Consider the following 64,457-nt stretch of genomic DNA (forward strand, 5'->3'; position numbering starts at 1 on the left):
TGAACTCTCCTTTCATTCCCCACTCACAATTTCTACAGTGGCAATGCCAAGACCTAGAGAAGAGAGTTCTCTCTCTGCTGCAGTCACAGAATGAGGCAAGGGAGGGCAGCAGGGGCAGAGGGACCCCATCCCATAAGCTCCTGGATTTCCTCTTGTCCAGGGAGTGTCTCCAGGCCAGGGGGCTGCGGAGGCAAGGAGGAGCCCCTCCTAATGCTGTGAAATGGGGTCCTGGTAGTCTTGAGACCCTAGCTCTACTGTACTTGGTCTACACTTCCTGCCACCACATGCCGTCTGGGACCCAGAGACCCTCCCTGAGTCTCCCCCCCCCCATCTCCCCTCAGCCCCAAAGGCTCCATTAATGTCCCTTTTAACACTCCAATTGGTTGTGATAATTAAAAAACAAACAACTGAACTCCATTTCAGAGATTTGATTTCATATCAGAAAATGTTTGTTCTGTAGCCACCGAGATTAGTGTAGACTGCCAGGTGCTCAGGTGGGGTGGGGGATGGGGGGCCGTCCAAAGCAAAGATGGTGGTCCCAGCTGTGGGCTAGGATAAGATCCTCTACGTGGAAGCTTGCTGCTAGGATGCAAGCACAGGCTACAAGGCCCCAGAAGACACCAAGCTCACGCTCTTTGGCAGAAGGAAAATGATTGGGTTTTGTATCATTTGATGAAACACATGTTCTTGTCCAGAACTAATTTCCCACTGCCACACTTAACCCCCTGCTCAGCTTGCCTGTGCGCGGGCCCCATCACTTACACTGAACCCCACACATCTAAGAGCGCCAGGATTCTGAAATGCATTTTCTAGCCTCTGTGTTCCAGAATTCTGCATCATGAGTGTGTGGTATTTTCCTTTCTTCTTCTCTACCACCTTTATGAAGACTTGGGGGCTGGACAAGACAGATGGCAGCTTTTCATTGGGGATCATTTGGTATATTGGAATTTGGAAATCTCTGAATTTATTTTCTCATTTAAAAAAATTAAAAAGCCAGGCGCCAGTGGCTCACGCCTGAAATCCTAGCTACCCAGGAGGCTGAGATCTGAGGATTACAGTTTGAGGACAGCCCTGGCAGAAGAAGTCTGTGAGACTCTTATCTCGAATGAGGCACCAGGAAACTGGAAGTGGAGCTGTGGCTCAACATGGTAGAGTGCTAGCCTTGAGTGGAAAAAACTCAGGGACAGTGGCCAGGCCCCGAGTTCAAGCCCTGTGACTGACCCAAGAACAAAACAAAACAAAAAACCACACACACACACACACAAATAAAGGAAAAAAACTATAAAAATGTAAAAGTTTTCATTTAGAATAATGCCTACCTGGGCCTCATTTCCCTGTCCTCCTGCCCTCTTTCCTGCCTGGTGATCTCCTTTTCCAGAGTTCCTTTGCCTTCCCTGGACACTGTTTCCCCAGATCATCTCTCCTGCCTTCTCTGGGTAAAGCCATTGTCTCCACTTGATCTTCTGGAACATTGTCCCCTGAATCTTCAGAACCTTCCTGCACCTGCCCTGCTGTCCTTCCTTTTCTATTTCCTCCAGCCCCTGTTGAAGCTCTCCCTTGCACAGTGTCCATTCAGGAAACTTCCGAGTCCTTCCTGGACCCAGTGACCCTCCCCCCGCTCATATCCTCCCCTGCATCTCCCCCCCTGCATCTCCCCAGGGTCCATTTCTGATCAGGGTTCTTCTTGCTTGGAGTCGGCCCTTCCAGTTCCAGCCTAAACTTTCCAGACCAACTCTGAGCCCAGATCCAGCGTGTATGCTGTACATTACTGTTCTGGGACCTCACACCAACGGACCCAAATTGCTTGGCTTCAAATCTTCTGCCATCTCTGCAGGGTCGCTTTCATTAGGTGCAAATGAGAAGAGCCAGGCATTTTCCCCTTCCTGAGCAGTTGTAGGTACAAATGACTTGATAGATAAAGTACATGTTTTAGAAGAGGATCTAGTGCATCATAAACGCTAAAAAGCATTTGTGAAATTCAAGTGTCCTGAGCAGAACTAACTTGTGGTCTTCCTCTTTCAAGCCTCAACCTCTGTCCGCTCCCCATCATTGCTCTCCTGAAACCCAGGGCCTTGCTGTGCACCTCCCACCCCATGGAGGTGTACATGCTCACCCCACACCAACTCTGGTCCTAAATCTCTAGTCTCCACCTCCTCCCTAGCCCTTGGTCTCCTGAAATCGCTCCTGTTGAATTCATCAATGTTCTACTAATTGCCAAATCAAAAGAAAAATTTCAACCTTCATCAGTTTGCATTTTCTGCTACATTTGGTCCTGCTGATCCCTGTTCAGCTAGAAACGCTTCGCGAGCTCAGTTTCCATGACAACTGGATCTCTTGCTCTGCTCACATGGCCACATGACTCTGACATTTCTTTGCCTTACAGCTTTTGTAAGGTGCCCCCGGGTTCTGCTTGACATGGTGGGATGGAGGTCTTGAGATGCTGACCCAGACTCTCTAGACAGTCTCCATCTCCCTGGAGCTCCAGCCAGGGAGCTGGAGGGTGACCACTCAAACTCTAGCTTCAGTTGGAATGCCTGGGGAGCCATGTTGCTAGACCCAAGTCCCTGACAGTCACCTCCCGGAGGTGTCTGCTCACACCTTCAAGTCTAGTCTATGTAGTGGCCATGATCCCTTCCTATTCTACCTGCTTCTTCTAGCTCCACTGAAAGCTTCAAGAAATAGAACTCAGTCCCTGACCCTTGCTGGCTAAGGTATTCTAAAGCTCTCTAATTGGCCTGAACGTGCCCTGCTGACTTCCTCTTCCTTTCCCTAGGCCAATAGCAGCCTCTGAGCACAGGCCATGTTATTCCTGCCCTCAGTGTCTTTGTCCATACTGTTCCCTCTGCCTGAGAGTCCTTCTAGTCTCACTAACCCAGCCCCAAGAGAAAAATATTCCAGCAGCACCTTCTGCAGGAGGTACTACCCTCCATTGCTAGGTCCCGGAGACTAGCCGACATTCCCCATGTCCTAGTTAGCTAGAGCCCTTGGGGTGGAGGCAAACAACAGAAACCAAGCAGTGAGGTAAAGTTATTGGGAAACCAAACGTAGATATGGTATTGTTGGGGCTGAGTCTTAAAAAGACAATACCATACCCATTTTACTGTGACATATCAATGTGAGATACAACTGGCATGCAAAGGAACGAAAGTAAGTAGAAAAAGGTAAATGAAATGAAGTAGATGGATGCAAATGACATAAAGTATACAAAACCATTCTCAGTCAAGAAAATGAGCAGACCATTGCTTCCAGTGGCTTCTGTGTCCTAGAATTTCCCCTTCTTCCTCCCCATTTGTTAGGTTACCACCGATCTGATGCTATATGCTAATTGGAAATTTCTAGGGTTTTGTGAAAATGGAATCTTACAGAATATATTCTTGTCTGTCTTCTTTCCTCAGTGTGTGTGTGTGTGTGTGTAAAATCTACTTTGATCATATCCATATACATCCCTATTGCTCTCTCTTGTCATTCCCTACTCCCACTGGCTCCTACATCCCTTCTTCTTCCCAAATTGTTTTCTTTCTACATTCATGTATTTTCTTTTTAAAGCCTATAATTCTGAATATCGGAGAAAACTTGCTATTTGTCTTTCTGAGTCTGACTTCAGTATAATTATTTGAGATTCATCTGTGCTATTGTACATATGAATAGTTTATTCCTTTCTATTGATGAATGATATTCCACTGTCTGCATGCACTGTAGACTGTTCACCCATGAATGGATATTTGATTAGCTCCTATTCTTTGGTTATTACTTACAAAACTTGCAACTGAACTGCAATCATATATCTATGATTGGTGGTAATGGGGTTTGAACTCGGGGCCTTGGACTTGGTAGGCAAGCACTTTACCATGAAAGCCATTCCTCCTCCATATACCAATCTTTGGATGGTCATGGATTCTCACGTGTCTTTGGTTAAGTTTATAGGGGAAGAAATACTGGGTCACATCACATTTATGTGTTTAACTTTTGTTTTTCATTTATGGGACTTGACCTCAGGGCCTGAGCGCTGTCCCTGAGCTTTTTTGCTCTAAGCTAACACTTTATCCACTTCGCGGTGATGAATCGGAGATAAGAGTCTCATGATTTAGTTGCTGGAGCTGACTTCAGACTGTGATCCTCAGGTCTCAGCCTTCTGGGATCTGAGTAGCTAGGGTTATAGGTTTTTAAAGAAATTGTCAACCTGTTTTCCAAAGTGATTAAACTAGTTTCCATCCTTACCCCGCAATCTTTGAGAGTGCTGGTTGCTCCTTGGCTTCACTGTGATCAGAGTTTCTACGTTCAGACGTCCTAATAGGTACCTGTGGCACCCACTGTAGTCTTCATTTGCATTTCTCTACTGACTAATGATGCTGAATATCTTGTTTGTTTGCCATCTGTTTATCTTTCATCAAGTATCTGTCCAAATCTGAACTCATTTCTTATTGGGTTGCGTTTGTTTTAATAGAGTTTTGAGACTTCATTATACATTCTGGATATGTCTTTTATTGGGTATATGATTTGCAAATATCCTTGTCTGAGGCTAGTCTATTTATCCTCTTAGTAGTACCTTTCAGCAGACATACATTTCATTTTAATTTTCTTGTGGTGCTGGGGCTCAAACCCAAGGCCTTACGCATGCTAGGTAGGCAAGCCTTCTGTCAGTGAGTTAGATTCCCGGTGTAAGGTTTTAATTTTGCCAAGTTAATTTATCTACTTGAGCCACAGCACCACTTCCAGTGCTTTTTTTTTTCTGAGTAGTTTATTGGAGACTCTCATGGACTTTCTTGTCTGGGATGGCTTTGAACTGTGATCCTCAGATCTCAGCCTCCTGAGTAGCAGGATGACAGGTGTGAGCCACTGGAGCCTCGTTTATGTTCTACTTTGTATGTGTGTGTGCGCGGGGTGGGTCATGAGGCTTGAACCCTGGGCCTGGGCACTGTCCCTCAGCACTTCAGCTCAAAGCTAGTGCTCTACCACTTTGAACCACAGCTCCACTTCTGGTTTTTGGAGTGGTTTATTGGAGATAAGAGTCTCATGGTCTTTCCTGCCCTAATAGGCTTTGAACCATCATCCTCAGATCTCAGCCTCCTGAGTAGCTAGGATTATAGGCATGAGTCACCGGCAAATGGCATTTTACTTTTATTTTTATGCCTGATTTGAAGGGGTTTTTTGGCCTTGCAAGAAGATTCTCTGCTAATACTGTAATTTATCTGAAAAGCAAATTTGATACCTTCCATAGTTCTTTGTGGCCTTTGGGATAAAATTGTCAGCTCCCTAGAGTAGCCCAGAGGGCTTGCAGGAAGTTTCCTGGCCTGATTCTCCACTGTTTCCTCTCTGGCACTTCCAATAGCCTGTGCTCCAACTCCACTGGTCAAATGGCCATCCCTTGAGCTCCGTGTCTAAAGCTGTCCCTCCTCTCAGTTTTGGGATGAATCAACCAAGCTGAAGCAAGACTCCTTGTGCCCCTCTCCTCTAGAGATAAAGTCTTCATTTCAAGATGACAACCAGGACCCTACCTGTGCATCTTCCAGTGCTTTCCTCCACTTCCTCCCCTCCCCCTCAGTGCCCCACTAAGGCTGCCATGTCCCGAGCTGTGTGTCTTAGGGCCCAGGGTCCCAGCACACTTCCTTTTAATCTCCTTCCAGATATTTTCCTTTATCTTCCATGATTAAAAAAATAACTGATATCTAATTCACACCTTCGCTTTCAAATTGCTGCTATCCTTTAAAAAATCATTACAATTTTCTTGAGCTTTGTGCAAAAATACAATTATAGCCCATTTGAGTGGCTGAAAAATAATTTGCTGAACATTTTTTCTCCTTACTTGGTTATTTTGATTGTTTCTCTTTTTTTGGGTAAATTATAAACAAGGCCACAGTACATCTCTTTGTGAATAAATCTTTTGTCAATTTGAGCTGATTCCTCTCTGATGGAGTGCGGTAGGTGTAATTACTGGGTCAAAGGCTATAGCCATTTTACATGCTCATCAGCAGTATGGAGATGTTTCTTCTCACTCTGGCCAGCATGGGGTGTGTGTTCTCATTAAAATTTTCCTTTCCACTCCGTGATGGGCGAACACTCTTATCTCACTGTTGTTTTAATTTACTTTTTAAAAAATAATTAGATATTGGAAAATAGGTTCAACCTATGAGCCATAAAAAATTAATCTCCTGTTAATTGAGTGTCCCTACCCCTTCACATTTATCCAGCAGTGATTTGAATTTTTAAAACTCCATTTGTATGGCTTCTTAAACACCAAGGATATTAACCCTCTGCATGACATCCTCAAAGTTATTTTCAATTTTCCTGTAGTTAAATCTCGCCCCTTCCTCCCTAAATTTAGATCTATTTCCTTTTTCTTTTCTTCGTGCTGCTTCCATTACTTTTAAGCTTGGAAGTTTTCTCATCTGGGGTTTTGAAGGATTTCTTCTTCTTTTTTTTCTTCTTCTTCTTCTACTTTATTCAAGGGTGATTTTTAATTTAAATCTTTAATCCACCTGAACTACATGTTGATGTATGACATGAGGAATGAAGTGGATTTGTTTTTCTAAACAGCTTGGGGATCATTCCAGCACTTAGAACTGACTAATTCCTTCTTCCCCTAAGCTGTCAGGGCCCCTCTTTAACTGTGTGGAGGTGGGGAACATTTTACTGGTCTACCATGTGAGGGTTTCCTGGGCCCTCTGTCCGAGCTTCCTGGGCTCGCTGTGCAGCTGTTTGTAGGTGCTGACTTTGCATCCTGGAGTCCCTGTCTCAGCTCAGCTCTCCTGGGTGGGCTTCTGTGAAATCGTAGCAAAGGCCACCCAGGGAAATTAAAGCAACAGCTTTTCAGCAGCAAGAGACAGGGCTTGAAGAAGGAGAGATTTTTTTTTTGAATCCACAGAGCTTGGAGGATTTAGAGTAAAAGCTAGAGGAGGCAATAAATGAATGCCCAGACAATGGACTGAAGGAGTTTGCGACTAAGTCAGACCTTGAGCCCTGTGCAGGTGGTGAGAAGTGGGGGAAGGAGTGTCTGAGGATTTGACTAAAACTTTGGTATTTTATTGCCTGGGCTCCCAGCAGAGGCTCCTGCTTCAGCTCCTGAAGAGAGAGAGGATGGGGTCTCAGACAAGCTTCCCCAGAGAAGACACCCCCAGTTTAACCCCGTTCTTACAGTGCACAGAGAGAAGGCAGAAAGCCCCAGGACAGCCCGGGGGATGGTGGACATTTGAGGGGTCCTATGGTCCTGCCAGGGGACTGAGATGGGGAGCAGTAGCCATGAGGAAGATGTGGAACTGGAGGGCTGGTACCCAGGTTGCTGACAGGACAAAACCAGACCGAGAGGTTGGGGGGGGAGAGAGGGGGGGGTGGAGGGGGCCTGCCCGGCAAAGCTGAGCATATTCCCCATCTATGGAAATGTGACCCCCATATTCCAGTCACCTTTGCCTGGGTCACAGACCTGGCCCGAGCTCCTAGACTTAGACTCTGCCTCATGGATGTGCTTTGGCAGGGTATTTTTCTATCCAGGTGGCTGTTCTGACCTCAAGCTCCAGGCAGAACTCTGGTAAAAGTGTTTCCTAAAGTCAACCCCTCCCTCCCAATTCTCCCTTCATCTTCCTTCACTCCATTTGATTCTGGACTGTTTTCCCCATCTCCTTTGGCTGTGGAGGGGCTGGCATACTGAGGGAGAGGCAAGGGAAGCATTTCCTCTCACTCACACACAAGCCTTCCATGATCAGCACCCCACAAGGGCCTCTCCCTTCTTCTATATACAATGAGCTAATGATCCTTGTGTCTCATCCAGGCATTTGAGATGATTATGTAAACAATGGCTAGGGACCAGGTGTGGTATGGCATACCTGTCGTCCCAGCTGTGTGTGAGCAGAAGTAGGAAGATGGCAGTCCTTGGCAAGTCCGGGCAACAGTGAGAGACCCTATCTGAAAAAGCAACTAAAAGCAAAAAGATCTGAGAGCATGGATCAGATGGCAGAGCTCTTGCCCCAGCAAGTACAAGGCCCTGAGTTCAAACCTCAATACTGGAAACCAAATGAACAAACAACAACAAAAAAAATGAGACAACGGCGAGGACCCTGTTATGTGCACTGTGGAGACCAGAGCCCTCACTGGGGTGGCTAACCTCCTTTACCACTTCCCATCAGCCTCTGGGACGAGAATGCCAACCCCATCTCCCCTTGTGCGTCTCCTAGATTCTCTCTCCCTGCCATGTCCTGGTTGGCTCACACACCAGGCTTGCTTCAATCATCTGGATACGAGTTTTCACTTCCATTCCAAACATTTTATTCCAAATCACCATCAACTGGCCTGGGCCATGGGCAAGACAAAGCTCTTGCCAAAACAAGGCACAGTTAAGCCGCAGAAGTCACACGCATACACAGACACACAGACACACAGACACACACCCTTTGAGAGGAAAGCAGGACGCAGGTTGCTGTGCAAAAGGCGAAGTAGGGCATTCTATCTGGGAAGTTGCAGGTTTGTGACTTCCTTGGAGAGCTCCCGTACGTATAGGGGCTTCTCTGCCCTTCCCCCTTTCCCCTACCTCTGGGGCCTCATTTAGCTAATTCATCCCTGCTTCACAGAGACCTATAGGTCACAGGTACTTTTCTCTGGGAAAATTAATATGGAACTATTACTCTTTCATCAAAACCAAAACCAAACAAAAACATCCTACCCCCTTTACCTACTCCCTTCCCTTCATAGGTAGCCTCATGGTCATTGTCATTTCTCTTCCCCCCCCCTTCCATACCCCTGAGAAGCTGCCCCAGAGGCAAAGTCCAGGGCCATGGCTCAGGCTTGGTCTCTCTCTGACCTCCACGCGTGGGTCTCCTCTCCTGCTTCTTCTGTCCTTTCTTCCCATATCCAGGCTCAGTCCCCGTCCTCTTCTTGCTCCTTTATACTTGGTTGTTTGGTCTCACCTTCCCATGAGCTGCCTCAAAATCCCTGGCACTTTGTGGCCTGAAGCTCCAGCCTGAGCCCTCTGGGCTCCAGAAGCCACAAGTCCCCCAAGCCACCTCATCTCAGGACATTCAAGAGACACCTCTTCTCCTTCCCTCTCAATCTGCTTCTTTCCCAAAGTCCTGTGTCCCATGGCAAGATGAATCCAGCTGCTGGATGCCAGGGTGGAAAGCCACTGGTCCACACCACTGATGGCCAGAAAGCCTTGCACCTGTGGCCTGCCTTAGTCTTCACAGCCTCTCAGGTTGGCTTCATCCACCACAAGCGTCCAGGCCAGCCATCACCAGTCTCGCCCTGGTGGCAGGTGGAATGCGATCCATTCACTGGCCTCCCTGCAGCCCTTTGGTACCCTACCATCCAGAAACCAGACAAGGTGGGCAAATCAGGACATGGGCATGACCATGTCTGAAGGTCCCTGCAGCTAGCAGAATAAAGTCCAAGCTTCCCCAGCCAGCAGAACGTGTGCATATGCACACACACATGCACACACATGTGCTCTTGAAATTAGGGCCTGGCACTGTCTTTAGCTTTTCTTGTGTTCAAGGCTGGTACTCTACCACTTGAGCCACAGCTCCACTTCCAGCTTTTTGATGGTTATTGGAGATATGAGTCTCTTGGATTTGTCTATTTGGGCTGGCTTCAAACCTGAACCCTCAGATCTCAGCCTCCTGAGAAACTAGGATTATAGGCGTGAGCTACCACCATGGGATAAGCTCTTCCTTCCTGCTGGACTCCAGCATGGTGGCTTCTTCCTGCCACTCCCACTGTGGGGCCTTGGCCACAACCAGTCCCTCTGCCTGGAGTTCTGCTCACTCTTGGCTCTTCCTCATCTTCTGGTTCTTTGGGAAGTCTTAGCAGATCTCCTTGACCATGATTCCAGGGACCTAACTGGTCTCCTTCACGATCGCAGTGCTGTGGTTACCGTTCGTGGCCCCATGCTGGCTGTACGCTTCGTGTGTGGAGATGAGTCTGCCTCCTTCCTACCTTCCCGATCCGCTAGCCACACACAGGACTCATTCCAAAAGTATTTATTGAATTGAGTTGAAAACTTTCTCGTGACTGTGCATGTAGCTCTCTAGCTCCCAGACAATACTTCCTTAAACTTTTCTAATTATCTGAACTTAATTATCTAAACTTCGGTAAGAGGGCCGTCTTCACCGACTATCTATCATCCTCAGGCAGTGCAGTCGGGGGTTCTGCTCCACCACACCCCTGAAACTGCTCTTGCTGTGGGCTCCGATAACCCCCTAATTACCACCTCCACTGGGTGTTTTTCCATCCCTGTCTTATTGGAATTCTCTGCAGGGTTTGATATTGTTGATCACTCTCGCCTTCTTGAAATGCTCGGCTCTCTTGGTTTCCATGACAACCCCCTCTCCTTGTTTTTACTCATCTCTATGACGACCGTTCCCTCCCCAGTCTCATTAATCAGAGCTTCTGACTCAATCACCCTTGAAATGTTAGGGACCTGAAGATTCGATATTGTAAAGATGTCAACTTTCTCTAAATTAATGTAGAAAGTCAATGCCTTCCTAATCAAAATCTCAGTAGGATTTTTTTTAATGGAACTTAATACTCTGATTCAAAAAGCCATATGATGGAGGGAAAGAGCAAAAGTAGCCAAGATGATTTTTGAGAGAGCAACAAGGGTTGTTGGTAACACATCAAGGGGAGAGAAGCTATGGATTTCCCCTAGGTAGCTCACAGCAATGCAATAGTGACTTGAACATAGCTCACACTGGTGCAGATAGAGAATTGACCAGATGGGGAGAACCTACCATGCAAGGAATAGAGTTTAAAACACTGGACTTCAGTCAGCAGGAGAAAAAGATCCCCATTTCTTAGTCATGAGGGTGTGTGTGTGTGTGTGTGTATGTGTGTGTGTGTGTGTGGAGGACATAGGTGTGTGGGGGTGGTACTTAGGTTCGAACTCAGGACTCTGGTTTCCTGGGCTGGTGCTTTACAACTTAAACCAAACTCCCAACCCTTTGTCTTCTCATTATTTGAGATAGGATCTCACTTTTTGCCTAGATTAGACTGGACCATTATCCTCCTATTTATGCTTACGACCATAGTTGGAATGATAGTGAGAATCACTGTATTCAGCTCTTATGAGTTGAAATGGGATTCTCCTGAATATTTATCCAGGTCTTGAATCTTGATCTTCCCAATCAGCTTCTTGAGCAGCCAGGTTTCCAATCAGGAGCCACTATGCCTGGCTAGCACTGAGTTCTTTAAAGAGGGTATCCATCCATCATAATGGATCATTTTTTGCTCTCTCTCTTTTTTTTTCTTTTGTCCTTTCAGAACTCACTGGCTTGGGTACTATTCTGTTCAGACCTACTTCTCATTTCTTTCCTCCTCCTCCTCCTCCTCCTCCTCCTCCTTCTTCTTCGTCCTCTTCTTTTGTCAGTCATGGGGTTTGAACTCTGGGCCTGGGCGTTGTCACTGTCCTTGAGCTCTTCAGCTCAAGGCGCATGTTCTACCACTTGAGCCATAGCACCACTTCCATTTTTCTGGTGGTTAATTGGAGATAAGAGTCTCACAGAATTTCCTGGCTGATTTGAACTGTGATCCCCAGATCTCAGCTAGGATTACAGGTGTGAGCCACCAGCACTCAGCTTTTTTTTTTTTTTGTTGGTCATGGGGCTTGAACTCTGGGCCTGAGCACTGTCCCTCAGCTCTTCAGCTCAAGGCTAGCACTCTACCACTTGAGCTACAGAGTCAGTTCTGGTTTTTCTGGTGGTTTATTGGAGATAAGAGTGTCATGGACTTTCCTGCCTGGGCTGGCTTTGAACCAAGATCCTCAGATCTCAGCCTCCTGAGTAGCTAGGATTACAGGCGTGAGCCACCGGCGCCCGGCCTAGCACTCAGCATTTCTTTCTTCTCAGTTTTTCTCTGATGCATGATTGCACATGGCAAGTTGCATATTGTGTTCATTATATTTTTATTGTTCCCTTCTATATTTAAAAAATACATCATCATAAAACAGTGATACTCAAACATGGCAGAAAAATTGGAGAGCTACTAAAGCATGAAGAATTTAAAATTTAAAAGGCAAACAAACTTGATGGCAATCCAGAATTTACTGTTGACTTCTGTGAAAATGTATCAGGAAAGCATATCCTTTCTGTGTGTGTGTGTGTGCGCGCATGCGTATGTGCGCATCCGCATGAATACTGATAGTAGGGCTTGAAATCAGGGCCTAGGCACTGTTACTGAGCTCTTTTTGTTCAGGGCTAGTGCTCTACCACTTAAGCTACAGATCTACTTCTGCCTTTTTGTGGTTAATTGGAGATAAGAGTCTGGTAGACTTTTCCTTTGGGTTGACTGGAAACTGTGATCCTCAATCTCAACCTCTCTTGTAGCTAGGATTATAGGCATGAGCCACTGGTGCCTGGCTTCTCATATTTTTTCTTGTGTATTTATTTACACTAAAAATTTAAATTATATATGCAATTTGGCACCATCTTTTTACATGATTATTTGCTAAACATCACATCCCCATGCAAGTCAACATTCTTTGTAATTATCATGTTTAATGGATGCCCAGTAATGCATTTAATGAATGGAACATAATTTAGTTAACCATTCCCTTGAAGCTAGACATTTTGATAGCTCTCTCCCTCTCCCTCTCCCTCTTTCCCTCCCTGTCCCTTTCTCTCTCTCCCCTAACTAAAGCCATAGTGCGTAGCCTTCTACACATATCTTTGGGCATTGCTTTAGATCGTTTTCTTAGGATGAGTTTCCTATAAATGGAATTACTGAGTCAAACAGTATGAATTTTTTCGAGACTCTTCACGCGTCTTGAGCAAATTACCTTCTAGAAAAGTTTTAGCACTTCCTCGCCCTGCCAGCTGCGCCAGGGAGGTCCTCCGCTACCAGCTCTGAGCCTGCTCTACTCTTAGGACTCCTGTGTCATCAAGTGTCCCTTGGATGGGCCAAAAGCTGTACCTTTGCCTCCTAATTTACATTCATTTTTTATTATGACTAAGTTCCACATTTGCCACTGAATTTTCCTTTTGAACTTCATCTTTCATAAGTGTACTCTTAAGGCTTTTGATTGCCCCAACATTTCATCATGAAAATCCTCATTGCCTCTGTGAGTGTTTTATGTATGAGAGTTTCCAGCACAGAGAGGGTTTACATCACCTATTGTCAATTATATTTGCTATTTTTTTTCCACAACAATTTGCTCTGTGGCTGGGAAGGCTACAATTGTTCTCCTCAACCACAGTTTAGATAATGAATCATTTCCATTTTCTTCTAGTTATTAGAGTGCTGGGCTTTTTTCTGCATTTAAATCGCCTGACATTGATTTAGGTGGTTGTTATAAAGGGAGATCAAATTGTTTCCCCCCCTCAAATAGAGAAAATAACTTTACAGCTCCATTTAGTGACAAATCCTCCCATTCTCTGTTAATTTGTGATAGCTGTGCTCTCATAAATCAGTGTTAGGAACTCCAGGACTTGTGTTAGGGCTTTCCATTCCATTCCATGGAGGTCTTTCTCTCTCCTTCCTTCCCTCCCTCTCTCTCTTTCTCTCCCTCTTCTATTTTTTTTTGCAAAATAAACAACTCTTTGCAAAACAAACAAACAAACAAAAACCTCCACATCCTACCAAAAATGTGCCAAGCTGTTTTGTTTTCTATTACACTGGAATGCCTGTTAGGTGGGAACCCTTGAAATCTGTATTTCTTTTTTTTGGGGGGGATCCGGTCGTGGGGCCTGAACTCTGGGCCTGGACGCTGTCCCTCAGCTCTTCAGCTCAAGGCTAGCACTCTACCACTTAAGCCACAGCGCCACTTCCAGCTTTTTTCTTTTTTGCTTATGTGGTGCTGAGGAATCGAACCCAGGGCCTCAGGCATGCAAGGCAAGTGCTCTACCACTGAGCCACCTTCCCAGCCCGAAATCTGTATTTCTTAGCAGATCAGGCACCCAAGTGTCTGGTTCCCACATTTAATTTCCAACTGAGTATTTCGTCTGAGGTACTCTGCAGAGCAACTTTTCACACATCTACACATTTTCCCGCGCTATTTCTTCTCCCTGGAAGTCACTTTTTTTTGTTGGTTTGCTTGTTTTGTCAGTCATGGGGTCTGAACTCTGGGCCTTGGCGCTGTCCCTCAGCTTTTCAGCTCAAGGCAAGCGCTCTACCACTTGAGCCACAGCGCCACTTCTGGCTTTTTCTGCTTAGGTGGTGCTGAGGAATCGAACCCAGGGCTTCATGCATGTGAGGCAAGTGCTCTACCACTGAGTCACCTTCCCAGCCCCCCTGGAAGTCACTACATCACTGCGCTCCACAGGGCTAGGCCCAGTGGTAGCCTATCCTTGTAGTGGGCAGGGAGGCTCAGGAGATGTGGATTCGAGTCCCAGCCCTGCCAACCATGCCTTTTGCTGAGCCCACACACACCCTGCCTGCTCTCTGGACTCAGCTCCCTTGTCTTCAAAATGGGACTGTGAGGACCACAGAAAGTAGAGAATGTGAACCCAGCGCTACGGGGCACTCCACAAATGGGGGCCAGGTGTTGGTCAGACCAAGGAGTCTGGCAGAAATGGCCCCCGGGATCAGAGAGCCGATCATAGAGAGACCTCTACAATAGGACAAAAACATCTGCCAACAAAGCTGGCTGAGAGGTGGCTTTCCAGATGTGAGGATGCCTGGAGTCGCTGCTCTGAGATAGCAAAGAGCTTGGGAGAGATGCTGAAAGGCTTCACTGGGGCTGAAGAACAGAGCGATGGAGTGTCCATGGGGGAGGAGGGCAGTGGGGCAGGCCGGTGGAGGCCTTGCAGGCCTTGGGAAAGTGGTGCCAATGGAAAGTCACCAAGTCTGGTGAGGCCCTGAAGTGGCAGGGAGGTTCGTAAGGAACACACTCCTATTTGCATCTTAGGGAGTCTGCTTTTCCTTCTGGGTGAGGAGCACAGGGCATGGAGACCAGGGCACTGAGCGGGAGATGGCGGGTGATGGGAAGGGTCAGGCCCTGCATGGTTCTGGAGATGGAACTATCGGGAGCGGTGGGGACTGCTTAGAGGGCTGGTGGGAGGAAGAGTTGGAGTAGAAGAGCTGGTGTGGGGAATTGGTTGAAGGCTGGGTTATGTGCTGAGAAGTGGGGACAGATGTCACAGAAGCCAGGGACAGCCCCTCTCAGGAGGGAAGATGGCCATGTCGCCTTCTGCTTTGAGGCGAGCCAGGGAAGGCTAAGGTTTGTGGCCAGTTTGGGAAGAGGATGGGGCATTTGCATCAACTATGGAAAGCTCAGCCTTCTTTTCATACCAGCCTTATCTCTAATGCCCTGCAGGATACTAACCCATTCCTTTCATACCAGCCACCCCTACGCCTCCCTTCCTTGCCACCTCATTAGCCCAGAACGCTCACAGTGTTTTTGGTAGAACGGAAATGTCTGAACTGCCATTTTAGTTATCGGTGGTCAGGTAGAAGATAATTATTCTGCCCCTGTCTCAGTGGCTGCCTGTTGCTAGGTGCCCAAAGGTACAAAGAATGCGTAAGACTCGGACCCCAGACAACAGGACAAAAACATGGCTAATTAGAGCTGCAGTGGGGACCCCAGGGCAGAGAAGGGCTCCCAGAGAGCGTGGGGATCAGGTTCCCTGCAAGGGGAGCATGATTGGATTTTGCTTTTTCCACCAACTCCACTAATCCCCTCACCTCCACACTTAATCCCATGGCTCTGGGGCCCCTTCCCTGCCTGGCCCTGCTCTCCCAGCTGCCCCAGCCCTCCCCTGGTCCCAGTGTGCCTTGAGAGTGGGTGTCTTCAAGGTGGGTGGCTTGTCCAGGGCCCTTCTACCTCCTGTTCTTAGCCTCAGCCTCACCTCCCCCCTCCCCCACACCTGAAGGGGCTCTGTTCCAGCCCCACAGTTGGGAGCCATGTCCTGGGCCTGGCCTGGCTTTCTTTGGCCCACATGTGGCCACACATCCATCTGGAAATGCTCCCTTTGGTTCTGGGACCCCCACTTTCCCTGGCGCTTCTTCCTTTTAGACCCGCCCGCCCAGTTCCTTCCCCGTGGCCCATGCCCAGGGTTTGGGCTCCAGCCCTGTCTTTCGTTGGTACCATTTCCCTCTACCTCATGAGTTCCTAATGCTCGGCTCCCCTCCTGGGGCCACCTCCCATGCCTCCACCTTCCTCCACAAGGACCAGGCCTCCATTTCTCGTCCAGCATGCTCACCTGAGAGTCAATCACCCAGACACCTCAACATCATTGTCCCAGTGAAACTCCCATGCTGTTGTTCTTTGTTTTTCAATGGAATGATCATTTTTCATAAAGAAATTTGAATTCCCCTCCTCTGCACCCCGCCACGGCCTTTGTCCTGTCTGGTGTTCCTGTTCAGGAGATGGCACTGCCAACGGTGGTGGAGACACTCAGCCATCCTGTTTCACCTGCACCCCACAACCTTGTAAGGTCAGCTCACCCCGCCTCACCATCACCATCACCCATAGCCAGGTACTGCAGGCAGCCAGTAATTGCTCTGCCTAAATCTCTTCTTTCTCCCCAGTAAGTCAACCCTCACATAGCAGCCAAAGGTCTTTCTGATATACCCATCCTTTGCATACTCACCTCTTATTTGAAACCATTCAATAGTTCTTACAGAAAGATTGGACCTAGCTGGGGCCAATGGCTCATGCCTGTCATCCTAGCTACTCAAGAGGCTGAGACCTGAGAATTGTGGTTCAAAGCCATTCTGGGCAGGAAAGTCCTTGAGACTCTTATCTCCAGTTCACCACCAGAAAACTAGAAGTGGCACTGTGACTTAAAGTGGTAGAGCACTAGCCTCAAGCAAAACAACACAGGCACAGAACCCAGGCACAGAGTTCAAGTCCCACCACCGACAAAAATAAAAAAGAAAGAAAGATTGGACTTTGCCTCCAGGCTTATGTGCCTCCTACCCATCCCAATACGATCCTGCCCAACAGTCAGTCCTCCTGGGTTTCTGCTCAAGGAAGCCATTCCCCATGTCCTTCTGTGGACACAGGCCTGGAGCCTCTCAGCTCATTAATCATAACTGGCCTGTGTCAATCGAGGAGTGCAGATCTACCTCTCTCACCAATAGTTTAAAGTAGGCATCGATATAAATTTATCAATGAAAGACTCTGTGCGTTAGCGCACATTGGCCTCTAGTCTTCTTGGAAAGATTTCCTAGCTGATAGATAGATAGATGGATAGATCGATAACAACAACATAGTGAAACCCACTGAATGGTGTTTGGAAAGTGGGTAGGAGGGAGAGGAGAAGCGGGAATATGGGAGGAATGGGTAAACTTGTTCAAAGCATACCATGTACATATATAGGAACACCATAATGAAAACCCTTCACATTGCAAATGTATTTAACTCAAAAGTAAATAAAAGAAGAAGAAAAGAGACCCCAGCTTGCTCTGCTGACCTGCTCTGTCTCCCCATCTAATACCCTTCACCACATCCTGATGCAGCAAGAAAGACTCACCAGGTGCAGCTGCTTAGGACCTGTATTTCCCAACCTCTCAACCTCTGTTCCTTATAAATTTAAAAAAAAGTACAAAGAAGAACAACTTCCTTTTATTCTTTTCTGGACATGGGTACCATGAACACAATGCCTGGAGTGACTGCAGCTATGTTGACACCATGAGGACAGAGGCTCATAGAGTGGGGTTGAGGGAACTGAAGGATGGACAGAACTTGGGTCCATGCTTCCCTCCCTCCAGTCTCCTGCTGGTCGAACTCAGCTGGAAGCCAGAGGGCAAAAGCCCCGGTTGTGTTAAGTGAACCACTGAGGCACAGTTAGGAGAAAGAGTGGGGGGGGACAAAGAGAGGGAGAGAGAGAGAGAGCACTCTAGAGGGGGCCAGTGAAGAATACAATACTCAGCTCAACTCCTCTTTTCCATTTTTTTTTTGTTGTTGTTGTTGGTCGTGGGGCTTGAACTCTGGGCCTGGGCGCTGTCCCTCAGCTCTTCAGCTCAAGGCGAGCACTCTACCACTTGAGCTACAGTGCCACTTCCGGTTTTCTGGTGGTTTATTGGAGATAAGAGTCTCACAGTCTCTCCTGCCCAGGCTGGCTTTGAACAGAGATCCTCAGATCTCAGCCTCCTGAGTAGCTAGGATTACAGGCGTGAGCCACCAGCGCCCGGCCTCTTTTCCATTTTCACTCCTCTTCTTAACCATGAGGCAGCTTTGATGGTATATAGTCAGCCTTAAGGGCCCCTTTTTCAGGGGCAGAAAAAGTACCATAGGGGTCTTCCCCAGGCCTTCCTTTCTCCCTGAAGCCTCCAAACTCAGATCCATTTTCTTCCTTTCAGCCTGCCTGGGCTAGTGTGTGTGCTGGGGAAGGGATCTCAACTCAACTCACCTCCAGATCTTTCTCATGCGCTCTCTCTCTCTCCTTCTCTCTCTCTTTCTCTGTGCTTGGTTTCCCCTTTCACGACTGGAAAATTCTAGGGTTCTCTCCTGTTTCCATAAGCCCTCCCTTCATCGCTCACATTTTTCTTGCTACCTACTGCTTGATTCCTCCCTTGGTTTTCTCCATCCACTCTCTCTCCATTGCCTCTGATAGCTTGCTGCTAGCCCTTCGCCCCTCAAAACAGTTCTTGCCACAATAGCCCTCTGATTGCTAAATTCTAAGGACTTTGTTTGCTGCTTATTTTTCTGTGATTCAGGGCATATAGCTGTGTTGATTACTTTCTCCCTGAAACCCTTCACTACCTTGGTTACCATGGCAACTCCCTCTCCTAGTTGTTTGTTCCAGCTTCAAGCCTTTCTTTTGTCTCCTACCCACACCTCCATCAGTCCCCAGTCTGTGAAATGTCTCCATAACTCCCGCTTCTGCCCTGGGCCCTCTCCCATTTTCTACATGCTCTTCCTGGTGATTGCAATCATTCCTGAGCTTCCTTCCCATTAGCCTTTGTTCCTGAGTTAGTCCCTCCAGCCAAATCGCTCCCTGGATCCCATGAATCTGGGCGAGACACAGCTGCTTGCTGGGTCTTACCGGCTGTGCTTCTGTCTTTTAACTCTACTGTGAGACTAAACCCTCGAGCTCACTCTTGTTCCTTCTAACTTCCTAGGGCTTTGCTGGTGCTTTAGTTTCCAAAGCTCTTCATCCAACTCAGGACCGACTACGGACTACCTCGTCTGCAAAGTTCTGTACATACCAGTGTTCTACTACAATTTCCATACTGTATCATGATGCCCATTTAAGTCATGTGTAGTAAGGTTCTGTTTTGTATAGAATTTGAGGTGCTATTCTCCCACCCTACTTCCTTGCCCATTACTGTTTGGGTACATAAAAACTCTCCAAACTTTAGTAGTGTGTAGCCATAATGTATGATTTCTTCTAGTTCTGGGGGTTGATGGGTCTCAGCTGTGTGGCTCTTATTTAAAGTTTTTCATGCACTCACAGTCAGATGACAGTTGGGACCAGAGTAACCCTCTCTGAAGGCTCAGGAAGGCCCTAAAGCCCATCTGGAGGAGCAGGAGCCTGGCTGCGTGGGACTGTAACACACCCACCATGGATGCACCTTGGTCAGACTTTGCACAGCACGCCACTGGGTTGCAATACAAAGGATCCAAGACCAAGTGTGTCAAGAGCTTGAACAGAACCGCAAGGCTTCTTATGACCTGGTTTCACAAACCCTAGAGTGTCGCTCTGTGACATTCTGTTGGTCAAGAATGTCACTAAAGCCAGCCTCAATCCCCAGGGAATGAGTGACCTCCCTGTTGTGAGTGGTGTGGACAGACAGGGAGAGGGCAGAGGTGGATGGTGGCCCTTTTTGCAGACTAGCTAGCATGGGCAGTCTCTCCCAAGTTAGGCAGAGCCTTGGGAGGACTTGTGTGTTACAGCAGGAACACAATATGAAAGAGTCATTAGCTCCAGAATCTCAGACAGGGTGTTTGGTGTAGTTGCCAGGCCTTGGGATGGAAGAAAGAATCTGAGGGACTTAGAACTTGAAACAGATGCCATTGACAGGAAATAGTGAAGATGGTAGATGCTGTCTTTCTGCTACAAAGGAAATAAAAGCTTACCAGCTAGCAGAAGAATCATGAGAGATGTGTCAAGTGGGTATTAGATCTCACCTCTCATTACTTGGGGTGTCTCAGGGCCGAGGGTACAGTGACCCCTCACAGGTGTTGCCACCTGTGAGTTCCCAACACAGACAAGAGAGGTGGAAGAGACCTAGGTGTCCACCTAGCTTGGTGATGGGGAGCAGAAATGCCTGTAGTCAGGATTGGGGTTCAGCAGGGATGCCTCCGTTCAGGAAATGGTGGTGGGCTAGATGGTGTTGAACCAGCTGTGCATACAGCCCTGGGACCTAGACAATGGCAGACAATAGAACAGCCTTGAGAAGAAGGGCAGGTGTGATGGGAAGCAGAGAAGCTATACGTGTGTCAAAAACATTGATGACGACAACCTTGCTAGGCCTGGGGCATGGGACAGATGGTAGAGTGGCAGCCTTAAAGAGTTCAAATCCCGATGTCACAAAAAATTAGGAAGAAATAAAAACCTCCTTAAGAAAGCCCATGTGACTTTATCGCCCTTGATGTCAGTTTGTGCTGCTGAGCAGAGGGGAGGAGGTGGTCACAGAAGCACAAACTTGAGGACAGAGCAGCCCTTTGCAGGAGGCGTTGTGGTAGTAGTTTCTGGGCAGGACTTGGGCCATCTTCCACCTTGCATTCTCTCTCTGCTGCACAGTTATCCTAGCCCCCTATTTCCATCTCCAAAGATCTCTTTTCCTTCGCTTGCTTTGCACTCACGCGACTCTGCTCAGACCAGCAAGCACTTCTCACCTGGCAACTCTGTGCCTTTGAGAATTCTCCCACCTCCAGGCTGTGGGCCCCATTCAAGCCCACAGTGAGAGCAGGTAACCCACCTTATCAATATTACTCATGGGATGGTCTGGTCCAACAAGGGCCTCCCCACAGACCTCTGGAGCTCATAACGGACACTGTGGAGCACTTAGTAGTTGCTGGCTTTGGCTGGAACATTTACAGGTGTTGTCTCCTTCAACCCTGCCATGTGCTGGCACTGTTCATCTCTCCACTTCATTGTGAGGACAAAAATGCTAAAACCAGGCAGTGGATGGCAACTCACACTGACATGAGTGGTCTCTGAAGCAAGCCCTTGCACAACCACTGCTCTGTTCATTATTTATTTACTTAAGAGTCAGGGTCTCTCTATGTAGTGCAGATTACCTTCCAACTCACAATCCTCCTGTCTCCCGAGGGCTGGGGTCACCTTGATGTTTTTGTGGCCATGACCCTGAGAGACATGAAACCCTGGCAGCCATGAATGCTGGCCTATGGGAGAAGCAGTGTCCAGAGGTAGAAAGATGGCTAGACGTGGAGGGGAAGAGAGAAAGTCTTAAAACTCCTCTTTAATGTGTGTGTGTGTGTGTGTGTGTGTGTGTGTGTGTGCACGCGCACACACGCACATGTGAGATCCATGCTCCCCAAAGTTGTTCCCCAGCTCCAAGACCCCTTCACTCCTGTTTGAGAATGGTCATTTCTACTGGAATGTAACGCAACACCTTAGAGGCGCTAAACAATGAAGAACATTTATTCATTTCAAATAGGAAAATTCCAGAAGTCAGTAGTTCTGGGTATCTGGGCCGAGGTCAGCAGGGAGCCGTGACCCTTGCCTCATGGCCTTCTCCCTTCTGGACAGGGTGCTGTCAGAGCTTCAAACACTCTATTTTTCTCCCAACACCACCTAGGTAAGAAAGGAAAGGGAACAACCAAGCAACTGTTCCAAGGGTGTCTCTGTGATCAGCAAAGGAGGCATTTTCCAGAAGCTGCCTAAAAATGGTTCCTTAAGCCCCAAGTTGAAACTGGCCATGAGAATTCTCTAAACAGCTCTCCCACAGGTTAAATAGGGCTTGGGTCACTTGGAAATTACTCCCTCCATCTCCACATCCTCCAATACAGTTTTAGAGGACTTCTTTTTTGTTGTTGTTGTTGGTCAGGGAGCTTGAACTTGTAGGTACTATCCCTGAGCTTTTTCTCTCAAGGTTAGTGCTCTACCACTTTGAGCTGTAGCTCTACTTCCAGCTTTCTGGTGGCTCATTGGAGATAAGAATCTCATGGACTTTCCTGCCCAGACTGGCTTTGAACCATGACCCTCAGATCTCAGCCTCCTGAGTAACTAGGATGACAGGCGTGAGCCACTGGAGATTGGCTTAAAGGACTCCTATTGGTTATATATTCTTAATATTGAAAAATTGACTTATACTACCATATGTCCATAGACACTCCTGTCTCCCCAGTACTGTCCCTGGCTGCAATGCCCCCTTCTTAATGCTACCCCCTAATTCTCGTACCTTCATGTCCACACCGTAGTGGGTGATACCCTAATATTCACACAACCCAAAAATTCAGTATCAACATCAATCTGGGTGCCTATCTATATATTTACAAACTTTTAGAAAGGTCTAGAAAAGTATACACCAAGCCTATCAGTGGCTACCTCTGGGGAGGAGGAAGGATATGGGTTGACAGCAGGAACACAGAAGGGTTCCAGTGTCAGCTGTAGTGTTCTGGCTTTTTAAAAAGGCGAATGTATTCATGTTTCGCTTCTGTCATTAAACTTTAATTTGAAAAAATTCCCATTCATTTTCAGCCAATTATGCCAGCTCTGTGTTTGGCCGAGTTCGCATGTTTGTGCCTAGGGAGGAAGAACCTTTACTTTGTGTGTGTCTGTGAATGAAGTACGGTGATTAGAAAGTAGATTAAAAATAAATGTGACAGGCAAATGCAAAAGAAGAAGGGGAGGAAGGGCTCAGAAGAAACTCATTCACAACAGTAACCGAGACTAGAAAGAACACCATTAGGAAAGGAGAAAGTTCTTCATGAAGGAAACTAGTTTGTGAGAGAAGGACACACGATGATTGGAATAAAAGTAGAGCTCTATTAGAGTCACAGACAGAATGGCACAGTATTGTATTGATGTCTGTTTCCCTCAAATTAATCTCTGAATTCACCCAAGTTGACAAGCAGCTTTTAAAATTCCTGTGGAGGAGTGAGTGTAGACAGCTGAAGAGCAAGCACATGAAATGTGGCATTTCACTAACACATACAAGAGCTGGGGAAAAGCTATGGCAATTAAAAAAAAACAACAAAGCACAAGTGGACTAGTGAACAAAACAAGGGGCCTTGAATCCCCTAGACCTGGGGCTCAGTGGGTGGGGGAACTTCACTGAAGGTGAATAGAGAAAAGATGAATACTCAACCCATTATGCTGTGATAATCAGCTGTTCCTTTAGAGAAAGGTTGGGTCCTATCTCAATTCAAGCATCAAAAGACATTTCATATGCATTAAAGGATCAAATACAGAGATTGTAAAATCAGTGGGAAAGAATAAAAAATATATTGAAGAGAAGTACTTAAACATGATATATATTTAAAGAGGAAAGAGGGAGACTCATAAGTTTGATTGAATCAAAATTGGCAACTTCTACCTAACATAAGATCCTACAAAGAGTTAAAGGTAATAGATAGGATGGAAGAAATATTTGTCTTTAGTCACAAAAGATTAATGTTCAGATTCTATTAGGACATTCTACAAGTCAATGAGTTAAAGGCAACCCAGTGTTTAAAATAAACATGTAGTTCAGCAAAGAGAAAATACAAGTGTCCAGTACACATATAAAAATCTCACTGGCAAACAGGAAAATACAAATTTGAAAAAAGGATTTAATATTTTTATCCATCGGATTGGCAAATATTTGAAACAACTGCTTATGGTATTATGGTGTAGGGATTCGAATCCTCACTTCCCCTTGGGCTGGAAGTTAAAATGGTACAGAAAGCTGTAGAGGACACTTTGGTTACCTTTGTTTGTTCAAACAAAAACGGTCAGACTTGAGATCCTATCTTCTTTGCCCTCCTCAGTCAGTGTGGGAAGTGAGTGCTGAGACTGGTTGTCAGAGAAGAAGGAAGGAAGCAACTGAGCGTTCATAGTGCTTAGAGGACATGAGATGTGGGACATAGTGGCAATGGACATTATTCAAGGGAAGAGCTTCATGCATTGAGATTGACATGCTATAAAATAAAAGATTGATTAAATGGAAAAAATATGAAGCTTTGACTAAATTCTCTAATGTGAAATGTCTCAGAATTCCTGCATCAATGGTAGGCCCAGTGTAGGAGACCCATACAATAGTTAAAGGAACAAGAAGAGAGGATTTTTGCAGGCTAGCCGACTGAGTGACAGCGGCAGCTATACCCACATCATTCTACTTCTAAAAAGCAGAATGAATTCATGCTTTGCTCATTTAATTGAAGTGTAATTTGAAAAGATTCTAATTTGTTTGCCGTCAATTATGCCGGCTCTGTGTGTTTGGCCCTGCTCTCATGCCCGTGCCCAGGGAGGGAGAGCATTTACTTGTGTTGTGTGTGCCTGTAAATCAAGCTCTGTGATTAGTAAACAGGTTGAGATGCAATATGGAAAAACAAGGGGCCAACAAGTAAGAGCAGACGGGGCTCAGCCATGGTCGATAGCAGAACCTTTAGAGCACCTAAGAACCAATCTATCAAGTGACAGGCAGGATTTTAACCAGAGAAAACCATAAAACCCTAGAAGACATAAAAGATGACCTGAATTGAGAGAGAGAGAACTATGTGCTTTAGGAGGAAGATTGTGTGATAAAGATGGCAACTTTCCTTCAGATTTAGCTGCAAATCCAGTGCAATCCCAATTACAATCACAGCAAAAATTACTCTAAATTTTGATGGGCTGGCTCTAAAACTTAAGTGACAGAACAAATATACTACAGAGCTGAGACAATTTTACAAAATCAACAGAGACAGTTGGACTTGTTACTCTTAGCAAGGTAAAGCCCTGGAGCAAATAGATATATGGACCAGAGACACCTCCAACCTTGACCTGCTAAATCCCTGTGATAGGATTTAGTGTTGGACAAAGGCAGCAATTTTAAGGCACTGGGGGAATGATAGACTATCTAATAAATTTATTGAAAAACACATTTGTCTATTTTGAAACACTGAAATGAAACACCAACATAACACTGAAAATAAGCATCCTATACTGTAAAGTCCTTAAATGTAAAAACTTAAAAGTAACGTCAAATATTAATACAAGGAAGAAAACCAGTTTTAGGACAAACACAGGAAAGATGGCTGTAATTCCAGTATAGGGAGGGCCTTCATGAGGTAAGGTTCTAAATCTGACATTAAAAATAAAAACTTTTGTAATGAAAGATACAAGACACTTAAAGACAAAGTCCAGGATGGAGAGGATCACGTGCAGTATGTACACTACACATCAGTTATATGAGGATATATAAATTTTTTTTTAATTTTTAATTTTTTTTTGGGTCCGGTTGTGGGGCCTGAACTCTGGGATTGGGCGCTGTCCCTCAGCTCTTCAGCTCAAGGCTAGCGTTCTACCACTTGAGCCACAGCACCACTTCCGGCTTTTTTCTTATGTGGTGCTGAGGAATCGAACCCAAGGCCTCAGGCATCCAAGGCAAGCGCTCTACCACTGAGCCACCTTCCCAGCCCCTAATTTTTAATTGTGAAAATACCGTACAGAGGGGTTACAATTACATGGGCAAGGTAATGAGTGCATTTCTTATCAAGCATTGTTGTCTCCTCCTTTGTTTCCCCTTCCCATCTCCCATCCTCCCACCTCTCCACCCCCCTATAAAGAATTTTTATACTGTTTCCTGGCAAATTAATGGAACTGGGGTCATCATGGTAAGTGAACTAAGCCAATCCCTCAAGACTAGTATGTTTTCTCCTATTTGTAGAAGCTAAGGGAGAATAAAATGACAACAACAAACAAGGTCATAAAAGTAAAAGTGGGATTACAAGGGAGGTGGAAAGAGAGGGAACATGGGAGGAAGAATGGTGGGGATAAGAAAGTAATAGAATGCCTATATGCATGAATGGAAATGTCTTAATGAAGCCCTAATGTACAATGTAATACATATTGATGCTTTTTTTAAAGAATAAAGAATCCCTATAGATCAATAAGGAAAAGACAACCCAGCAGAAAGACAAAGGTCTTATACATATGATTCCCACAGGAGTAAGCCACCAATGGATCACAGCATGACCATTCACTTAGAAAGCAGAACTTGAAACCAAGCAGCAGCCAGGTTGTTGCCTGCCAGATCTGGAAAATTTAAAAGTTGTCAATGGTCTAGTAGAATGAGGATTCACATTTACTTGAGGAAAGATTTGAAACAGATCCAGCCACCTATGCAGACCATGGGGAACTAACTATCTGATAAGGATCCAGAGTTTCCTCTCAGCACTAAGCCAGAGAAGGCTGCTGGAGGAGGCATGATTGTAGGAGTTCTCTGCAGCACTCTTCATCTAGGGTAATGGAGAAGAGGAAACATGGGACACTCTCAAAGGAGCATGAGGGTGGTGAAAGGACCAAGCAAGAGCAGCCATATTCCAACATATACAAGGAGCTCGAGAAATTTACCCCCCACCGCACCACAATAATAACCTAATCAATGCATGGGCAAAGGAGCTAAAGAGAGAATTCTCTGAAGAAGTAAGGATGGCCAATAAATACATGAGGAAATGCTCAACATTCCTGGCCATAAAGGAAATGCAAGTTGAAACAACTTTGAGATTCTATCACACTCGAGTAAGATTGGCCAGCATGGAGAATTTGAATAATAACAAACGCTGGCAGGGATGTGGGAGGGAGGAGGAAAGGAACCCTCGGGCACTGTTGGTGGGAATGTAAACTAGTACAGTCACTCTGGAAAGTAGTTTGGAGATTTTTTTAAAAAACAAAACTTCCCTATGACCCAGCCGTACCACCCTTGGGCATCTACCTAGAGTATTACAAATCAGGATGCAATAGAGACACTTGCACATCCACATTGGTTGCTGCACTATTCACAATAACCAAGTTGTGGAAACAGCCCAGATGCCCTACAACAGATGGGTGGATCAAGAAAATGTGGTATATGTACACAATGGAATTTTACTCATCCATTAGAAAGAATAAAATCATGTATTTGCAGGGAAATGGATGGACCTAGAACAAATCACGTTAAGTGAAGTAAGCTAGGCTCAGAGAGTCAAAGAGCACATTTTCCACTCATGTGGAAGCTAGATCTAAAATGCAACTAGGCATGATATCATATACACGGCTCAATACAATTATACACAAACTGACTAAAGGAATATATGCTTAGGAGAGGAAGCCAAAGGCATAACTCCTCTGAACAACTAAAGTACTGTTTATTAAAACCAATAAACACTAGGAAATGGAGACATGCTTTTTTTTGAGAGTAGCCAAAGGGAGACACAAGAATGGAGGAAGGAAGGTCAAACAAATGTAGTTATCGTATTCAATATGCACAATGTTTAAAGATGCAACTTGTGAGTAGGAACAGGACGGGGAAAGTGGAGGAAAGCAAAGCAAGTGATGACACTGCCAAAGAAACACTGTACTATCTGACTTAGGGAATTGTAACCCCTTTGTACAACTACTTAATGATAACAATCAAAAGATTGGTTTTTAAAGGGCAGTTATGTGAACATGTGAGATTAAGAGAAGAGCACAAGACAAAGTATAAAAGCAGTGAGGGGAGGAGTGTGTTCTTCCTATATTGACTGTGTTCAGTGACTTCCTCTGTGGACGGGAAATGGACTGGACCTCAGGTGGCCGATGGAGACGATGGCAGCTATACCCGCATCATTCTATTCTAAAAAGCAGAATGAATTCATGCTTTGCTCATTTAATTGAAGTGTATTTTTGAAAAGATTCTAATTTGTTTGCCGTCAATTATGCCAGCTCTGTGTGTTTGGCCCTGCTCTCATGCCCGTGCCCAGGGAGGGAGAGCATTTACTTGTGTTGTGTGTGCCTGTAAATCAAGCTCTGTGATTAGTAAACAGGTTGAGATGCAATATGGAAAAACAAGGGGCCAACAAGTAAGAGCAGACGGGGCTCAGCCATGGTCGATAGCAGAACCTTTAGAGCACCTAAGAACCAATCTATCAAGTGACAGGCAGGATTTTAACCAGAGAAAACCATAAAACCCTAGAAGACATAAAAGATGACTTGAACTGAGAGAGAGAGCTATGTGCTTTAGGAGGAAGATTGTGTGATAAAGATGGCAATTTTCCTCACACTGATCCACAAATCCAGTGTAACCTAACACAATTTTCTGGCACAAGTTTTCTTGAAACTTGACAGGTTAATTTTAAAATTCATGTGGTAGGACTAACATGCAAGAATGACCAAGGCAATTTTGCAAAAAAACAACAAAGAGAGGGAGATTTGTCCTGCCAGTGAACAAAGCATATTATCCAGCTTTGAGACAGACAAACACATCAGTGGACCAGAAAGAGCCTGACACAGACCAGCACTGGGATTGAGTGTCAGACAAAGGTATCAATTTTAAATCAGTGAGAAAATGATAGATAGTTAAAAATAGTATTGGAACGGCTAACAACCCATGGGAAGAGGGAGTAACTGGAGTCATGGTATGGAATTGTTTTCACATATGCTATAAAGATCTAAATATATATGTAAACTATAAATGTTAGAGAAGAAAATATTTAAAAATGCTTATGGCCTTCATATAGAAAGGGTATCTTTTTTCAGATACCATTTTGCTTTTCTTTTTAAATATAACTTTATTATTATTAAGGTGTCATACAAATGGGCTGTCATTTGTTAAATCGGGTAATGAGTACATTTCTTTTTTGAACGTCATGGCTTCCTTTGTTCTCCCCCAGTCTCAACCCTCCTGTCCCTGTCCACAACTTGCATGGCTCTTTTTCTCCATAGTATCCACCGAATAGCATGATTGCATTTGTTCACTTCTCCTCCCTCCCTTTCTGCATCCCTCCTTTGTCCCCCTAGAAAAGAAAAGGCCCCCAAGTAAAAACAAATACCACTACCACCATCATCAGTAGCAATATAACAAAAACAAACCCATGTTTCCATTTCCTGGAATTTGTTTTGGTAAATAGTATTTTAAACGTTCAGGAGTTACACCTTTGGTTTCTTTCCCTAAGGGCATTGTTTGACAGTTTGTGTGTAGATGGAAAAGGCTTTCTTTCTATAGAGTGCCAAAAGAGGTATCAAAGATTGATATACTTGACTATATAGAAATGTATACAGTTTTTCTTAGACAAAAGGTGCTATTTAATGAAATGACAAAAAATAGAAAAGATTTGCATTACCTCCAACAAATATTATTATATAAAATACATCAAGAATTAAAACCAGCAAGAAAAAGGCAAAAAACCTTCTAGAAAAAGAAAATGAGCAGGGTGTGGTGGCACACACTTGTCATCCTAGCATTCAGGAGGCTGAGGTGGGCTGTATAGTGACACCCTGTCTCAGACAACCAAAATAAAATAAAAAGAATAAAGAAGCAGATAAAGGATGTGGAAAGGCAATCCAGAAATATAAGTGGACAGTAAAAGTAGAAAGATGTCACCCTTGCTAGTAATCCAGAAAAATGCACATTTACACAAGACACTACTTCAGACTGATGAAAATGTAATTCTTGGAGATATTCTGTCAGGATGCTGACTTAGAAAGATATTTTGGAGAATATGTTAGCAGTGTCTATCGGAAGTTAAGGTGTGTCCACCCTGTGACCTGTCAGTCCAAGTATGTGTCCCAGAGGAACACTTACACAAGAGCAAAAGGGCCATCTAGTACAAAGCTGTCCTTATGTTGAGATCTGCCTTAATGGAAGAATACTGGAAGCATTTTAATAATCAATAGGCAATAACTAAATAAAACATGGTATAATCTGTTATGGTGGTCAGTGGCCAGCCACAAGGATCACTGGAGTGAACCCAGAGGCCCAACTTCCAAAGGCCATACAAGGAGGTTTGGTGAGCTCAGGAGCAGCACCTGAAATGTGCCACCCCCCCACCAATCTGTGCAAACAGACAGAAACAATAGAACAGAGGCCATGTTTCAGGGGGCATAGGAAAACATTGTAGACAAATAACAAATGCCTCTGAGCTGGGACAACCAGGCAGAGGTGAGAGAGGCCAGTAGAGACTTCTTTAGCTACAACACTTGGCTTCTATTGAAAAGAAAATGTATTCATGTGTTACTAATATAATTAAAGTTTAATTCAAAATTCGAATTCATTGGCAGCCAATTAGCTTTGATTTACATGTGTGCTGTGTTCTCATCTGTGTTGGGACAAAGCACATTTATGTTGTGTACGTCTGTGAATGAGGCATACTGATTAGTAAATTGAATAAAATCTGCAAAGTAAAATGCAGAAAAAAAACAAAACAAAAACCAGGGAAAGATTTTCCACTCATAAGGGCAACAAAACTAATGATGTACTCAGAAATGACCTCAGTAACAAGCAAGTAAGACTGATTTTCAAGAGACAGATACCATATTTACAGATAGGGAAAACTAATGACACCTGAAAGATGTCATTTTCCCCTCCAATGCAACATAAATCTTTTCATGAAACTTTGCCAAACAGATTATAAAATTTAAAAGGTAGACCAGGTGCCAGTGGCTTCCTGTAGTCCTATTTGGGAGACTCAGATTGTTGGGATTGCCATTTGAGGACAGAGTAAGTAGAATCAAGTGTGCAAGATCCTTTCTGGATGAAAAGCTGTATATAGAGATACATACCTATTATCCTTGCCTAACATAAGTTGGATCACATCTGGGAAGGAAGTGAGATCCTCTCTGAAAACTAATGAGCAAAAATCAGGGCTAAAAGTATGGTCTAGGGGAGAGGACCTACTTAGCAAACTCAGGGTCCTAAGTTCAAAATGGCAATTCAGAAAAGTAAACACCTATATAACCACGGTAATTTTTTTAAAAGAAAGTAGAGGGCAAGTGGGGTTATTACCTCCATAGGTATAAAGACATTTTTTTAAAGCTATGTTCCTTACCATTCGGTGTAGGACTGGATGCCAGTGGCTCACGCCTGTAATCCTAGCTACCCAGGAGGCTGAGATCTGAGGATTGAGGTTCAAAGCCAGCTGGGGCAGGAAAGTCTGTGAGACTCTTATCTCCAATGAACCACCAGAAAACCAGAAGTAGCGCTGTGGCTCAAGTGGTAGAATGCTTGCCTTGACCTGAAGAGCTCAGGGATAGCACCCAGGCCCAGAGTTCAAGACCCATGACTAAGTAACTAACTAAATAATTCTGTGTAGGCCCAGAGTAGATAAATGGTTCAACAAACCTGAAGAGACCAGACCCAAAGATTTGGAAGAAAAGATGGTGTTGGGGACAGTAAGTGGTGCTTAGCAAACTGCGTATCCATCTGGAAAGATCAGATCCATCTCTGTTGCTCACATTCTACACAAACACATTTCAGAGAGGCTAAGGACTTACACCCAATGGTTTAGAGGTTGTAACTGCAAACACAGGATGTCTCTACACTGTGGAGGGAGGGCCCTGCCTGCTGAGTCCACCAGCACAGTGCAATGGGACACACTTTCTCATTGGCAGGGTTCTAGGCAGGATTCACCATCCACCTTCTGCAAGGGCCAGCTGACCTGGACCGCTCAGCCTCCTCCTCCTCTCTCTCTCCAGCTCAACCTGGCTCTGCTACCCTGAGTGGACTGAGGCCAGCAGGCAGCTCCTGCCACTTGTGCCGTGTGGGCATCTGGCACCTCCTTCCCTGGCTTCCATCCTTCCTCTATGAAATACCGTATTGCTCTATTTCTTGTGGTGGGACATGAAGGTCATCTAAGATGCTGAATGTGAACAGGGATAAAAGGCAGGGAGCTTATAAGGATGAGGGGCAGTCTCCTCTACTTTTCCTCCATTTGATCCCCACTCAAGGTTTAAATATCTCAATTCATTTTGGCATTGTAACTTCTGGAGAACTGTCATAGAGTTGTCATGTTTCTTAGTTGAAGGAAGTTTTTGTTGTTGTTTGTACTGGTATGGAGGCTTGAATTCAGGGTTTGGGTGCTGTCCTTTAGCTTTTTTGCTTAAAGCTGGCACTCTACCAGTTGAGCCACAGATCTACTTCCAGCTTTTTGGTAGTTGATTGGAGATAAGAGTTTTGTGGGGACTTTCCTGCCCAGGCTTGCTTTGAACCTTGATACTCAGACCTTAGCCCCTTGATAGCTAGGATTATAGGTGTGAGCCACCAGTGTCCAGCATGACCTAAGGGAAGTTTGAATGTCCACTTTGGATCCTAATGCAGAAAATATTCACTTTACTTAAAAAGCTCAATGCCTGTTGCTGGGTGCTAAGAAACACATAAAGAATAATAAGACATGATTCCAGCCACAAGACAGGATAAACCTGGGGCTAATTAGATATGTAGGCAGGACACAGGTCAGACAAAAGCTTCTGGATGCACATGGGGATCATGTTGCTGTCTAAAAGGTAAATAATTTAATTTTGTCCCATCAGTCAAATACACATTATTACCTCAAACTAATTTACCTACCTTGGCACTTGATCCTAGCTCCTTTGGGAGCTTGATCCTAGCTCCTTTGGGAGCTCATTTCACTAATTGTCTCCATCCCTAACTGCTCAATTACCCAGCTCCTCACCCTCAGAATATTTACACACCAGCATTGCTCTTTCTTTCAAGATTAAAATGAAGAGGACTTGGACCTACCTCCTTGCTCCCATCTCTCCTTAATCAACACCCTCCTGGAACCATCTGACTTAACTTCCTCGTACTCCTTCCTGAATGAAATCTTTTACACAGGCACTTTCCTTCCATTTGTTCTGCCCGGTAAAGTCCTTCCTCTCAGTTATAACTTAATTTGAACATCACCTTCTCAGGGAGGCCTCTAGAGCCCATGGCAGGGGCCCTGGTTGTCCACCCTATAGCACAGGGTATCTGCCTTCACAGAACCCATCAGTTTGGGACTGCACAGCAATGTGTGTGACTATCTGATCATGTCTTTCTCTGACACACTAGCACAGGGATTCTGCCTATTTAATCCATTCTCTGAAATGAAGGAAGTATGTGGAATGTCAAAGTTTTGCCATTCAATCATGGTGGCTTTGAAGGAATTGATGTCTGCTTACAAACATTCATCTTTCCTAGCCTCAAACTCCCTCCTCCCCAATTCTTTACATCTCCGGGTCTTTTCTCCCAGAAATCCTTGAAGGATATCTGTGACAGCTTTATGTCCTTCTTATATGTCAATGTTACTCCAACTTACATCCTTATCATCCCCTGAAAATACTCTTATTAGGGCCACTACAAGCCAGCTAATCCTGAAATCCAAAGGGAAAATTCTGTCATGATCTGATTGGAATTCGCTGCTACATTTGACAGTGTTGATTACTTTCTCCTTGAAACCCTTCACTACCTTGGTTGCTATGGCAACCAGTTCTCCTAGTTGTCTGTGGCATCTTCTCTTAGTGGCTGCCCCACACCTTGATTGGCTCCTCAAATATATCTGGAACTCCTGACTCTGTCCTGGACCCTCTCCTGTTCTCTCTGCACCTGCCCTACTGAGCGCCCTTTTCTCTAGTCCCCATTATGCTCTGGGTGATGATGGCCCAGGCTAGTGTTTCCAGTTCTATTTTCTTCCTGAACTCTCAACTCCAGGACTCAAATGACTGCAGAGACATACCTGGCTATGCCCCTGAGCCCTTAGCTGTAGCTAAGCCACTATCTTGAGCCTCATGCTGGCTATCCATCCTGTGTTCCCCACTCCAGGGGTCTTCCTACTACCTACGCAGGGTCTCCTCCAAGAAGCCTGGGAACCCTGATCTCAAGGAACCATTGGCCTGCCCTCTATCCTCTCTCACCAGCTGACCATTCCCCCTTTACTTCTGGCTTCCATCTACCATGAGTCTTTTAAAAATCAATGTCTGGCTTCCATATCTACCATAAGTTTTTTTTTTTTTTTAAGTCAGTGCCTCTCCCTCTCTTGTCTAGAGATCTCCTGCTTCTGGACTGGTGACTTATGATGGAAATCTGGGGCCCATGGCTTTCTAGCATCCCTTACTCCTCTGAACAACTCTATATTACCCTTAGGGAGATGTCCTCGTCCCCATTCTATATGGTTGTGGTGGGACTTGGGACACTCTATCTATCATGCAGTGGCCACATATATCCCTCCTTGGTTGACTGTCCTGTCTGGGAATGATGAGGCTCAGCTAACTCAAGGCTCATCCAGCTAAACTAAGGTTCTCCTTCTGTCCCAACATGGAAGAAACAGAATTAGATGATGAATGCAAGCTCTAGCCCTCAGATAGAGCCTGAGACTGGGTCCCTATCACTTTTACTGCTCACCTTGCCTTTCTTCTACCCTACTCCTTCAGGCCTCAGTTTCCTTTCTTGTGAAATAGGGCCAGTAGAGGCTTTTTACCTCACTGGAGTAGATGATTGAGGCTGTGATGTTAAGACAAGTCCTCTGCCACAGCACCATGGTACAAACTATAAGGAACTGGGCCCACACTGAGAGCACAGTACATTTCCTGAGACCCAGACAACTTGACCATGGCTTTCTTTTCTTTTCTCTTCTCTTTTCTTCCTTTTTTTCTTCCTTCCTTCCTTCCTTCCTTCCTTTCTTTCTTTCTTTCTTTCTTCCTTCCTTCCTTTCTTTCTTTCTTTCTCTCTCCCTCTCTTCCTCCCTCCCTCTGTCTCTCTGTGTGTGTCTCTCTCTTTCTCTTTTTGGTAGGTCGTGGGGCTTGAACTCTGGGCCTGGACACTGTTCCTCAGCTCTTCAGCTCAAGGTAAGCACTCTACCACTTGAGCCACAGCGCCACTTCCGGTTTTCTGGTGGTTAATTGGATATAAGAGTCTCACAGACTTTCCTGCCTGGGGTGGCTTTGAACCTCAATCCTCAGATCTCAGCCCCCTGAGTAGCCAGGATGACAGGAGTGAGCCACCAGTACCCGGATGACTTTATTTTCTCGATTGTTGATTCCTTAAATGTTGCCACATCAGTTTGTTGGTGAAAAAAAGTTTTTTGAACCACCATTTTAGGAATTCATAATTAGGCAGAAAATAATTATTCTGCCCCTGTCTCAGTGGCTGCCTGTTGCTAGGTGCCCAAAGGTACAAAGAATGCGTAAGACTCGACCCAGACACCAGGACAAAAACATGGCTAATTAGAGCTGCAGTAGGGACCCCAGGGCAGAGGAAGGCTCCCAGAGAGCGTGGGGATCAGGTTCCCTGCAAAGGGAACATGATTGGATTTTGCTCTTTCCACCAACTCCACTAATCCCCTCACCTCCACACTTAATCCCATGGCTCTGGGGCCCCTTCCCTGCCTGTCCCTGCTCTCCCAGCTGCCCCAGCCCTCCCCTGATGGCTCACCTACTTTGCCAATGTGAAAGGATGAGTGTAGCTGGCATTCATCAGTCCTGGAGGCATCCAATCCTGCAAGAAACATTACTCAGAGGTCACAAGAAGGGGATAGTCCCACCCAATTCCTTACCTGCACAGACTTACCTGTATAGACTCATGGCATTTCAGCAACAGCAGGGTTGTCACAGCCAGTCAGGTTTACCTTCCAGGGGCCATTAGGGTTCCTCCGTGCTCGGTGCTGTAGATGTGACCCAGAGCCTGGAGTCGTGCTCCCCAATAATTCCTGCTCTCAGGCATCTGAGGATATGATGCTAGAGCTGGAAAGGAGCTCAGGGGGGAGAGTCTAGTTCAAATGCCTCATTTTACAGCTGGGGAAACTGAGGCCCAGTGAGTGGAAGTGACACAGTCACTCAGCAAGCCAGTGGAAAGAATCCTTGCTGAGAAAACCAGTATCAAGATTTTGTCCATCTAATTTTGGTTACAAAAATATTTGGATTCCAGAGTTGTAAAAGAACTACATAGTGAACATGTATGTTACTCAGAGACGTGGCATAGAGTGTGACAGGGCTGGAGGGCCTGTGGTATGTTCTCTTTACCACGATGGTGGTAAACTGGAAGAGTCTATCTATGGGTCCTCAAACCTCAATAACGTGAGGTATTAATACCATGATATTAACTCTGAATAACCCAGCCCCACCCAACAGCAAAGGATGGCATCCTACTTCCTTCTCTGACCAACAGTACTTAACACAAGTACTTTTCCTCTTTCTCAGTTTAGATGTTTACTTTACATCAGCAAATATTCAGTACCTCTCTGCAATGGTTTGGGAACAGGCGGGTCACTGGCCAAATGCAAACCCTCCCAGGTCTGGGCAGGCCAGTTGTTGCACACTTGCTGTCCAAGGCTAACCTCTACTTGTTCATCTTCTCCAGGCATCTTGAGACACAGACTATCACCTGTCTTTGCATACTGTTGACCTTTGTCTTCTTAATGTCATTCCATTGCTTGTTGTTGGTGGTGATGGTCATGGGGCCTGAACTCTGGGCCTGGGTACTGTCTCTCAGCTCTTCAGCTTAAGGCTAGCGCTTTACCACTTGAGCCATAGCTTTACTACCGGCCTTTTCTACTTATGTGGTGCTGAGGAATCGAACCCAGGGCCTCATGCATGCAAGGCAAGCGCTCTACCACTGAGCCACCTTCCCAGCCCTGTCATTCCATTGTGTTTTAGCTTAGAGAGGTCCCTCATGGAGACATTTGTTATGTATTTAAGTTCACCCCTCCCTCTGTGTTCCAGCCCTCAGAACTCTACATATGCCTCCACAAACTCATGCCCTTCACCTCAGCTCTCCACCTCAGCAGCCCTCTGCCACCTTCTTCCATTTAAGGCTCTTGGGAGAATAAGGAGTGCTGAAGGCAAGGTTCTGGAGGCAATGGAACAGAGGAGCAGATCCCTACTGTGCTCCTCAACCTGGGAAAGTAACTTCACCTTCAGAAGCTCTCTTCAATAGCAGACACTATTGGGCTAACTTTATGAAGTTCTAGGAGGTTTCAGGGAGGCCCTGCTATGAAACTACTTAGCAGACCTGATCCAGAAAAGTCTTGCCAAATATTAGCTAACTAAAGCAACAAGAGTCCAAATGGGCCATTTTCCATGCCTCCAAAGCTAGAAGCAATCTGAGCTTTTCCATTTCTCATGGCAATATGGTATCTGCCTCTATTGCCCTGCTGGCCCCAGGAAGGACAAGACAGATAGACCTCTTAATTCATCCAGTGACCCCTTCTTGATCATCTTGCTGGTGCTAGTTGCTACAGGAGACCTCTCTTCTCTCTCTCTCTCTCTCTGTATCTCTGTCTGTCTCTGTCTCTGTCTCTCTCTCTGTTGTTGGTGGTGGTGGTCATGGGGCCTGAACTTTGGGCCTGGGTGCTATCCCTTAGCTCTTCAGCTCAAGGCAAGTGCTCTACCACTTGAGCCACAGTGCCATTCTCTCATTCTTTCTCAACCTCACCCATTTGACATCTTCTCTTGAGCAATTTCCTGGGCATCTTCTCAGGGTGGGTGGGGTAGTTGGGTTCAGCTGGCTGGCCCCTGAGCAGAGTAGGATCATACAGGGGAAGATGGATCCCAGATTGTGAAGACTGCTTGCTCCATGATTAGAGACAGCACCATCTTTTAGGAAATAGAGAATGACAAAAGTTGAGCCAAGAACTAGAGAACATGACCTATGAGGGTGAACAAGCCTAATGGTAGCCATATGGATGATGGGTTGGAAGCAGTGAGACACTGTAACTGGCCCACCAGAAAAGACTGGATCTGAAGTAAGAGGAGGAGACAGACCCTGGAGAGACTGATATGACTGAGGTGAGGTGGTGTGTGACCAGGGACAGAGAGGCCCTAAATCCAAACTCACTGCTACACACCTCCCTGTCAGATGAACACAGACCTGAGGCCATTGCTTGCAGTAGCTCTGTGTGTGTGTGTGTGTGTGTGTGTGTGTGTGTGTGTGTGTGTGTGATGTGTATGATGTGTCTGCAGGCCTCCGTTAATAAGAGACATTTTTACACTGGCAATTCGGTGTAAAATGGAACCACGTGGCACTCATAAAAATGGGAATAAAGACTGGTTCATATTTGACTGGTAAGTGAAAACAAACTAAACTAAAAAACCAGCCACCAAAGAGTGGTTTCCCTTGCAGTCCAGCCTACCCAGGAGAAGCAGCCTAACTTCCACAGTATGACAACTAAGTCTATGGGCTGCCTAAGGCTGGATTGTTCTTCAAAGTGGACTGAAGACATGAGGCCAGTGGATGACCTACATCTGGGTGATGCACTCACAGGGACAAACATGTATATGGCGGTTGGGTTAGGCTAAAAGGATGCTCATGATGTGTGAGGAAGTAGAAGATGGAAATGGAAGGTGAACACTGAAGACAACCAACTCAGTGATGTATCAGAGCTCAGGAATCAAGGGCCAGCCTGGCCTAGCTGTAAAGCCAGGGGCAAGTCAACCTCTCACCAAAACTTAGCTGTGAAACAGAGTGGCGGCCCATGCTCTACACACACTGCCAGGTCATTTGGCAGTGATCATAAAGGCAGAAAAGCCTGTTGAGGATATGAAAGGGGTCTATCTACATCCAGGTCTTATGTATCATCTACCACATATGGACTGCTGTCACAGAGGTTATGCCAGGCTGCAGTGCTGTCTTTTACTGGGTTCTTCTCACAGAGCCTGGTTCAAAACACTAGTTTGGGAGGCTGGAAAATAATCTGTTGCTTCAGTGTTGTCAAGAGGAGACTTGGGAAGAATACTCTTCCTTCTAGGAAAGGTCAGCTGCTCGACTCCTTAGGGAGTCGAGCAGCTGATTGATCAAGACATACATCTATCTACCCATGTGGCCCGCCAGCAAACAGGTACTAAGCCCAGCCTAGCCCAGCAGGTTCTGGTCAAGGGACAAATATTGCCCCTATCCTCAAGGATAAGGGGCTTACTGACCCAGCTGATGAGCTGGGATCACAGGCAATAGGGCCTTGTCAGCTTTCCTCCTCCACATCTGCCTGGAATAAATGCAAACATTCTTGATAATCTTGTACCCAGGAGATTAAGAGTTTGTTCTTTAATGCAAAATCCTTTAATTAAATACCTAACATAGTTTCTTTCAACTAATATCTCTAAGACTGAACAAAAAGGATAAAGGTTGCCAATGTCTCACAGAAAATGGCTTTGGAAATATTAACTCCTGGTCCAGTCCCCTTCTCGATGGGGAGAAACACAGGCTTAGAGAAAAATAGGTAAGAGAAGAATATGGTCACAAGGGAAGGGGGTGGGAACCAAGACCAGAGCCTTATTTTAGTCCTGCCTCCTTGCCCTTCCTTGAAGGACTGTCATCATCAGTGTGAGACAGGGGGTTGCTAGGGGTGATGACCTGTCTAAGCTCACTACAAGCTACCCAGGAAAAGAGGTGAGAGGCCAGAACCACCAAGAGGATTAGTCCTTGGAGAAGGGTCTTGTTCACTCCCCATGTGACAAAGTACTCACACACAGATCCCTGTTAAGACTGGATCCTCTGGTGGGAAGATGGATAGGAATAACTGTAAGGGAATCCAGCCAGGGCCTGCAGCACAAGAAGGAATGACCCTGGGGAAGTGGATGCTTGGCTTGGCTTTCTAGTCTCCATAGAAAGAGAAAAATGAAGGTTCACATTAGTGTAGTCATAAAGGCATGGCATAAGGCTTGGGGATCCTTGAAGCCTCACATCAGGGTCTTTAGTCCTCCATACCCAACAAACTCTTCTTTCTAAAACATTTAGGAGCTGCACAACCAGCCTCAACCTGTCATTGAGTCTCATCTGATCAATTTCTCTCCACATACTCAATTTTGCTCTGAAGCTTGGCAGAACAAACACTCCGCCCGCCTACTTGTCAGCTTTAGACCAACTTCTCATTCCCAAGGATCTAGACAGGGCAGCAGACTTCCTGACAGTTCTGATGCTTACACTGCTCAGGTGTTGTGCTGTTCCCTGTGCAAAGAACCCCTCCTTATACACTGCACTGGCTCACAGTCACATGGAAATTAGATGGAGTTTTGGGGCCTGTTGCCAGCAATTTAATCGACATACCCTCACACTTCTTACAATCCTGCAAATGGTTAGTTCTCTAGCTTTAAACAGTCTGACTTCTTTTTCCCCAAAAGCCTTTGGGTTTTGATTTTAAGGCAGCTAGATACTGGTGGTTCTTTGTTTTGCTTTCAGCCCCCCTGTCTTTATTAAATAGTAGGAAACATCTTTATTTCTTCACTGCTTATTTGTACTTGATCTTCAGTTCTTGGCCTGAATGTCAATCCTCCCAGACTGGCATCACATCCTTCCCAAGACTCTTTTCTAGCACCTGGCACAGCCCCTAGCTATGTATTTCTGAGATAATCTACCCAATATTGTCCCCTTTCCCGTTAGCCTGTAGAACTTGCTGACGGAAGGGACTGTTCACTGAAGTTCCAAGTCCTGCTCCTGCATGAAATTTTGACAAATGCCAGTTGAATGAAATCATAATGCAGGGCTCTTTTCAAGGCAGAAGGGGGCCTCATGGGCCATGCCCTCTAGAAACTATCACTAAGAAGGAGGAAGTATCCCTTACACTCCATGGAAGGCTAAGCAAAGTTCTTTAGACAAGTGAGCCCTAGGGAGGAGAAATCCTAGAAAGCTTCCTGGCAGAGGCAGGTATCTAGGCTCACATGGTATGCTGATCAAAGCCGATAGCACATATAGGCAGTCTCCAAAGAGCCTTGCCACCTACTCAGAGCTCAGACACCCTCCTCAAATGGGTTCAGGAGGACCCAAAGATCCTAGGAGAAAGAACTCCTGGGATATTAGGGGTGGGAGAACTGTCTTCACTCTACAGACCACATTTTAACTCTAAGGAGAGCCAGAGCAGGTCACTTTTCTGGTGGTTGGGTTTTAGGCAAGCAAGCACCCATTCCACACCAGGAGCCACAGTGGACAGCAGTAGAATGCAGTTGTGTGTTTCTTCTAAGGCCTTGGTCCTACTTTTGCAGCAACATTATCTTCTCTTGGCTTTCCTGAAAGGCATTTCAGGAAGAGGGGTGGGTGCTGGGCAAGGTGGAAAACATCACTGGGCAGTCAGAATGCTGATCTGGCAGGCACTATGGGAGGGGTGGAGTGGGACACCGGCTCCCTGTGGAAAGACCCAACACAGCTTTCAGAGGGAGGCCTGAGTGTGATTCTCAAGCGACCTGACCTAAAACAGAAAGCTGTTGTCTAAAGGAGAGCAAAATAAGCAATAATCTTGGCTTCATTTATTATCCAGGTGCCTCCACAGGAGAGTAGGGCCACAAAAGCCTTTGTTTGTTTGGTTTGTTTCTGGAATTTGCAATTGTCTATTTTGTTAAGTCTTTCCACTAAGCTAGAATTGTGAGGTCCCAGGGAGTCAGTCCTGGGTCTTGCCCTGAAATCCCTAGCAAGCCGGGTACAGGCTCTCAGTGTTTGTTGAACAAACCATCCTCTCTGTATGTACAAGTCCTCAGCTTGTCAAGCCTCTGCAGAACCGCCAAGCTGATCTGGACAACCCAGGAAAAAACCAGATGGGAGGAGGGAGGTGGGGGAGGGTACCAAGTAGATGTGATAGATAAAAGTTTGATTCCTAGAAAACGTCGCCAAAACCAGACACATCTTGGGTAAGTTTTAATCAAGAAGAAAAAGCAGGGATCAGCAATGCTAGGAATGGGGTAGAGATGGGGGTGGGAGGCAGGAAATAAGGGTGGAAGATGGGAAAGGAGCAGAAGAAAAGTGCACACAATGTTACAGCAGTAACTAAAAGTCTAAGTAAGGCAGGTGATGTCTCAGGAAATTACCAGTAATTTCTCACAAGAGTCCCAGGCCTCGGGCAAGCAGAGCTACTCTATCTCTTAACAGAGTGAGGAGGAACAACTCAGAGGCAGATGTGCAGCACGGGCCTTGCCGAGCTTTGCCTCCCTGTCTCCCTGGGGCATGGGTATGAGAGCAGGACACTCACAGCATGGAACCACACCCTTCTCCCACTCTGAGCCACAGCCTGGAGTCCTCTGGGTGGACAGTCTTATTTATTTTTCCACTTTATAAATGCCATGAGGGGTTTCCATTTTATTTTTGCTTCAGAAGCAGCACCATTAAAATCCTTGCTGATTAGAGCTCCAGCTGTCTGACGTTGTTTGTCAAGGGAACTGTTACTCAAATCTCCTATGGAGGGAAACAATTTCAGGCAGGAAGCCCTGGAAGCTGAGAAACCCAAGTGTCATCTCTGAAAACTTTCAGACTCCCTCGTGTTCACCGCCTGCCTAGTTCTAGTCTCCCTTCCCTCTCCTCCAATCCCACCATCTGCTCTCTAGAGAACAGATCAAATTTTCAGACTAAGGTACTCTAGTGCCAAGTCCTCAGCCCCCTGCCCCCTACCAACTAAGAAACCCAACACCACGCACAACCCAAATGGACTGCAACCACATGAAATCACAAAGTAAAGTTTATAAAGCTTTATTAAACATTTCAAACAGCTGTGTAACGGACACACCAAAAATGAAAGCTCTAGAACAGCAGTCCACATGTTTCACAAGCGATTTCCTACGTGGCCTGCCGCCAGCTCTGTCCTCTGCCAAACCCACCTCCCTCCCTCCTCAGACAACCTTGAGGGATGGCTCCAACTGGAAGGACAAGCATGCTGATCCCTGGTGGGCAGGGGCCAGGACAAAGTCTCTTTTGCCAACACTTGCTACTGAAGCGCAGAGAAGGGGGGGAGGGGGAGAGTGGGAAGCAAATGACAGTCACAAAGTCTTCCTGTGCATTACATTCTCCATGAGGTACCGTCTATGTGACAGGAATGAGGAAGCTCCTGGCAGAAAGATGGAAGACGATGGCCACTGCTCCCCTGTGTCTTGTCTGAATGAACCACCATGGAGTTCACCGTGCTGATCACTGCAATTCCCATGCTAAATAAAAACTGCAGCAGCACCTACTATAGCTACTAGTAAACCTCAAAATCAGAACACGTTCGGTAAAGCTTCTTCAAAAGGAATATACATATGTACTTGTACACATACACACAGGCACACACATACACACACAAAATACACACACACACAGAGAACACACAGAAAAATATCCAAACACCTACCAAAGGGATCATGGCTGCTATGAAACACATAAATACTTTCCAATTCATTCTGCTGGGGACTGCTGAGTCTATGCAAACACACCACACGTCCATCTTGCAGAGCATGCACAGCAGACACAGGGAAGGCCCCCCTCAGGAAGGCTGAGAAAGGCAGGAAGAAGGGCAAAGGGAGTGAGGCCAGGCTGGAACGCATGAGCCTGGACACCCAGGTGGAAGAGCAACATCTATCTGATGCTTCTTTCTTAAAAATGAAGCTGAGAAAATACTGGAGGTTTGGGGACAACCAACAGTCAAGACACGTTTCTGTCTAGCCTGCTGAACAGGGTAAGAGGGACAAAAAAGCGAGGCTCTTGGGCGTCAGCAATCTCTTCAAATTCGAGATAAGTGCAAAAACAAGTCCTGTCTTAGACAGGTGCTCCCCCCAAAAAGGAAAGGGGGAGAGGAAACAAGGGAAACTAGGAAACAGACTGAGGAGTCAGCAACATTCTGAGAAGGAGGGAGACCCTGGCCAGGAGGGATCACAGAGGTGACAGGAAGACTGGGATTTTATCTTCCCAGGTAACACTGGGGCGACTGACCAGGATGGCGTAGATAAGACTCCTCGCGGCAATGAGGCGAGGGAGGTGGCCATCCCACCAGCCAGGACCCAGATAGGGACAGAACACATACAACCACAAGACCACCCATGACTGTAGGACTCTACAATAAAAGCACCGGTCAGTGCCATTATTCACATTATAAGGATAAAACATCACAGGTCAAAGAGGCGTCTTCAGGAATGTAGCACCCGCAGGCTGCGGGATTTGAAACTCCAATGCTTTATGACCTATGTCAGTGCCTCCCCTCCCGTCTTCTGCTTCCTTGGAAAGTTAGCAGGGTGGCTGTTAGGTGCCCACGACGCTGGGGTCATGTGCCAATTCTGGAAGCGGGGAATCAGAGCAGTGGTACAGGAAACAGTTTCCCCAGCAGCTATAGCAGATGAGGAACAGGGCTGCCAGGAAAACCAAGGCACAAATCGTGCAAGGTTTCCGCTCCAGGAGGAAGCTGAGCAGGTAGAAGCCCATAAACATGGAGTGGCTGAACCACAGGGCGGGGTTGAGGGGCTTGGGGATGAGGAGGACGGGCAGCAGCCACTGGAGGCAATACATGATCTCTGCCAGGCAGGGCCTTCGTCAAGGCTGCCAGGTACCGCTGCAGGAACCGACCTAATGGGAGCCAGTGGGCGCAGGCAGCTGCCCTCCACTTTCTTCAACCCTCTCTCCAGGAGCTGAGCCGCTGTGCTCTCTGGCTGTCAGCCTGGGATCACCAAGGCAGCAGGGATCCTGAAGAGAAAAGTCAACACAACAAAGAACAGACAGACAAACAGACAGACAAAACAAAAAACAAACAAACAAAAAAAACAGGAATAGAATGTATACTTATTTGGAAAAATGGATCGTGGTTAACAGCAGCAAATGTGAATGCCCTTTCCTCCCCACCCACCCAATGGAAGGTCTACTCTGCAGTCACCAGATTGAGAAACCTCCTGGGGTTTTCCACCCCCCCCCCCCGGGCTTCTAACTGGGGTCTTCCTGAGAGGGCTCTTTGGTGGGTCACACAGTGGACCGGCTCTGCCGGGGGAGTGGCCCTGCCCAGCAGAGATCATGTATAGCCTCCTGGGGCTGCAGTCCGTCCTCAAAGGGCCCAGACCTCACAATACCACCCTGTGGTTGGCCACAGGACACCATCTGCTCTCTGCTCTGCCCCCTTGTGGTGAGAAAGGGTTCTGCATCTAATCTCTTAGCAGTAGGTACTGGATTCAACAATGAGGCCATGATTGGTCTAAATAAGTCACCACTGCACTGCAGGCTGGAGACAGAAGATAGGTAGTGGATCCCCAAGTGGTGGCCTAGGTCAGGCCTGCCTTTTTCAAATTGCCCAAACTGGTGAACTTCTTCTAAAGCCAATGCACCACTACTTCGAACCAAAATAAACTGGCTTGGATCATTATATATCCAACCACTGCTGGCAGTGTACAGAACCTGACCTCTATGAGCCTTTAATCAAAATTTCCTATCTACAAATATGGGCCAAGGCCAGTTGATCTCTGTGCCAGGCAGTCTGTGGCAGAGCAGAGCTTAGGGCCCCTGCTCGCAGCGGGGCTCTAGGTCTTCCCGCCGCAGCCTGCAGGATGTGCTCTCGGAAAGGGGCCCGAAGGATGGACGCTCTTGAGAGGGACCCTAAATGGGTACTCTCAGAAGGACCCGCAGCCCCTGCTCCGCTAGGGATCAGCAAGATGAACGCTCAGAGAGAGCGACTCATATCACCTTCAAACCCAGCTACGACAGTCCCACAAGTAGCCTGTGAATCCCTGCTCCGGTTCCAGCTGCCTGGCGCGGCACGGAGAACCACACGGCCCACCTCGGAGGGTCGGGGAGAGCGAGCGGGGAAACAGGAGGTGATGTGGCTTATCGAAAACTACCCCTGAATACGTTCTGGCCACTTCCCTGTACTGCACGTTCCTTTTGCACACACAAAGGGCCCCGATGCTTCCCTCCAATGCGACCGCCCAGACCCTCCGAGGACGCGCTGCTGAGTTCCTGCGCCCTGCGGGAGCCGCGGATCGGCAGCCCGGCCGCGCGGGGCCGAGCCGCCAGGAATCCGGGAAGGGTTACGCACTGACAGCCCCCGGGCACGAAGAGGACAGGGCTGCATTAAACTCCTTGAGAATGCGGAAGGTGCTAAGTGGGACGCGGTGCCACGGCGCCGGGAAGGTGGTCCCCTGGCACCGAGGCCCCTTCCCTAACTTCGGGGTTACGTTTGTGTCGCGGCAGCGGACGTTGGGTTCGATTGTCCAGATCAGGGCTTGAAGAGAGGGATGCCGCACTAAGAATCTGCACCCCGTATTCTACCCAGTATCCTGACGCCCCTCCATTTCACACCGAAATTCAAAAGCGGGAAAGGCGGAGGCTTCTGGAAAGGGGCTCAGATGGGCCTCGGGGTGGGGGGCGGTGAGGAAAGAGCAGATGGTGGATTTTTTGTGCGTGTTGTTTTTTTGTTTTTCTCTCTCCTGGCGAACGAGGGGCACCCCGGGCCACCCCTCCTCCCGAACAGCCCCCTCCTAACTGCGCATGCGCACTCAGGTGGCGGGCGGGTACTTAAGGCGCGGCCGCCGCGGCTGCGGCAGTGCGCCCAACAGCGGACTCTAGGAGACCAGCGGACTCCAGGAGACCCGCGGACCTCGGCGAACCCTCGCTCGATCCATCCACCACGCTCGGAACCATGGCGGCAGTGGCGGCAGCCTCGGCTGAACTGCTCATCATTGGCTGGTACATCTTTCGCGTGCTGCTGCAGGTAAGTGTGCCCGGGCTCTGGGTGGGAGACGGCTCCCGATGCGCGCATCCCAAACCCGCGTCGCGATTGCCGCCTCCCGGACCCCGTCCAATCCCGCGATTGCCGCGATCCCTGGGATCCCTGCCTGCCCTAGTGCCGCTGTGCCGCTGCGCATCCCCGTACTTCCTCCCGTTCCCCGCGGCCACCTCCCCGTGTAGACCCTCCCCGGTGCGCCCGCGCCCAGCCGGGAACAAAGACTTGGGGCGCGGCGGTTGCCCGCTGTGGACGATCGCCGAGGCTTTTAGCGACCTAAGTGGTAAGAAAAACACGCTACACACCAACTGGACCTCAGGAGGGAGGCGGGGCACATGTGTGTGGCAAGACGGTAATGCTCACAGAACAAAAAATTTCCGCCTTAAAAATTGCGCACTGCGGGGAAAATTTCTTTAAAACAATACATACCACACTTAACATATAGCACTTGAGGGGGTACTATGGAAAACAGGCTTAAAAAAAGGCACTTCTCAATTTTAAAAAAACTTCACAAAAGAACCCTACAAGTTTGAAACAAAGTAATTAAGTGGGGAAAAAGAAAAGGAAAACACACATTGCAGGAAAAAGGAATCAGACAAAAAAACACTTGGTAGAAAAAAAGTATTAGATAAAAGTCGCATTGCAGTTTTAAAAAAAGACAAACGAGCTAATAAAAACAAATGAATTGGACAAAAGCACTGAGCAAAAAACAATGAGAGGGAAAAAGCTCTTCACAGGAAAAAAAAATGGAAGGGGAGAAACGTGCTTCCCCCCCCAAAAAAAATACATATGACTTTATTGAAGAACTGTGGCAAAAGTGCTTTGCATCAAACTAAATCAGACAGAATAAAGCGCTTTGCTCACAAAGTCATTTACCCTAAAAGCTCCCTTTTGAAGAATTCCCTGCTAAAGAAAGCCTTTGCCAAAGGAATCGCATATTTCCTTCAAGGTGTTCCTGGAATGCTGCATTTACTGGGTAGGATTCGCTTTTCGAAATCCTCCAGGGACACAGCCCATTGCAAGAAGTGAGGTATACCTAAGTCTGGCTCCAATCAGCTTGCCGCCATGCAGCTCTCAGCACAGCTGGAAAAGCCCCAGCTGCCCTGACTCGTGGACAAGCTGCGCCCAGGCCCGCCTCTCTGGTTCACGCTGGACAGGCGTCGGAGGGGCGGGGCCGGGGGTGGGGCCGGGGTGGGCATGGTAGCACCTCAGACTGGCTACTGGTGCTCTCCACTAAGATCAGGTTTCTTGCCACAGGTGTTCAGATACTCCCTGCAGAAGCTGGCCTACACCGTGTCCCGGACCGGGCGTCAGGTGCTGGGGGAGCGCCGGCAGCGAGCCCCCAACTGAGGGCCCACCTCCCAGCCCTGGGCGGCCGTGTCATCAGGTGCTCCTGTGCATCTCGTTCAGCACGGGAGCCAGTGCCGCACAGGAATGGGGGGTCCCCCGTGCTCCCTCGCCAGAGGGGCACTAGCCAAGGTCAGTGAGGGGCCGGCAGGCCCCCCGGAGAAGCGACAATGACGACGAAACCAGACCCTTTCCCATCCCTTTGCACCCGTCCCATTTGTGGGCGGAGCGGGAGGGGGGGGGATGAGGAGCAGACCCCCATCTGGGCATAGGCACCACATTCTGATCTGGAGGAAGCCGGGACGGCGCCATCCCGGCCAGCAAGCCACGGCCATACCAGCAGGCCCTACCGTGGAAGCCCAACACTCCACCGGCCAGCAGAATGGACATTCTGACATCACCAGCCGAAAAGCCCTGAATCTCAGCGCAGCAGAAAAAGCAACACCTCTGTGCCTGTGTGGCGGGACTGAGGGGGCGGGGCATGAGCGAGAAGGGAGGGGGTTAGGAAATTAAGTGGGGCCCTCTCACTGTCCCTTGCGTATGGCACCTGTACTTTGCTGCCTCTGCCCCTCATTCCCCCTTTCCCCTACTGCCTCCCAAGCCCACTCCCACCCCCCGCAAATGTGTCACTTGATTCGGACCTATTCAACCAGCAAATTAATCCCATCTCTACTAAAACATCTTCTCCGAACCCCCCGCCCCTCACTGATCTTGCTTTCCCCGGTCTCACGCAATTGTGTTGTAGTAAACGCTAATTGTACTGATTTAGTCTGCTTAGTTGTGTCTCCCCAGCTAGATTGTAAGCTCCTGGAGGATAGGGACCGCCTCTGCAAAAAATAAAAGAGTGCCTCCCCCATCTTGCAGTGTCCTAGGACCCTGCGGGGTGGTGGGGGAACACCAAAAGCTTGTGTCTTGTAGTTTTTCTTTTACTAGTCTCCAAATAAGGAACCCCTCCCCCTCTCCAGATGGGTGGGGGCCCTCACTTATGGTCTCAGAATAAGAGGCCATGGCTTCCTATTGGGAAAGATGGGGGCGGGGGAGGAGGGGTGAAGGTGGGAGGGGCATGGCACTAAAGTAGGGTGCTGAGGACCTACAGCGGTAGTTTCAGAACACAAGCTAGATCCTATCCAGACACTGCTGGGGGGTGGGGGCGGGAGAGGGGGCGGTGACACCAGGTGGTACAGTGAATATGGGATAGGTGTGGTGTGGTGTCCCCTTTTCGACAGCTTAATGCTCTAAGCCTCAGGACCATTGCAAAGCCATCTTGCCGGGCCTTATAACTCTCTGGCCTGGCCCCAACCGCCCTGGGCTTCCTACTCTGCAGGAACCTCCCCATCCCTAGGATCTCACCAGACCCTGCCCAGGGCTCTCTCGCCATGTTAGGAAGGGTGGCTGGCTGCTCTGCTGCCTTCACTCCTCAGTGAGTCAGGGCTCTTTTTACATGCAGTCAGCTAACTCCCACCAAGTGACCCTACCACCTGTTCAGCCTCATCTCCAGCTTTTTCTATCCCTGTCACTACACATCTGTTCCTGGGTCAACACCAAAGGAGGGAGGTATAAGGCCATAAATCCCTTTTCCTGCCACTTCCTCAAATCCCTTAGTCACTGTTGTTTCATTCAGGAGCATGAAGCACCTTACCCCTCTGAACCCTGTTCCCTGCCCTAAGCACACCCCTTAAATTCCTCAGCCCAACCATGGACACCTGTAAAGACACCACCTTCATTCAAAGTAGAGGTATATGGAAGCAAAGGATGCAGATCTTGGTTTGGTCTGGGCTTTGCCCTGAATCAAGTCAGCTTCGGCCACCAAGCAGGCTAACAACCCCCGCCCCTTCTCCTTTTAGTTCTCCATCAAGATCCCAAATGAACCCTCAGATACTAGGAATAATCTATCAAAGTGGCAGTCAGGACTCAGGATTTTAGTGGGATGTGCAATCTGAGCCTCTTATCTTCCTTAATGGTATGGCTACAGGCCTACCACAGCCTGAAGCTGAAGCAAGTCTCCGTTTTGGCAGGCCTCAAAATGGGAAGTTTCTGAGGTTTTCTACACTAAATCACAGCCCATCCTTCAACATGGGTTCTCTGTTCGTCCCTTCCAGCTTTGCCAAGGATGGGTACCATTTCCCATTGCCCCAGGTGTTCTATTTCAGCCCAGGGCAGCTAACAGCTGAGTTCAGGGAAGAAAGTCACAGTAGTGAATGATCTGGCTGCTTAGAACACAGTACACCTTGTCACCCTTCCCCCAATGCTCACCCCAAAAGACAGGGGGTTATTGGTACCCTGGGCTTTCCAGATGACCTCGGCAGAATTTTTCCTCCATCTATCCTCAGCAGAGTTCTAAGTGTAGCATGGTAAGATGAAAGACATCCAGGAAAGGGCTGCTCTTGTGGCCTGAACCCAATGGGTGGCCTGACTGTGAGAGAGACCCATTCCTACTTTCAGCTCCCATCCCCAAACCCTCCTGCAGACTAAAGCCACTGGAGAAGACAGAGGAATCCATCTCCTTTTCCTCTTCAGGCAATGCTACGAGTCTGGTCCAAACACATCTTGTTTATAAAGTGCTTTCCACAAGCTACACCATTAAAACATTTTATTCTTGCAGAGCAATGAGAGGTTTTGTTTTATTGTAAAGTTGTAGTACACAGAACTCACCCTAAACCACTGCTAGCCCACACATACAAGGTCAAGAATGGAACAGATGATGTTTCAAGGGAATTGGAATGGCGTTGTGGGACCCCAAGCAAGAGGTCAGACTCTTGGTATTACTGTCTGAGAAAGGTTGTTAGTTTCTTAGCCTAACCAGTTGAAGTTGAATGGGGGGGAGGGGGTAGGTTACAACTTTCAGAAGACACAGATCGTGTCTTTCAGTGTTCTCTAGATAGAGATACCAAGAGACATTGTTATCTCTATCTGTGGAGTGTCTGAACTGTGACTGGATGTTTGTTTGAGGGGTGGGGTGAGAACAAGTTTCTTGAGCTTTGGCTTCAGGGCCAGCCACAGCTCAGTGAACCAAAGCTGGAAGAGGAAGCAGGTGTGCTATGAGCCATTTACTAGATACCTATTTTCAAACTGTATTCCCTCAGGAGTCAACAAACACACAGAAGGGAGATTCTGCATGTGCAGTTAATTCCATCCCTCTCTAGGATTAAATGTCTCTATATATAAATAAACACACATTAGTCTAACAAGCCTCTGCTTTTGGGGTGACCTCTGACTTCTTCCATATAACCCCAAAACTGTATTCCCTGAAATGATCTCCTGTGGTTTCCCTCTACTGCAGGGCATATACCCCAGTGTGATTCAGATTCCTGAGCATCTCCAGGGCAGGAAGTCAGAGAAGAAGGCAACACATGGCTCTGGGGTATATCACACTGCAACAGGCTTGAAATGGAATGCCTGAATTTCAAAGATAGGAGAGCAAACGAACAAAAAAATGTAGTCTAACCTACATTCCTTTTTAAAATAACATATGACAGATAAAAGATTAAACTGATCTTGGCATCAATTCTTTAAGAAGATCAATTTCAGATAGAGAATTGATCTGACCACTGGAAACTGACCAGGCTTCCAGAAACCCAATTTTTTTTTTTTAAATACAGATTTGCTTAACATTAACTCATCTCTGATTTAAAGCAACAAAGAAGCAGTTGGCATAAGCACAGAAGCTGGAACTTTTTTTTTTTTTTTTTGGTCCTAGCTTTGGAGTTGCCGAGTCCAGAGGCTGACAGGATGGGTGGGATCGTGTCAGGCAGGGCAGGGACGCCGTCCCCAACACCTCAGCTCCCTAAAAGGCACAAAAGATGATGGGAACCTACAAACAGAAACGTCGTTTCTTTTCTAGGGCAGCAGTCCCCCAAGTCTCCCAACATGTATCGCTGAAATTGGACACAGAGGCCTGGAAAAAAAAAAACTTAAAAAAAAAAAGAGGAGGTACGGAAGGAAAAAAGAGAAGAGCCACTGTCCCCAGCGCCCCTCCCAACCCCCTCCCCCCAACACACACACTTGCCATTCTTCCTTTTCCAGGCTATGAGTGTGACGGGCGTTCCCGTTCCTTCGGCTGCCCTTCAGGGCCACTCCCCGCACGAGGAGGAGATCGGGCAGGGGTGTCCGGACTTGACGTAAAGTTTGCAGGGATTGAAAAGCACCCCGCGCCCCGGAGCCAAGCGCCATCTAGTACCCCAGCTACCAGAGCGGATCCGAGGGGTGGCGGGGAGGGGGGGGCAAGTCCTTCTCTTCTTTCTCCCTCACGTCCTGTCGAAGTGGCGGGCGAGGGCCAGGCCTCTAGCATGCGGTCCCCCCACCGATCCCGCCTGGGACCAGGTTGGAGAGGTGGCGGTCGCGCCCCCACCCCGCCGACCCCATCCAGAGAGGGCGCTGACCTTGGTGAGACCTAGGAACCCCGAGACCCACCTTCGCGCCAGGAAGGGACCCCTCCCCACCCCGTCCCCCGAGGCCCAGGCTGGGGGCCAAGCAGGGCAGCCATCCCCAGACGCCGGACAGGGGCGTCCCCACCCCCGCCCGGAGTGCGGGGGAGGAAACCCGTGAGGGACCCAGCGACGCCTAAGGTGACCCCGAAGGGACAATATGGCGGCGCGGCCGCGCACAGGGGCCCTCTCATCCCGCCCCGAGTAGGCTGACGCCACGGTACCTGCGAGGCCCGCCATGGCGCCGCCGCCACTGTCGCCGCTCGCGGTCGCAGCCAGCCTCCTCCTCAGCTCGCCGCCGACGCCGCCGGAGCCGGGGAGACGCCCCCTTCGTCTTCTAGTCCGGTCTGCCGAGGACCCTCGTCCGAAATCGGGCTGTCTTCAGCGGACGCCTGTTCCTATAGCCCGAAATAGGATCACAAAATAGGATTTCCCCTTCAGTATCCGCCACTCACAACGCTTGAAGGACTTCGTCTGTCGTTTTATGAAATTGCAGAAGTCCAGGGTCTTCAAACACGAAGAATTTTTCATCAGGCACGATATGGGCAGCCCTGAACCCAGGGCCCATGGTCCCCTCATGCATATGCAGCAGATTATGATCTTTACTCCCTGTGAGCCGAGCCAGCGGAGCCCAGCCTCTGGCAGGTGATCTGGATTGTGCCTCTCGAGGCTCAAAGTTCGACCTGGCCCTAGCCTATCATCCGGGGGAAAGATCCTGGCTCAGAACTTGAGTCCTGCTCCTCCCCTTTCTGGAATCCCTCCTATCTGTGGGAGTGCCTGCCCCAGGGAGGTTGTGGTGGCTGGATAAACCCAATGGTTCCCTTTATTAGCTAATTAAACACCTGCCCTGAGAACCTAGGTATACTAGCCTAATGCTAGAGGCCGGAAGGTCTGTTCCTGAACTCCAGACGGGGCCAAGTCTAATGGGTGAAGTGTCAGGGGGAGGGGAGAGGAGGAAAGACCTCTCATCCAGTAATCACTATATATTAATCATTTTAATAAAACGTACACTTAACTATGGATCACAAGAAGTGTTGCGAGGGGAAGTCGAGGGCTATGAGAAATTATTGGGGTCCTAGTGGGTGAGGGGTGAAAAGTGAAGATGGGGCCTCACCTTTCAGCAGATGGGATGTTTTGTAAAGGACAAGTAAGGAGTAGTGTCAGGCAAGAGTGAGAGGGCAGATCAGACACCTTGCCCCAGATGTGGAGGTGGGAGGGACAAAGCATGAGGGTGAGAGGTTAAGCATGGAATAGGGCAGGCCTCTAACACAGTGGATTTGAGTCTATCCTGAGAGGAATAGAAGCCACTTTCATTAGGGGAATGCCTTGGAATTTGTGTCTGCAAGGCCACCCTGGTTGCCCAGCTTGGAAGACATGGGGAGTGGGTGTCAGAGACCATCTAGAAGGCTGGTGCAGCATCCTAGGCTCCAAGGAATGGAGACTGTGACAGGGTAGTGCCTAGGGGAGCTGGAGATGTAAAGTTGGAGTGGGTGGGCACCAAGGAAGGGGTGAAAGAGTGGAAAAGTCTGAAGAAAACAGATGGAAGATCAGAGGTTTGGCTTTGAGAAATTATATTTGTGCACCAGTGGAGGTTGAGATCTGAGGATTCAACTCCAGCTCAGGCAGCAAAGTCTGAGAGACTCATATCTCCAATTAACCAGCAAAAAGCTGGAAGTGGAAGTGTGGCTCAAGTGGCACAGCACAAACAAAGTCTTGATCTGAAAAAGCTAAGTGAGCATGTGAGACCCTGAGTTCAAGCCCTAGTACAAGTGTTTGAAATGCCTGGGCATTTCAAGGCTCGGTGGGTGGTAGGTGAATAGTCAGTCTTCTGAGAAACCAGCTCTGAAGGAAGGCTGCGGTACCCCTAGCACACAGATGATAGGTACATCCTAGTGCCAGAGGGAATGTAGGTAGAAGAACTGGCAGAGGAGGAGGAACCAGGAATTGAGGCGGAATGCAGCAGGATCTAGTAGTCATGTGCTCCCAGAGGGAAGTTGCCAGGAATGAGAGAATGTTCAATGGTCCTGACTGCTGTGAAGGACAGAAATGACACTTGGGTTTGAGAATGAGAGGATTTATGATTCTCTCCTTTAAAATAAAAAGGGGGGAAACATACTAAATTAATTGGCTTAAAATATAAGTAGCCCAAGATTTGGTGGCAGGTGAAGGGAATGGTTGGTTTGGCAGTATTTTCAATGACCTACGTCCCTTCCATCTCTGTTGTCCTTGTACTGCACCCAAGATGGCCATCCCAGTTCATGGAGTTGCATGCAAGTCAAGAGATGTCCATCTGTCCTCTAGCTGAGAGTCCTAATAAGCCTGAATGAGGCCCTTTACCATTCTATTATTGCCAGGGTCAGTGCCAGACACATCCAGTGTCTAACCCTGGAGGGAAAGAGGAAAGCTGAGCATGGACAAGAAACCAGAGCATCTGAAGTTGCTGATGATTTAGGACATTGGTACAATCACTTAGGAGAACTTGGTCTCAACTAAATCTCAACCTATCCCTGTGTTATGAATTTCTACTCCTAGGCACTGATCCAAGAGAAATGAGTGCCTATGTCCACATAAAGACTTGTGCAAGAAGCCGGGCGCTGGTGGCTCACGCCTGTAATCCTAGCTACTCAGGAGGCTGAGATCTGAGGATCGCGGTTCAAAGCCAGCCCGGGCAGGAGAGACCGTGAGACTCCTATCTCCAATAAACCACCAGAAAGCCGGAAGTGGCGCTGTAGCTCAAGTGGTAGAGCGCTCGCCTTGAGCTGAAGAGCTGAGGGACAGCGCCCAGGCCCAGAGTTCAAGCCCCACGGCCGACAAAAAAAAAAAAAAAAAGACTTGTGCAAGAACACTCACAGCAGATTAATTCCTAGCTTAGCTGGCCTATAAATGAAGAATGATTCAACAAATTATGGTAGGTTCATCCAATGGAAAGATACAATTGGCCCTTCACATCCACAGTTGAACTGATCAAACTTGAAAAATTGATTTCAATCAATCTCAAAAGTATTGGGGGGGGGAATACCTGCATTTGTACTGAACATGTACAGAACTTTTTCTTGTCATTGTTCCCTAGGGTATAAAAATGATGCATAGTGTTTATACTGTATTAGTTATTACATTATAAGCTATCTAGAAATGATTTAAAAAGTACAGAAGGATGCCTGTAGGTTATGCAAATACTACATCATCATAAATAAGAGCATCTTTGGATTATGATATCTGCAAGGGTTTTTGGAACCAACCTTTTCTGGATTTTGAGAGTCAATTATGTTATACTTTACATATAAAAGAATAAACTACTACTATATCCTGGCAGATCATTCTGAAATCCTTGCTTTTCAGGAGACTGAGATCTGAGGGTCAAGATTTGGAGCCAGCCTGGGTACACGAGTCCTCAAGACTCCTATCTCCAATTAGCTAGCAAAAAAAGCTGCAAGTTGGTAGAGTTCCATACATGAGCCAGAAAAGCTAAGCAAGAGCTTAAGATCCTGAGTTCAAGCTCCAGTGCCAACACACACACACACACACACACACACACACACACACACAAGACATGCAACCCCTCTGGATTACTCTGATATACAGTACATGAACTTAAATAAAGCCAGAGCCCAAAGTAGTACATGGCATATAATTCTCTTTATTTGTGGCTCAAGGACAGGCAGAAGTAATCTACAGTGACAGCAATCAAAGTAGTGTCCTGAGCCAGGCATGAAGTAAGAAAGAAAAAGATGTGAGAGACAGTTTGCTGGGAACCTAGAAAAAATGGGTAACCTAGAAAATGATGGGTAATTACCCCAGAACCAAAAAACAAAAAAATAACATGTAGTTCATTAGCCAGGTGCCAGTGGCTCATGCCTGTCATCCTAGCTAATCAAGAGGCTGAGATCTGAGGATCATGGTTTGAAGCCAGCTTGGGCAGGAAACTCCATGAGAATCTTATCTCCAATAATCTACTCAAAAAAGTCAGAAGTGGCGCTGTGGCTCAAACGGTAGAGCATTTGCCTTGAGTGGAAGAGGCTCAGGGATAGTGCCTAGGCCGGGCTCAAGCCCCAGGACTGGCAAAAACAAAAACACTTCATCAAGCTGTGAACCCACAGTCAGGGTGATGTAGATTACATCCCAAGAAACCATAGGATAAAAGAAAGGAAGGAATCCCACATGGGCCACTCTCCCAGTGTGCATTCCACATGCTTTGGGGGCAAGGGTCGGTCTGGTTGGAGGACAGCACCTTCCAGCACTTTCACACCACATCTGAGCACTGGCCCACCACGGGGGCTCCAGGAAACTGAAGGAGGGAGGCTGAGCTTCTCCTTCCCATGGAGCAGCTCCTGGTCTGGCAGCCCCTTCCTCTCCCCACCCTGGCCTGCCTTCCCCCTTCCAGCTCAGTTCCATGTAGGGTTCAGAGACCATGAGGGGCATGAGGACAAAACTTTGTTCCCAAAGTTTTACTAAAACAGAGCCTAACTTCCTGCCAAGCCTTCCTCAACTTACTCCATCCACCCGACACTGTCACCCAGAACTCCTGCCCTCCCTTGTTCCATACTCCTCAAGTCCTGTCCCTTCTTCCAGAACCACCTTCCATCACGCTTGAGGCCTCTCTGGCCCAGGCTTCTCTGCCCTGAAACCTGATTGGCCATTGTCCTCCACACAGCAGGGCTAGGCAAGCTTCCCTAAATGACCTTGTGTTCCCCTCTGCCTTCACCTGTTCACATCCTCCTCCCCCCCTCAAAGCCCCAGATGAGAGGCTGAGCGCCTGTCTCAGCAGCACAACAGCTTACCTGTCTATCAAACACATGGCTCTGGGTTCAAATCTCAGTGCCAATAAAACAAAGGAACCAACCCAGATCAAATGTCACCGCCTCCACGAAGCCTTTGCAGCCACTCAGTAAATACAGACTGATTGTTCAAATATGCCAGGCACTGTGCTAGGCATAGTGGACAGAGAAAACAGACACCCTCCTGCATCCTGGACAGATGGGCAATGAAGCAATGCAGTGGACAAGCCCTTCCTAGGTCTGCTGACCCCCAGCCCCAACCTTGAGCAGTTTGAAGCTCAATGCTGGGTCTGGCAGGAGGAAGGTAGTAACTGTTGAATGAGTGAATAAATGAAAGCTGGAGTTCCCCACCTCACCCCTCCTTCTGTGCCAGTACTAGGCCTTGTGCCTTGTGCTCTTGCTTAGCTTCTTCCAATCATGGCTGGTGTTGTTCTACTTGAACCATAGCTCCAGTTCTGGCTTTTGTGTATATGTGTATGCTAGTCCTAGGGCTTGAACTCAGGCCCTAGTTCTGTCCCTGAGATTTTTTTGATTTTTTTTCTCAAGGCTAGTGCTCTACTACTTGAGTCACACCTCTACCTCTGGCTTTTTGGTGGTTAATTGGAGATGGTCTCAAGATTTTGTCTGCCCTGGCTTTGAACCTTGGTCCTTAGATCTCAGTCTCCTGAGTAGCTAGAGGTGTAGTTATACTCACCCATACACAGCTTGTTTTTTGAGAAGGGTTTGATTCGTAGCTCAGGCTGGCCTGCTACTCACTGTGTAGCCCAGGCTGGCTGAAAGTCACAATTCTGCCTCAGCCAAGCATGTCCCAAACCCATCCACCTTCTCCTTTTCTTATCTTCAGAGCTTCTGATTTAGTTGGTAACTGAGCTCACGGAATTCCATTGGAACTAGATGGCAAATCTAGGGTCAAATGAACAAAAATCAGAAAACAGTTATGAACAGGACAACATTTTGTGGAATCACAATGTTTACTTTCCTACACCAACACTCTGGGAAATCAGTATTACCTTCTTACCAAAAACTAGATTCAGGAAATTCAATCCATAATGAAACAATAGTTAAAGCTATGTGATATCACTAGGTGCCTGGTGGCTCACGTCTGTCATCCTAGCTTACTGAGACCTGAGGCTCGCAGTTCAAAGCTAGCCTGGGAAAAAAAGCCCATGAGACTCTTATCTCCAACTAAGTACCCATAAAACCATAGTGGAACTGTGGCTCATACAGTAGAAGGCTAGCCTGAAGCAAAAAGAAGCTCAGGGATAGCACCCCAAACCCTGGGTTAAGCCCCTGGGACCAGCACACACACACACACACACACACACACACACACACACAGCCAGACTTGATGGTGTGGCTGAGAGAGGATGGTGATCTGAGACCAGCTGGGCTATTTAGATCCTATGGCAGCGGGGGGGGGGGGGGGGGGAAGAGGAGGAGGAAGAGGAAGAAGAAGAAAGAGATGGCAAAGGTGGCAGCAACAGCAGCTCTGGGGAAGCACAGATTACAGACCAAATTCTACAGTTTATTTGAATTACATGTTTACTAGCTGTGAATCCTCATACAAGTGACTTAACCTTTCCATGCCGTTTCCCCAGGTGTAACATGAAGCAGCTTTTAGATCCTATGTACCATGGCTGCCCAACAGGGATTCACTGAGTGCTTTTAATAGCCTTGGTCCCAGGGCAGTCACAGACACTTACTCATAAGTAGATTAAATGGATAATCCCAGGGGCTGAAACTCCATGGGCACTCAGGTCAGGAACACACCTCCAAAAGTTGTTACTCTACGAATTTGAGATTAAGTTTCCAACACAAACACTTTTGAGGGACACGTTCAAAGTATAGCAGCTCTTCTCAACCATGGCCTTTAACAAGACAGAACGAAGTTCAAATCCAGCCTGCACCCTTGGCTTTGAGGTCTCTTGCCTACTGCTGCTTCTGCACTTGGGAGGCAAGCTGCCTGTTTTAGCCAAGTCTGTGGTGACACCTAGTGGTCAGGTGGGTCGTGGCCTAATCTTTTAAAACATTAACTTCTTGTTACAAATAGTAACGATGATATTAAAGCTTTTCCAGACAACTGTTGCATGAAATTATTTGACTTTTTTCCAACATAATCCTATGAAGTACAAAGTATTATTATACTTACTTTACAGAAAAGGAAAAGAAGGTACTGAAAGATGAAATCCAAGCAGGGATTGATGGTATCTGCCTATAATCTGAGCTACTCAGAACCAGCTATCTGGAGAGGAGTTTGAAGTGTGTGTGTGTGTGTGTGTGTGTGTGTGTGTGTGTGTGTGTGTGTGTGTGTGTACTTACCCTGCTTTTGGGGGGGGTTGTTTCTGAACTTTTTTTTATTGTTGCTGATTGTGGGGCTTGAACTCAGGGACTGGACACTGTCCCTGAGCTCTTTTGTTCAAGGTTAATGCTCTACCACTTTCCATTTTCTGGTGGTTAATTAGAGATAAGAGTCTCAAGGACTTTCCTGACCAGCTTGACTTTGAACCATGATCCTTAGATCTTAGCCTCCTGAGTAGCTAGGATTACAGGTCTGAGCCACCAGTGTCCAGCTTCTGAAGTTCTTTGATTTGTGCTTTCTGCTGACTTTAAGAAATAATTCTTGGACTAGGAATATGGCTCAGTGGTAGAGTGCTTGCCAGACATGCAAGAAGCCCTGGGTTTGATTTCTCAGAACCACATAAACAGAAAAAGCCAAAAGTGGTGTTGTGGCTCAGGTGGTAGTGCTATCCTTGAGCAAAGGAAGCTTGGGGACAGTGCCCAGGCCCTGAGTTCAAGCCCCAGGACTGGCCAAAAACAAAAAGAGAAACAATTCTCAATCATTCATTTCTTCTCTGGTCTCTCTTCTCTTCTTCTGGAACTCTCCGATTAGATATATATCAGTTTCTTGGCTATTATCCCATAGCTTTTGGTTGTTCCATGTTTAATCTTTGTGTGTGTGTGTGTGTGTGTGTGTGTGTGTGTGGTCCTAGGACTTGAACTCAGGATCTCGGCACTGTCATGAGCATTTACCTTTGCTCAAGGCTAGTGCTGTACCTACCACTTGAGCTATAAGCACTACTTCCAGCCTTTTCTGAGTTTATTGGAGATAAGAGCCTCACAGACTTTCCTGCCAGGTTGGCAGACCTCAGCCTCCTCAATAGCTAGGATTGCAGCCACCAGTGCCTGGCTCCATGTTTAATCTTTTAGTGTTCTTCATTCTCTTTACGTTGGGCCTTTTTATTGACTTGTTGATGCTTCTTTCCTCAGCAATGCTCAGTCTGAAGTCTGTCTCTTATATCACATTTTTATTCTGAGCATTTTGACTTGACACTTTTCAGAACTTCCTCGTTCCTTTGGAGATATCGTGTCTACTACCCCTGCCAGTCATTTGCCTGCCATTAGATCCTGTAGCACATCACCCAGATTTGTTGAGTTCTCGACTTGCAGTGCACACATGTGGATTCTCTGTGAGTTGTTTTGTTCTTGTTTCTTTCTTTTTTAAAACCAGTACCAGGGTTTGAACTCAGAGTCTCACATTCTCACTGGGCTTGCTTGCTCACTTGTGTGTTCTTGGACCAGCCTAGTTCTCCCTCTTTTCTTGCTTGCAGTTTACAAGTGTCACTGTTGTGAAATGTCCAGGGAACGTGACATGCAGAAATAAGGAACAGCTGCCTGGAGCTGCCTGGAGCTGCCTGGAAACAGGATGTTCCAGTTACCCAGAACCCCTTGGCCACAAAGCCTGGGTCCAAACATTTGCCCATAGTAAGAGAAAAATGACATCCTAAATGTATAGAACTAGAAAACATGAGTTCATTTATAGTTTTGGTCAAAACTGAGGCAAGAGAATGTCTCAGCCTGTCTCTGCCTTGTCTGCAGCAGTGCCATCATGTGAAGAACATAAAAAAAAGCCAGGAATCATATGTCTGTGGATAGTGGAGTCTTTCTTCTGGTGGCAGAGACCATTTTCTCTCATGGGTGCCCAGTCTTCACTGCAGCATGGAATTTTCCTCACTCAAGGCCCCATGACACTATATCGCCTAAGTGCAATGGGTCACATTACCCCTAGGATATAAAGGCCAGAGAGAGAGAGAGACAGACAGACAGACGGAGACAGAGAGAGATACACAGAGAGGCAACACACAGAGAGAAACACAGAGAGAGAGAGAGACAGAGAGAGAGAGAGATTGAGAGTTTCTTTCTGGGTCTTTCAGCACAGTGCAAGTGTCCTGGTTACCATCTTTCCTGGTCACTTTCCTGAGTCTTGCAGGAGAAGCTCATTCTGGGCTGGGAGCTTCCATTGTAACTGGAGTCCCAGGCTAGAGGCCCAATTCTTGAGTTTCGGCATATCAGTTCCAGGCATGTGCTCCAGAGAATTAAATAGAGGGAAGATGGGAAAGAATTTCCATCAAAATGCCCATGGTGGGAAGAGCAAAAGTGAACATCTTGGTATGTCTTGGGGTGCTGATAGGAGCTTCAGGTAGAAGTGGAGGAGGGGTGGGAGCCAGAGCAGATGCTGAGCAGAGAAGAACCTTCTGGGATCCAGCTTGTTCACTGACTCCATTCTGGTCCTGCAAGGTGGCCGGAAGAAGTCCTTATTGTCCTGTGACTGCTCCAGCTTATGGGGTGAAGGTGGGACAGTGATCTTCCTGAAAGGCCTTTTCTGAAGTCTAGGGGGAAAGGGTTTCAGGCCAGTGACTTTCTGGCACCTTTGGGGGGATCTGGAAGGGGATATTATGGAACTTGATGGTGAAAATGCTTCAGATACTCATGAGCTGGGCTTTTAGCGGTAAAGGGCTGAGATCTCACCAGTGATTTTGGGGTGGGGTGGGAAAATATCACACATAGTTGCCACCCATTTTCAGACAGTTGCTCCCTGCATAATGACTTTGTCTATATGTAAAGTTAAGCAGGAGTCTGGCCCAAAGTAAGGGACAAAATGCAAAATACTGGCAGAGATGGCAGGCTTCATCCTGCCAGGATTTTCCCTACTTGCCCTTGGCAAGGGGTCAAAGAGGTTTCTAGAAAAGCAGTTTATATATACTTCATCATCTTACAGCCTCTGGTGTCTGTCTGTCAGTAACAAGTAATTTTGTGTAGTTTGTGTGTATACTCACTCGTGCTCTAGTTTGACTGGTCTTGAGCCAGGGTAGAGCCTAGGGCCAGGCGAACCTGTTTTGTTTCTGGACCCCACCTCTTCTTGGGGGGAACCATTAGCCCCTTAGAGTACAGTTCTCCTGACTGCCTTGGGACCATGGTCTTCTGATGGCTCAAATTATGGTCATGGTTTTATAGGTGAATCCTTTTTCTTACAACTAAGGTAAGTGTAATGCTCTCTTAAGGCGTTCTATATTCTTTCCAGGAAGAAAATCCCACATTAAAACTCTTGTTTTTGGAGGGAGTGGGGAGTGTTCTGGGTTTGAACCCAGCTCTGCCCTTGCTATAAATCATTCTTTACCACTGGAATGCCCCACCTCTGGCCATTTTTGCTATTGTTATTAAAAAATAGGACCTCTCATTTATTACCAGGGCCAGTTTAGATCAGGATCACAGATGTATGCTTTCTGCATAGCTAGGGTGACAGGCTTGTACTACCACACCCAGCTTTTTATTGCTTGAGATGAGGTCCCTATAAGCTTTTTTGCCTGGGCTGGCATTACAGGCATAAGCTATCATGCACAGTTTATAATACATTTTTAAAGATCAAATGTTGTTCTTTCTATTTATTAGAAACACATGGGAGACCCAAATCAAGACAATATCACTTATAGTATTTCCAGTGAAAATGAGAGAGAAGTTTCAAATGTGTAAGGAATGTACAGAAACCAAGCCATGAAAATGGTGAAATGCTGATGAGCAAACTCAAGGAAGACCTCAGTGGATGAAGGCCCTGTGTTCAAGAATTAGAAGCCTTAGTCAGGTGCTGGTGGCTCACGCTTGTAATCCTAGCTATGCAAGGAGCTGAAATCTGAGGATTGTGGTTCAAAGCCAGCCTGGACAGGAAAGTCCACGAGACTCTTATCTCCAGTAAACCACTCAGAAAACCGGAAGTGGTGCTGTGGCTCAAGTGGTAGAGTGTTAGCCTTGAGTTGAAGAGCTGAGGGACAGCGCCCAAGCCCAGAGTTCAAGCCCCATCACCAACAAAAAAAAGAAAGAAAGAAAGAAAAAAGAATTAAAAGACTTTAAATTGATCTATGTTTCCAGTATCATTCCTGTAAAAATTCCAGAAAGGTTTTTTTTTTGTAGATAGATAAGTTTATTCTAAAATTTATCTAGAAAGGCACAAGCCCCAGAATGGGGAAGCAGGAGGAATTACTCTCTCTAATATCAAGGATTACTGTCTAGCTACAGAAATTGAGACCACAAGCTAGGTGCTGGTGGCTCATGCTTATAATCCTAGCTACTCAGGAGGCTGAGATCTGAGGATCATGGTTCAAAGCCAGCCCAGGCAGAAAAGACCCCACGAAAGTCTTATCTACACATTAACCACTCAAAAAAACCATAAGTGGCGCTGTGGTTCAAAATGATAGAGTGTTAGCCGCAAGCAAAAGATCTTGGGGGTATGCCCAGGCTGAGCTCAAGCCCCACAACTAATGGAAAAAAAGAAAAGAAAAGAAAAGAAATGAGACAGCTTGGTGTAGGCAGAGGGGTAGACTCACAGAGGAAGAGAATAGATGTATCTCAGTGAAACAGCATTTGCCTAGTGCAGAGCCCTGGGTTCCAATTCTGGGAGGCATATGGGGTACTTTATACTTATGAATGGAAACTGCACAAGGAAAGCTGTTGAAATGACTTTAAGAAAAGGGGTTGTGGGTGGGGGAGCTGGGCACCAGTGGCTCATGTCTGTAATTCTAGCTATTCAAGAGGCTGAGATTTGAGGATCGTAGTTTGAAGCCAGCCTAGGCAGGAAAGTCTATGAGACTCATATCTCCAATAAACTACTCAGAAAAAGCTGGAAGAGCACTATGGCTCAAGTGGTAGAGTGCTATCCCAGGCAGGAAAGTTTGTGAGACTCCTATCTCCAATAAATTACTCAAAAAAGCCAGAAGTGAAGCTGTGGCTCAAGTGGTAGGGTGTTCACCTTGAGCAAAAGAAGCTCAGGGACAGTGCCCAGGCTCCGAGTTCAAGCTCCAGGACCAGAAGAAAGAAAGAATGAATGAATGAAAGAGAGAGAGAGAGAGAGAGAGAGGAAAGAAAGAAAGGAAGGGGGAAGCTAGGGAGAATGATGGGAGGGGTGCAGTTGATGGGGTATATTGCATATGTGTATGAAGATGTCACAATGAAACCCCTGTGTACAACTGATATATGTTAATTCTAAAAAGGAAGGGAGAGAGAGAGAGAAAGAGAGAAATTGAGAATAGAAAAACCCAAAGTAGACATGCATGTACTTTTTGTTTTGTTTTGTTTTTCAAACTGGGGTTTGAGGGCTGGGAAGGTGGCTCAGTGGTAGAGTGCTTGCGTTGCATGCATGAGGCCCTGGGTTCGATTCTTCAGCACCACATAAGCAGAACAAGCCGGAAGTGGCGCTGTGGCTCAAGTGGTAGAGGGCTAACCTTGAGTTGAAGAGCTGAGGGACAGCGCCCAGGCCCAGAGTTCATGCCCACAACCGACAACCTCCCCCCAATAAAAACAACAAACTGGGGTTTGAACTCAGAGCCTTGTACTCTGGCTCAGCTTCCTTTCCTTTTCTTCCTTCCTTCCTTCCTCTCTCCCCCTCTCCCTCTTTCTTTCTTTCTTTCTTTCTCTCTCTCTCTTTCTCTCTCTCTTTCT

The 64,457-nt window shown here is 47.0% G+C and overlaps 2 protein-coding genes across 4 annotated transcripts; one reads left to right on the top strand and one right to left on the bottom strand.

Moving 5' to 3' along the window:
• Positions 1 to 42,146: 42,146 nt before the first annotated feature.
• On the bottom strand, positions 42,147 to 52,256 carry Blcap (bladder cancer associated protein). The gene is made up of 2 exons (XM_013010928.1): positions 52,140 to 52,256; positions 42,147 to 44,121 (listed from the first exon to the last, which is right to left on the bottom strand). Exon 2 carries the CDS (start codon positions 43,945 to 43,947, stop codon positions 43,684 to 43,686), a length of 264 nt encoding a protein of 87 aa, XP_012866382.1. The 5' UTR covers positions 43,948 to 44,121; positions 52,140 to 52,256; the 3' UTR covers positions 42,147 to 43,683.
• Nnat (neuronatin) lies at positions 45,983 to 48,394 on the top strand. Of its 3 annotated transcripts, none has more exons than XM_013010925.1 (3): positions 45,983 to 46,132; positions 47,094 to 47,169; positions 47,402 to 48,394. In XM_013010925.1, the coding sequence occupies exons 1-3, from the start codon at positions 46,061 to 46,063 to the stop codon at positions 47,629 to 47,631; spliced, it is 378 nt and encodes a 125-aa protein (XP_012866379.1). In that variant the 5' UTR covers positions 45,983 to 46,060; the 3' UTR covers positions 47,632 to 48,394. The 3 variants fall into 3 exon arrangements, with proteins under 3 accessions (XP_012866379.1, XP_012866380.1, XP_012866381.1); XM_013010926.1 differs by having other exon boundaries at positions 47,094 to 47,174; positions 47,402 to 47,580; XM_013010927.1 differs by lacking the exon at positions 47,094 to 47,169 and having other exon boundaries at positions 47,402 to 47,580.
• Positions 52,257 to 64,457: the final 12,201 nt, after the last annotated feature.

Source organism: Dipodomys ordii, unplaced genomic scaffold (assembly GCF_000151885.1).
Source record: "Dipodomys ordii isolate 6190 unplaced genomic scaffold, Dord_2.0 Scaffold13, whole genome shotgun sequence".
NCBI lineage: Eukaryota > Metazoa > Chordata > Mammalia > Rodentia > Heteromyidae > Dipodomys > Dipodomys ordii.

Coding starts and splice junctions, on each gene's coding strand:
- Blcap (XM_013010928.1), bottom strand. CDS start 43,947: ATGTATTGCCTCCAGTGGCTGCTGCCCGTCCTCCTCATCCCCAAGCCC.
- Nnat (XM_013010925.1), top strand. CDS start 46,061: ATGGCGGCAGTGGCGGCAGCCTCGGCTGAACTGCTCATCATTGGCTGG. Junction 46,133..47,093: donor TCTTTCGCGTGCTGCTGCAG/GTAAGTGTGCCC, acceptor ATTTCCTTCAAG/GTGTTCCTGGAATGCTGCAT. Junction 47,170..47,401: donor GACACAGCCCATTGCAAGAA/GTGAGGTATACC, acceptor TTCTTGCCACAG/GTGTTCAGATACTCCCTGCA.